Source organism: Anser anser, assembly GCF_964211835.1.
Source record: "Anser anser genome assembly, chromosome: 7".
Classification (NCBI taxonomy): Eukaryota; Metazoa; Chordata; class Aves; order Anseriformes; family Anatidae; genus Anser; species Anser anser.
The window spans coordinates 36,192,351-36,253,298 of record NC_139727.1 but is presented as its reverse complement, the minus strand read 5'-3'; the positions used below and the strand labels follow the sequence as shown (position 1 = coordinate 36,253,298).

The following is a 60,948-nucleotide window of genomic DNA, read 5'->3' as shown; positions in this document are numbered from 1 at the left end:
ATTTTCAAGCATTTCTTACACATCAGACCAAAGCCAATTTCAAGGGAGGGGTGGCCTCGTGCTTAGAAACAAGTCCAGCTCTCACACCTTGGTGCCTTATAACAAAACTGGACACCCTCGATATTCTTCCCTGTCCAAGCAGCCGGTTATACATTGCACCAAAACCTGATTGCTCCTGTTCGGCTATTTCCTTGCAGCTGCCCCGCTTAAGGACTGAACGCTTGTGAATGCTTCCTAGCGGGAAGGTACAAAACAACCCTTGGGTCACCATCATTTCACCGGGCAGGTGACTGTCCCCACCCCAGCTGCTCCATTCCCTGAGCTCTGCTGCCCTCTCCTGCATGAGCTGGAAACTGGGAGGATTTTGGAAACTCTCCTGGGAGGATTTTAATGAAATACCACGTTTTGTGGCTTTCAGTGGTGACTTGCTTATGGCCCGAGGGCTGGGGAGGAGTATGAGGATTAGGGAAAACAAGGTGAAAGAAGAAAGGGATCCTATCAAGGGATCCTATCCAGATACCAACCTGTATTGGAAGGGTCTGCGATGAGACGTCCAGCAAGACAATATAAAACTTAAAAGTGCATAAACGTGTCTATTTTGTCTATTCACACTGCCTCCTGGGTTTGAAAGCTGAAGACACGCAAGAGTTTATCACAAAGCACTGGGACTTCAGAGAAATACAAACATTTTTAAAAGTTCATAAAAAAAATGATAATGTGGTGGAGTGGGAAAGAGAAGAATACATTTGCAAGTCATTTTGTGGTGGGGAATTTGCCTGCAAAGCAGTCAGAAAGGGTAAACAAATTATTTCAGTTGGGTTCAAAGAATGTGTCTTGGCTTTTTGATGAGATGGTTGTGGCGTAAAATAATAATACAAAACCTATATATTAGCCTAGTCCTACTGGGAGAAAAGGCTGCTACCAGAAAACACCACATCCAGGACTGGACGATCACTGACAAATTACCTTCCTGGTCTCTTTTGATATTAGCAAGGCTGCTTTTTCTTGCAATGCATTAATCTGACTTTCAGCTTGTTTTTAATCAAAAACAGGCATAACTTTGGAGAGTGGAAAAAGAAAGCAGATGCTGAGGTAAACCACAGAATAGAGCTGGAAGAAACAGTCATAAAGAAAAGTCTCTCTGGCTTGATAAGTATTTAAGAAATATTTTTTCTGAAGGGAAGGGAGAAATAAAATACTCCATTTTGTTCCAGTTTGTAAAAAATGTTATGTCTGCTTTCTCTTCCCAAACATAGGACAAATGAGCTGTTTTGTAGAGTATTTTGATGCAGCTCCTATTCTGTTGTGTAACGTGGGAAAACAACAACAACAAAAATATAAAACAAGGCTGGTATTTTGAAAAACAGTCCCTAGAGACTGTGGAACAAAAACTTCACTTTTGGAGTGTCAGGAATAAAAAAAAATAAAAGAACTCAGAATGAAATTAATCCTGTGTGCAATAGGGATTAACATTGTGCAAGCAATTGGAAGTCCAGATACAATACTTCAGTTACTGTAGATGCCAGTTAAAATTGCAGATGCAAGAAATTACTGAAATAAGAATGCAGTAAGGCAAAAAAGACTCAGATGCTTTCAACTTCTTACCTTCTACTGATTTCTAACTACTGATGGGACACATCCTGACCATCTGATGTATGTACCTGCAATGGAAAGGATTTTGTTGGTGTCTCCAAATACAGATGTTCTAAGTCAAATTTTGTAATTCAAAATAAAAAATAAACCCTTCATGTATTTTTCTCTCCCCAGAGCTTTCAATTTCAATGCAACCCGAAGCCAGGCTACCCTAACTCCAAACCCTCAGGTCTGTATTGCCATCTCTGTGCCTTGGCCCCTTGTAAGTGAATGGTTAACCAGATCAGGGGACTGACACGGCAAAACATTACTTTAAAAGCCAAACAAAACAGAAAACACTTTGAGCAAACAAACGAACAGAAAACATTGTTATCCAGCCAGCTCAGCTTCTCTCATGACACAAGCACCAGCGCAAAGCAAGCAGGACGATGCAGAGAGGAGCACACGTGCAAGAGAGCACCCAAAAACTCATCCAGGTCACCAGGGTCTCGCTTAGCCCTGTGCTCACAGCTCCTAGCTGAGAGGATGGGCACCACAAATTCCTTTATTAAAGCAGGACATTAGATATAGACAAAGTCATCCAAGATATGTCAGGTTATTTGTAGAATTAAGAGCAGAATGGAAAAGGCAATTTGTTGGGGCAATTCTCCCATCAGTCAAGGGAAAAGACTAATTTATGCTATCTACATTCAAGAGACCTGACTTATCTCAGCCAGTTCAGTGGAAACTGCAGAGTAATGGCAGGGTGTTCCTGGCTCGGTGTAGGTGTGGATACACAGAGAAACCATTCCTCAGCACGTGGTTCTGGCTTTGGGTTGAAACCTTTCCAACCAGGCTCTACCGAGGCACACACGCCAGCCCCCGCCGGACAAAAGCTGTGTGCTGGCAGCACAGCCTGTGGCTCAGCACCATCTGCCTTCGGCCCCAAACCAGAGAGCAGAGTGACAGATAGGCAGCAAGAGAAGTGTCACTGACCTCTTTAATTAGAAAAACCCCGTCTCTCTGGAGAGGGGGGAAAAAAAAAAAATCAGAAAACACCAAAATCAAATCAAATGAGTTGATGAGTTGGAGCTCTGTTGAGAACTGAAACTAGACCATAAGACCAACTTTTTGACAGGTGACTAAGGACCATCTGAGCACAGCGAGGGGATTGAAGCCGTGGTTTTAGAGGATGATACCTATATTAGCAATCCAGCCAGTTTTCCATAAAGCAAGGCAATGCTGATGACACAGAAAGGAATTACACGGAAAATCCAGACAAGGGATATAAAGCCTGCAGAAAATACACTGTATGGAAATCCTCAACAAAACTTTCTGGCTTAGCTTGGATGTAAAGAGTAGATACTAGTCCTGCAAGTAGTTTAACATAAAACATCAGATTAATTTCTTAATTATTAGAGACATAAACCAAAAACAATAAAATGTGTCTAAAAAAGTGGAAGATGTAGAAACTTAGAGAAGGTAAAAACACAGGTACTTGACAGTAATTATTACCTATGATAATAATATAAACCTGTTTTATAATATCAAGTAAGCATAAAGACAGACATCCTGCACATTTTTTGGGTAAAGACCTGTGACTGCTTATTACAGCCTACTGTAAAATTTGATTAAGAAACAATGCTGGAAAACATTTTCAAAGGATCAACGAAATACACCATTAAACATGTGTCTACGATCGGATTCAAAAAGCAGGCCTCACAGCAACGAGAGATTGACTCAGTGTCCTGGTTCCAGTTAGGACAGAGTTAAGTAGCTCATAGTAGCTGGTAGGGTGCTATGTTTTGGATTAGGATGAGAAGAGCGCTGATAACATGCTGATGTTTTAATTGTTGCAGAGCAGTGTTTACACCAGGCCAAGGACTTTTCGGCTTCTTGCTCTGTCCTGCCAGCGAGCAGGCTGGGGGTGCAGCAGGAGCTGGGAGGGGACAGACCCAGGACAGCTGACCCAAACTGGCCAAAGGGGTATTCCATACCATCTGACGTCATGCTAAACAATATATAGGGGTGGCTGGCCGGGGTGGGGGGGCCGGCTGCTCGGGAATAGGCTGGGCATCGGTCAGCGGGTGGTGAGCAATTGCATTGTGCATCACTTGTTTTCTTACACATTATTATTGTTAATACTATTACCATTATCACTATTATTATTATTATTGTTATTATTATTTTCCTGTCTTAATAAACCGTCTTTATCTCAACTCACAGGCTTCACTTTCCCGTTTCTCTCCCCCCATCCCAGAGAGGGAGGGGGGAGGGTGAGCGAACGGCTGTGTGGTGTTTAGCTGCCAGCCGGGTTAAACCACAACACTCAGCAGGGCCATAACTATGAGATAACTTTTTTTTTTTTTTTTTTTTTTCAATTGAACCAGGCTGCCTGCAGCTTTTTATAAGTTACAGCAAGTGACACAGGAATCAGACTAGTCTAACGTAACTCCATTAGATCCTGCTACTGTAGGGTGGAAAGCAATGACCAAACATTGTCTTTTTAAAGCACTTGCCGGCATCTCGTTTGAACAATATGTACTACTACCACACTGAATAACCCTCTGGAAAGCTGTCACTGAGATGGAGTTTGTCAGTGGGAACTGCAGCAAGTCATTATTTGCCAAATACAGCAGTGGTAACAATGAAATGGAAAAAAAAGCATTTTCAACCTATGGATTCAATCCTCAGAATGAAAAATCATTAAATTTGGTCCATGAAGTCACTCTGAAGCATGTTTTTGCCTTGACCACCTTCTAAGTTTGGAGCATCTAACAGACAACACTGGCTTCAACCATAGCATCTGCGGCTCTGCAATCAAACTTCAATTTCCCTTCCTCTGGTAGGCAAAGGGGGGCACCACTTACCTTCTATAATGGCATTTTAAATATGTTAGTTGAATATGTTGAGTCTCTTCTCTGAATAAACATACTTTTCCTGTTCTTCCACCACTGTTTCTTTTGGGGAAATGAACACATGCTGACTGGCTATTTAAGTCGATTTTTTAGTACTACAACCCTGGAGAGGCAAGAACACAGTTCCACTGAATCTCCTTATGATTAATCCTGTATTAAACCTCTGACTTTAAAGCAGTTTTATACCTTGAGCATATGCATGAGCAGGGTCTATTCCCTGATTTTATTTTGCTATTCTCCCATTTCTTCATTTTTGCTGGAGCCTTTTAAAGCATTCTTTTCCCCAGACACTAAGAAAAAGGACTTTCAAAGAAATACAAATTCAAGAATTAAGTTCTCCTTCCTTCCCAATTTCTTAGTTTTTTCTCTTCTTACAAGTTTACGCTGAGCTTTGCCATCTGTCACCACCTGTCTACGCTGAACAAGGAGGAAGAGATTCTCCTTTCCACAGCATCATCTCATCCCGGTGAATTGCTTCTGTGATATTCTCTCACTTTCGAATGCAGCTCCATGTGAAATTTTTTGCAGGATAAGACCTAAGCACAACCAATGCAAGCTTAATTATTTTTCTCCTCTCTGATTTTCCTGACTTGCTACAGGAATTGTAGGTACCGGTTTTCACCAGTCCTCATACAGTAGACCAATGAAGCAGTCGACATGCCTTGTTCAGGAAACTGCACTGTGTGCCAACACTTTCCAAACTCAGCTGTTTCTGTTTTAATTCTGCTTAAAATTGCTGCCTTCTAGCAAAAGCAGCTGAGGTAGTTAGAAAATAGCATGGCTGTGACTCATCTTCAGTGTTTAAGTAGAAACTGAACAACTTAAGTGTCAAGAAGTCACAATTCAAAGATACTATATTGCAACAGGATCAACATGACCAGAGAATTTTATGTCACTGTTCAGATCTATTGGTACAATTTTTTTTATTTATTTTTTTCCCTGAACTCTGTAACTCTGTAGTGAATTATCTTACTGGGCTTTCATTAATATCAAAATTGTGCAGACTTCTTCAGAGAAAGTAATTTAAAAAAAAACAACAACAATACTCTTTGCCAAAGTGTTATTTTATCACCCACCAGCAATTACATATTCAGTTGAGCTTTTAGAATACAATTTTGAGAAGGCAGTGATCACCCGAACCAAACACTTTTCCTGTTAAAGAATCTGCAGTCGTCCTTGCTTTCTGTCTCTAGTAACAACAGTTACAAAACAGAACCTCTCAGGAATATTTACTCAGACACTGAACACATCATCATTCTGCATTAGGTTTCTTTGATATATAATATAAGCCGCTATCTGGCTGCAAGGTCTATAAATTGGCAGACTGATTTAAATTTTATTGAAAACAAATTATGCAGTGCAATATTTTTTTCATTTTCCATAGATTCTTCCTAGTGAATCAAATTTATATATGCACATGTGCAGATATATATATATGATATACATAATCTAATTATTTGAAAAGGACCTTAGAAGTTGATCCGAGTTAGGCAATTTTAGACACTGTTAATCAATGTGATTCATTTACATACACTGCCTGTATTGTGAGGCACACCATGCTCCAAGGAAAACTTTAATTAGGGCTTGGTTGTACTGAACCTTAGCTGCTATACTATTTTTCCAGACTTTTTATTTACATCTAGATCTAGTATATCCAGTATAAGACTGAAAAAATTTCAATTTTTAAAACTAAGTACTACCACAAGAGTCCCATGTCAGTATTTACCATAAATCTCAATCAGACTGTAAGCACACAAGCTGAATGTGAACACAGATCTAGAAAGAAAAAGACACTGCAGGACTGAATGAGCTTCACACAGCAGACGTGCACATTTCAGAATGCTTCATGAGATGAAGACTTCTGCATCTCCCACACCTGTAGGATCAATCACATGCATGCTTTTTCACTGGTCATGCAAGTCTAAAATGATTCATGTAATATAATGAAAGGGGTAACCATTACTCACGCTCTAAGATCTTTTCCAGCTAGAAGTTCTCAATCTAGACAACCCAAGATTTAGTTCAAAAAACTCCTCTTTCTTATAGACAGAGGTCATGTCCTTTCAAAAATGTAACTTAAAATAACTACCAATTAATCTGCTCAGATGATCTAAAATCAAGCTTCTTTAATGTAAGACTCATGTTCAAAGAGAGAGGAGTAAACAATCTCTATTTCAACTTGAAACTCATTACTTCTACTGTTTCTCCATTGCTAAGAATGGTCAAACACAGATTCTATCATTATGGCTGCATTACAGACTTCAACGTTGACAGAAACTTCAAAATGCAAAACCCTGAAAATACAGATTATAAATTTTACCTGCTTCTTGAACTATTCACAGTTGTTCAAGGAAAACTCTTGAAGGGATTTAAGGGAGTTAAAATCATAGTTATTGGAAACTTTTTTTATTTGTACAATCCCAATTATATATCAGATGTTTATCTGCACTTTAAAAACAAAAAACAAACTTCAAAGCCAATGTGACAAAAGCATCCTAAGAGCTAAAAGGAAAGTTGCTTGAACTACAAAAGTGAAACGAGAGCTCATTGGTATGGATCTCAGCACTGCTAAATGCATTTCATATTTTGCAAAGGGAGTCTTGCACTGGCAGTCTGTGGGGTAGCACGAAAGCAGAAAAGAATTACTTCGCTTTCATCACTTATTTCCACGCTTTTCAAGATTTGAGAGCACCAACGATATCCTCCTTTAATTTAGCCCATACTAATATTTTGTTTACTAGTAAAGGTTGGCAATTAGCGCTACTGAAAGCAAACATTTCATAAGTACTACTATGAAAAGTGTGACTAATACATACAAAGGTTGGTCACTTCCTCTACTAAAACTAGCCCTGAGCATTGTTCCAGTCCAGAAGGCAAATAACAATTACACAATCAGCATCCAAGCGCAACAGATGACATTTTTGTATTAAATAAAGACACACAGATTTACAAAGGTTTTTTATTTTTATTTTTTTTATTACTGTGTGACTACACTATTATCTAAATAAACTTTTCAACCACTTCTATGCTGTATTGTCATCGTAAAGGTTTCTACAGGGAATACCACATCGTATTCTGCAACCTTTACACTTAAAAGTATATAAACATTCAGTATCAAAAGGCCTTTGCAATGTTTTTCTTTTAAAAATGTTAGATCAGATTCATAACTCTGAGCGTATATTAAAGCAGATTTTTTTTCCAGAGTTCCACTGACAAGCCATTCTACGTGATTTGTCAAAGAGCAAGTTTGAGTGTGCTTACATTAACTCTCCAATGACCTTGTCCCTCAGTACTGCTTCTGAAAACAAGATTAAGAATTGAATAGTGTTGCAGTTTTCAATGTGAGCCAGTATTTAGCCCATAATAATGACAGTTAATTTGGATTAACTTTGTTGCTCACCAGGTTAATACTTAAGGCAAATTTCATTGTACACTTATTTTCTTAAGCTTAAGTAACTACATAGGTGTTGGTAATAAGACACTGAACATCCTTTATAATGTATGTAAGACGCAGAAGGACTCATGTAAGATATATTACGGTTTAAACATTTCCTTTTGTGTTTAGAGCAATGAAACTCACATTTGTATAAAGACTGTCATTCTTGAAATTCCTAACCTTTCAAATTTCATCAGAAATCCCATTTTAGATTTGATTTAAAAGGTTTACAGAAGTAAAGAGATGTAATGAAGCTGGTGCACCTCTAGGAAGGAGTGTAGAATATGCATTTTACAAATATTTGAACATAAGGGGAATCAAATACGCTACTACTATAAGTAGAAAAACCTTAGAATTGCATTTAAAGGGGAAACCTTTTGCAGGATATGATTCTTTTCACTAAACTTCAGTAGCTCCAACAACTTCATTTAAAGACGAAAGCTTTTTTAGCCAAGACTAATTTTCACATGCCACAATCTTCAACTTGCAAGTGCAATTTAACTTTAGCATACACTCTTCAGTTGTGGAATCTCAATAAACAGAAAAGATACATCTAACAAAGAACAACAACAAAGAAAAAAAAGCATTTAAACATTACAATACTGTGGGAAGATGTTTTCTTTCTGCTGAAATACTGGCACAAAAATGAGGAAAGATGCTGTCGGTGGCATCCTTAAGTATCTGGACCATGAGATGTGTTTACCATAAAAAGTATTTAAAATCCAACGATTTTGACTTCATCCAATATTTTTTCTGCCTGTTAATTCATGACACATTCAAACAGCAAATAAAACAGTAACTGCGGAGAGAGCATCAGCAGCCTCCTGAATGCAGGAGCCCATCTTACTGCTTTTGAGGTAGGATTATTTTCCTATTCTTTGATCCCATTAACCAGTCAAGACAAGGCAGAACTTAATCCCTAAAGCGTGCAGGGAGCATACACTTAAGAACAATAGAGAATATAACAATGACTTAATTGGGGAAAAGAGAAAAGGACATTTCATGAATTTCTGGAATGTGAGGAGCCTTTTGTAAATAAACTTGTTAAAAGATTCCATTCCAACCAGTTACGAAAATGACAATAGAATGAACTCATTTAAAACAACAGAAATTTTAAAGAGAAAAAATGGATTTGAGAATCCATGACTTTCCAGTAAAGAACAGTGTGTTTTGTGATCTATATTTATTCTTTAAATATATTTATATTTTTACAGTACAGACTGAATTATTTATACATATAAATACAACAGTAGTGAAGAACTATAAAGATTTGATTTTTTAGAAGTAAATGGAGTAGACTTTTACACAGGTATAGAACTCTTTCAGCATATTTTTAAGTTTGATTTGTACTATAGTTGAAAAAGTTGAATATATTCTTGTATAGTTTCATCATAGCCTTCTTTTCCCCTCTCTTGAAAATGAAGACAATTTAAAAATAAACATAAAACAGTTCTTAATCTTGCCTCCACACAAATTTAACAACATTTGCTCAAATCACACACGTGAACTATTACAGCGATTCCAGAGAAAATTCATTTTCACACAGTGGAGTATCAATCTGATTGACAACCCAGTTTGACAGGAAGTTTCCTCTTAACAGTGAAGGTAAAATTGTTAGTCTTGTGTCACTTCCTCTTCAGGCTGTTTGAGCTCCATCAGTAAATCTTTACCAGCTTCTCCAGCTTTTGAGGCAAAGATAAGGGCTCCTTGCTTAAAGCCCAGAAGCTTCAAGCTCCTGGCATAATCTGCATATACAGCATGAATCAGTTTATGTAAATGAAGTATTAAGGAAAACAAACATGAAAAAATAAAATTACATATTTTTTTTTTCAAACTTACCCCTTAGCTCTCCCAAGTTGAAAGTGCTAATTGTGCTAATCCAATATTTCTCAGCAAAAATACAGACAAAAGTGTTGCTTTAAATTCTACTATCGTATGTATATTAGCATTTATCAGACAATGTGTGAAGTGCTATAAACTGAAACAGACAAATTTCAGATAAGCATAAGCACTATCGTAACACATCATAAATTGCGAAAGAAATTAAACTGTTAGCTCATGGTCACTAATTAGATGAGTCTGGAGTTATCTACATGACTTATTAGCTTTCTTAATTTACAAGTTGACATCAGTGATGACTCCATAAAACACAAATCAGGGATTATCTACATAAGCATTATTATTTATTGGATATACCTAAATAAAAATGGTAGAGCACCTGTTCAGAGTTCCAGAACACCAGTTAGAAGTGCAGACTGTAATGAAGAATACCATAGATATCTTTTGTAATACTTACTATATTTTCAGATCATCCTGAATCTTGACCTTTAATTTTATGTGTTTTCTCTGTTTCAGAACTGATTCCTTCATAAAAGACTTAAGTCAACAAAACAGTATGTTGTCAATGAAGGGATTTTTTTTTCCTGAGCTAGTGTTTAAAAGATAGTCTATATAGTAAAATCAGTTTGGTTAAAGTAACAATGTCTGACTTCTGCAAAGAACATTTTATCATCTGTTCTTTGCTCTCCTATGTTTATTTTTTTCTTTTTTACTTTTTGTTTTCCAGCGCCACTGGCCTCATAGAGCATCAGGAGGAAGAGGTGTTACAGATTTATGCAAGTGATTCCTTTTCACTTATTTCCTTACAATTCCTTCATGCACACATCCTGGAAAACAGAAATAGGATGTTCTATTCCTGTGCAGATTAGTTCATCTAACATTAGTTCACACAAAATTGTCTGCAAGTACACAGATGCATAAACAGGATTTCAGAAAAAGGATATTTGTATCATTATTAACTTCGAATGCCCCGTACTTCAGACAAGCTTCAACAAATAAAGCCGCTCTATCAAAGTACCTCATACTGTAAAATGGAGGAAAAAGAAAAGAATAATTTGTTAGGACAGGAAAACAGAAAAATATTCCTGGACACTGCACCAAAACACTTGCACACAGGCTTTCAAAAACTTTGCACATAGCTCTGGAGTGGTGAATCTGGAGGGCTGACCAGCGCTTCTGAACATCGCCAGGGATAATCAGTACCACCATTTAGCTGCCCCTTTGCCACATACTCACACTCCCCCCCATCACACACTATTCTCAGTCTCCAGTATTGCTCTACCTTGCTCTTTGCACTTTTGTGCTTCATAGGCCTTAAGCATCACTACATCATGACACCTCTCAGTGCTTTTCTCATAGTAGTGAATGCTGCTACACTGATCCTGGGCAGTATGTAGGAACAACCCACACTGTTCCCATATGCTGGGAACTTGCGCTGCCCTCGCACCCATAACTCTGGCACTGCCCTCTTACCAAGCGTCTTGTACACCCCCTTCCTCCTTGCACTCAAGAAACTGACATTTGATGTAATAGTTTTGAAAGATCAAGGCTCAACTCACTGAGAAATAATCACAGCTACTATAAATTGTTACTGCTTGGTCAAAAGGTGCCAGCAATCTTAAAGTCTGCAGTAAATTAAAATGCCAGTGCATTTCCTGAAATTGCAGCAGAAAGCTCAGTTCAAGCCCACAGAAATGACACACTGCTGAGGTTAAAGTTAATTAAAGAAAAACACACTCAAATAGAAACAAATGTCAGAAATCAAACTGTAAACTCTCTCTCTTCCCTGTGACTTTTGAGTCACAAATGCTCAAATAACAGTTTTAGACAAGACAAAATACAGATTGTCTTGTTTCAGCTTTACCTGTGCAACATCTCTGCAACTTTTGTAAAGCATCCAAGTGACAAGAGGACAAGAATGGCTTTGGACTTCTGGTTGACTTGTGGAGAGCAAAGGTGATCTACCCAACGCTTTAACACATCAGCACACTCCTCTGAATTCAAACGAACCTTTAAGAGATGGGAAAGACAATTTTGAATCCTCAACTGCTAACTAAATAGAGCTTTGTTTCACTTTTTTCAGTCCTCTGGGCAGAAGGAAAATCATCTTAAATTACTGATTTTATTTTAAATAGTATACTAATCTCTTGAGCAAATATAATACAGAAAAATTATATAGATATAAAAAGTCAACTCAGGTCCTCTGACTTTTAAACATGACTAACATCATTTTTTACCACAAGATTTTACTAAAACCTCAAGTATTAAGAAGTTAAGAATCTTTATCTACTGAAGACTAAAAGACAAAACTTCTTTATTTTTCTTATGAATGGGAATCATTCATTTAGAAAATCTGAGAATGTTTTTTTTCCATACTTTCTGCAGGAGAAACAACAGAAACTTTTCTTAGGCACACGGAAAGATAATCCATAGTGACTCCTGCCCATTACATAATTTAGAGTATTAATGTTAAGTCTAGGTACTTTTACTTTTAATAACATTGCCATAGTAAAACAGAAGTTGGTGCAAATGTATGTGGTTGGTGTTAACTTTAAAATCAGCACACACGCTACATGGAGTTCAGCACAAAATCACTGCCTAATTATTTATCCATTTCCAGGAATGGGTTTTTGCAGATCACAATGAACTCTGTGTTGCTGTGACTATATGCAACTTCATAAATCCAAAAGTTAGAAAACTGTGTATTCCAACCATTTTTAGGCCCCAATCCTGTCACAAAAGGCTGAAGAACCTGTGAATATTAGCTAAATGGATTGGCTTGTTATAGCTTAACATATGGAAAGAAACAATGATATTAGTTGATATATTGATTGATTGAACTTTGGAGAACTTAACACCCGCAGCATCCTTCATGCCTACATATACTAATTAGGTCGTTTATGCTACACCACAGAAAGCTGAGCAATTACATACCTTTGCAAGCCATGCTGCACGATTCCATTCGCCGTACGTTTGCAAGTAGCGACAAGCATCAGCAGCCTTATCTATCAGACACAGTAACTGTACACCCTCTGGAAAATAAAAAATAGACGATATAATAAGGGGAAGAAAGAGTTACTATATACTGTGAGCAGATCACTCATCCCCAGCAAAAGGATCTCTACTATACTACTTCTTAGCATATGAAGATGTTGAAAAACTAAATTCTACCACCTGGCTATCTATATAACATGGGTATTGGTTACCACATCTTTTTCTTGGGCTGCAGAGCTTAGAAGTACCTTGCAAAACGTTCATTTACCTTTGCCCTAAATACAAATGACAAGCAGTTCACTGGATTTCTCGTCATAAAAAGATAATGATCTGTATATATCATACTGTTTTCATAAATAACCCTTTATTTTAATGTTGTCCATACTGTAATTTCTAGACATTTAGTGTTAATTGTCCACAGAATAGAAAGTATCTTTTTTTGGTCAATCACCATATTATGTACATCTCTTACATCAAGCAAAATTAATCCGTAGTTGCAAGAAACAAGTTCTGAACAGGAAGGAAAACTAAACCTGTATTTCAGCTTCAGTACTAAGACACTGAATTTAAATAATTCTTTACTTAGGCAAGTGGAAAATATGTAGTTTTACATGCTCAGCCTCTTCCCATGCAAACAAACAGTTGATAAAGATAATTACTCCAGAAATACATTTGCCAATGAAAATTAATCAAAACAAGCTAGGGGTTCGGACTAGATGATCTTTGAGGTTCCTTTCAACCCGAGCCATTCTATGATTCAAGTTGAGCTTCATAACCAAGTTAGCGCTCATTTTTGTGTTGAATGCTGTAGAAAGAACATACTACAACACATGCAACTTGCAAGATCTATTACACAACAGGAAGTATTCCTCTCCCAGATGCATTACTGGCTTTAATAATGATTAGAATTGCTAATATACAAGCAAACACAAAATTCAACACACATTTTACCTGAGAGCTTTCCATTAGCTATCATGTTGGTTGCTACCAATTTAATGGTGCTTTGAGATGGACCTGATGAGGTGACAGTGGTTACCAAGCAAGCTTTGAGTGAATCACAGTAGTAATGGGCATTCTCTGAACTTGTTTCTAACAGTAGTTGTACTGCTCTGTCAGTCTGGCAAGAGAAAAAAACACCAGCTTTGACCATAACATATTCACTTTTAAACAGTCTTTTTACCCCTTTTAAGACACGGAACAAATAACAATGAAGGTTATTCAAAAACAGACTACAGATATATATACCAGGGTAGTAATGATTACAGTTCTATTTCAGTAAAGCATCCTCAGTGAGGACAGCATTTAAACATTCATTATGAATATAATGCTTAATCGCAGCCTAAAAATTCTACTATGGGCCAAAGAAAAGTTTAATTCAGAACATTTATTTCCTTGTTTACAGAATCTTTCACAAAGTTATAAAATGAAGAGAAGCCCTTAAAATAAGCAGAAAAAATGTAATTGTAAAGATATAGAAACTGGCCAGGATCTCAAAGGTTGATTTAATACCTGGTATTTTGGAACTACTCTAGAGTAGCTGCCTCTCCATAAACAGCTGAACCAGGGAGGCTTGTTACACCAGCTACAGATACCTGTCTCTGAATGGAATTAATATATTACATGAATCACTCTACCTCTTCATTATTATGAGGTACCTAACTTTTAGGGAGGTCAGTTTGGTGAGGTCAATCAAACTGATGGCTTAGTTACAGAAATAATGAAAAGCCACATTAAATACATATTAAAATCCAGCACAACAATTTAATACAGTGGCATTTACGGATGATCTACAGATAGTAGAGACTAAGTATTTCTGCCACCTTTTACATATAATGTTTGCTGACGTGCTCAAATGCACAGTGGCATAGAAGTCGTTTATGTTCAGCCTATTCATATCAGGCTCATCCATTCAGTGAGCAGCTCAGACACATCCATTATGACATAAAATGAGCATACTAAGTGCAGACTAAATTATCCCAACGATATTGTTATTTAGTTACTTCTGGGCAACTCAAAATGCAATTTTTCTTTTCTAGTCACAAAGTGCAAGGAAAGATTTTTATTGGGTTCCCATAAAAATCATACAGTCTGAAGAAAGTACCACCAAACATTACAATATACCATGTCGTTACACTGCATCTGCAATGTAATGCATTAAGACAGTAAAAACTATGCACTGGGTGAAGACAACTATGAAACAACATGAGTTAAAACATACATAACTTTAGCTGAGCAGGGTGAGTATATAAAACAGAGAGAGAAGGACAAAAAAATTCTAATATTACCAACAAACCTGGCCCAAGAGAAGAAGTTGGTCAGCACACTTCCTGGTATGATCATATGTTGATCTCTTCACCTCCTGCAGATTTACCCTTTCAAGTTGGAATTTCTGCATGAAAAAGAAAAAAATATATTAACAGAAGATAATATTATTAGATAATATTAATAAAAAGATAATATTAACAGGAGAGAGAGAACCAAGCGATTTAAAAAATAAGTATTTCAGAAGTTCCAAGAACTTCCTATTTTTAAATAATAGGGAGTGATTCATTCAGAGTTGTATGTTATATTATAAAGTTAAATATGTGCAAAGAAGAGCTCTAAGATAATAAGAATGCTACAATGCTGAGGTTTTGTCGTTCTGATCACATTCTTATTAAATTTTGTTTAGGTTTGCTTTTGGTTTACTTTTAACTCCTTGAAATACCTGGAAGTAATGATGTTCACATAGAATGTCATAACATATATCCAATGGATTAACCAACTGTTCTTGAAGGATAGGTGCATTTGTTGGTTTTGCAGGTTTTTCCTGGGATAAGCTGTGCAAATAGTGGGCAGCAATGGTCCAGAAATGCAGTTCAGATTCATCTCCATACAGCCTGAGAAGATAGAAATCAGCATGAGAAATATGACTGTACTTTTCACATAAAAATTGTTATAAATTTAAAATATCTTTTTCCAAAGAATGCATTATTGTGGGCACAAGTATTTTGCATTATCAGTGGTACAAACAACACGAAAAGATTATACCATGACATTCAGCAAGCTGCGTAAGTAAGAAGTTGGCCAAAAACATTTACAACAATAAATAAACTCACTGAACGTCTAGCTTACAAATATGTGGATTCTTTTTAATTATTATTTTACATTTAATCACTAATATCCTTTTAAAGCTACAATAAAGTTACTAATAATTGCTTGAAAAAGCATCTCTGAATATAGACAGACTAAAATTTGCTACAATTTAGGCAGAAGAATGACAGAAAAAAACATTTCAAATACAAAAATAGGCCCTCCCTTGTTTACAATATAATCTATTCTGTGTTGAGAAGTTCTGAATTATGCCTTGGGTCACTGTACAAGTATAATGTTAACTACATTACAGCATTTATGTAAGAAGTGCATTTATGAAAGAACGATGAAGACTGACTGAAGATATATCCAACAAGCAAATGAAACAGTCTCAGTAACGTAAAATTTTCAAGTTCAGTCCTGAAAAATACTCTAATACACGTGTAACAAAGTACTCCAGCAATTGCACTGAGTTAACCCAGAATTAGATGACACCTTAAGTTTTAACAAATTCATATGCATTTATAGGATCAGGATTTTATTAAGAAACATTTGGTATAGTTATCTGAATATCTGCTACCTGGCAACTAGGAGACATCTTTGCAACAGAGTAAAATCTGGATCAAGCAACAGTTTCTTTATGTCACTGCAAAAAGAAAGAGATGTAAGTAATATCTAAAATGCTGTGTAAGACTGTATTTTTTTTCATTTGTTACATAATATATGCCATGTGTTTAAAAAAACAACTTGCGCTAACTGAAAAAACTCAACATGTCTGAAATCTCAAGGAGCAAGTCACTCTACCTGTTTAAATACCAACAGTGAGTCTGTCAGGAACACCTTACTCTTGCAATAATGGAAACAACCACAAGGGTGCATACAAAGCTGTAACTTAATCTTCACTGACTCTACAAATTACAAAACCAATTACAAATAATTATGTAATTATGCAGTGCATTAATTTTGGTTTTCTATATATTTTTCAGATTGGCTAAAAATACCCTAAGTTATTTTTTTTCCATCCTACTAAATGAAAGAGAAAAAGGAAAATGGAAAAGCTTCAAATTCAATTTTCATAGCTTAAATGGAATGCCAAAATCTGTTTTCTATGTAAGAAGAGCAGCGAACATGAACATTACTCTGGAAGTACATCTTCAATAGAATATTTTTTAGAAGCGTTTGTCTTTTCCTTCTCTGAGCGTTGATTGAGCAACAAACCTTGGAGTACTTAAGTAGCAGTGTCCAGTACAGTGTAGACCAAGAAAGGACTGTACATCACAGAGTATTGCCTAACCAACTACAACCACTCACAGTCTTGTTACAAATTACATACTAATCTTAATCTGTATCTTTAAATCTTTTGTTGGCAATCACTACTACAGTAAACTAACATTAAAAAATCAATACTGACTTCAATCACAATATGTATTCAGAACAGTCCATTTTGACTATTGAGTCAGTATTTAACAAACTACTTTGAGATAGTTTGTCTATTTGAAAAAAATAATTGTTTTTGTATTATGGCTTATCTTTTAATAAGAGAAAATAAAGTTATAAGATCTCAATAAAATGAATCACTTTTTGGAGTTACATAAAAATAAAAATTAACCACTTAAAATAAAATTTGTCATTACTCAAAGCTTATATTTAGAGAAGTAAAAAAACATTCTTTTTTATTAAGTTGTCAATTACCACATTTTTTTTTTGCCTTATCTGAATTCACTACCTTACTAAAATGTTAATAAGGAAGCTCTTACTTTGACAATGAATTCAGCTGCTCTTGAATGAGATTTTTGATATTTTCATTCTCTGGGTAATCTCTGAATTAGAAAAAAAAGAAAGGATTCTTATGTTATCAAGCTCACAGTATTATCTGTAAAGAAAGTGCATTATTATTAGTCAAAAAAACACAAGAGCATATATGGAAACAATCCAGCATATTTTTAAGAAAATACTTCTTGCAAGATTTTTGTCTAGTTACTAGTTTCATGATAGTAATTGAAGACTGTCTGCTGTCTTTCAACTTCACCCAGTACAACCAATCTCTTTTCCCCCTTTTCTTTTATTCATTACCCTTGATGCTAATGAGTCAACCCCACTATTAAATTGCCTTCTTCTCTTATACTAATACTGAAGGCTTAGCAGTTATGTTCTTGTCCTGCATCTCTCCTTTACACTTTAAACCTCTTATTCCTGTTTTTGATTCCTTGTTTGCAGCCTTATTTTCAACCCTGTTCTTCTGCTTTACTTATTCTACAAAGTATGTTATCTTAGCACCTGCAACTAGTTAGCCCTTCTAGCAGTAATCTCATCCTCACTGCAACGCATGGAGGCATTATGAATTTCCACATATCCTTTTCTGAAGATTTTGTAAGAATTTGACTCCTCCACCTCCTTTTGTTCATTTTTGTTTGTCCCATGACCTACCATTCTCTTATGGTCAATAACTTGTTTGCTATAGGATTCACATTTATTTGTATCAAATAAGTGAATATTTGATTTGAGCTTTTATGTTTATTACCTATGTTGAGCGCAGTTCTTATATATTGCTAGTCTTGTTTGGCGGAATCTTTTGAGCATATACTTATGCAACTATTGCAGCTACAAAATTTTATGGGTCACTGATCACCAACAGTAAATGCAATGAAGGATACAGAAAGGTGCTCCCACTATGATGTGAAACATGGCTCACTATAAGTAACAACATACCTTTTATATTATCATCAGTTAAGACACTTTCACTTAGACTCTGGGAACCAACTCTAACTATTCTTAAATTAACTTTTTGCATGAAGAGAACACACTGTTCTCTGAAGTAATATAACCTGTGAATAACAATGAAAGATTGGCAATACTGTAAATCAGACAGTTTTCAATAGCTAAGGGCTACTGAAAGTTGAAAGAAACACAACAGCTGACCTTGAATCCTTTTCTATTTATTACTTTTAAAGTGAAGCTATTATCTTTCTGACCATCCCAAAGAGTGAGGAAGGTTGCCCAAGGGTTATTTGCACAAGACTGATAAAAGATGTAGGAGTAGGATTCAAAAAAACCATCTCCTTACATGTTCATAACATCTAGAGAATATTTCTCATTCCACGGCTGATGCAACAAGAATGCTTTCAAAGCTAATGAAGCCCTTGGAACAAGCAGATAGGGACACCATGCAGGTTCTGAAACAAAAGGAAAAGATTCATCGTTGAGTGGCTAACATGCAATAATATTCTGTTCAGTAACCATAAAATGTACCACCTTGTTTATAAGCACCAGAAGAAAATCGTAAGTCACACAGTCATATCCACAGTATGGGTTACTAAAGATAAAAGCTTATTGTTACATTCAAGCAACAACATTTCATAGAAGGTACAAAGTTATCAACCACGCTCAAATGAGCATTTCAGAATTACATATCGAATTTAGTCACAGACTTCTGGAATGCAATATACTGGCATTAAGTACAGCTGTACATGATAATTACTGCTACTACAAAGGCATGCTTGAAAATACGTGCAGCTATACCAAAATATAGCACAATGTACATTTTACTTTTACTTTGCAATTGTAGCTTCTGCAATATACCACGAGGGTTAATACTCATCGCCCCAAAGGGATGTTGTGAACTTAAATGCCTGTTTATATTTGCAAAGAGACAAAATGAAAATTATAGTACTATCTGTGTCATACACATTTAAAAAGTCAGTAATTCTGTATTCAATACAAGGTTTAGATGATCCATAGAAAATGCTACCCAGTGACTTAGGAGTAAAACACATACGAACCAGTTACATTATTAAATAAGTATTCAGCAATTCCCTGTACTCCATATGCACTGAATGATGTAGGAATCCTGTAGATGTGATTTTGCAATTAAAAGATATAGCAGTATAGAGGCAGAAGGACACCTAAATCACAGGCAACCTTAATCCTGGCGTACCGTTATTTCAGCGTGCTTGGTTTTAGAACATTAAATTTTTATAGTTCAACATTACAGAACATTTATTTGATAAAAAAGGCTGTGATAAATTACGTTTTCCTAGAAACACCCCACACCATAGCTCTCCACATCACAATCTTGTTGTTACGTGCATCATAGCCAGAATCTACATGCTTTAAGAAGATTAATGAGGCATGGCAGGACTGACCAAAATGCTCACAACAAAAGCAGTTATTTAGAACACCACAAAAAAAAATAAGGAAAGAACTCCACATTCCTCAGTAGTACAATAACGAGGCAATTTAATTATTTCCTGGCAATACGCGATTAGACAAGCTCTAGGGAACCTGTACAGATGGCCTGGGCTGAAAGTAAAACAGTAAAAGCAAAGGTGTTTAACAAAAGCCCTCAAAATCTACCATGTCTTTCTCTAAAGAAAGGGAACCTCTTAAGTACTCTAAGACTACTGTGTTAAAACCCTAGCCTTTTGTTATGGGATCAAGCTCAAGGACATAGAGACCATATTCATCCTTTTTTAATTTTCTATAGGGTACTTTATTGTAAGAATCAGAAAAAAATAAGAATATTTTGGAGTAGCTGCCTTGGAAAGAATGGGACTTGGGTAACAATACCGAAGACTTATTTATCCATCAATATTGTTTTATCTTCATCAGTTTGGTGATGTTTCTTGGTGAAACTGACTGTTGTAATTCAATCTCATTTTCCTCTGAGGATGATCCTGTGCAAGTATTCTTCCATCACTCCTTGCAGAGCAGCCTGGCCTTACTTTGACATGAGTTCTCAAGAGGTCAAGTGCACAGGTCACTCTCCGGTGATAACCAACATCAAAGACATGGAACAAACTGTAGTTCAGAAACACCTCTCCCTTTTATCAAGGTGGCCAAAAAGTTAATGGTAGGTCCAAAACTGAGCATTCTGCTGTACTTAAGCAGCTATCATCACTACTAAAAGAATAAACTTGCAACCATTAAAATATATCTCTACTTCAATTAACAAATGGAAGTCAGTTATTCCAATACTGAGGGCCTAAAAATGTACAATGCTACACTGTATTGTGGTTTAAAAAAAATCCCACTTGACTAAGAATTATTCAAATTGCTATGTGAGAATTTATAAATATGAGCAAATTACATATATATTGATATTTCAACAGAATGGTAGAGAGTGCTACTATTTATACTGGGAGATAACCTACTCTTGATAAATCTCATTTTAAAACTCAGAATTTCTTTATTTTTTTCCTACCAATTGGGAAACACTTTTTGGTATATGAAACTGAAAGACTTCTATCTGCATTAGGCAGATGCCAGCAGGCTGTTTTAAGTCTTGCAATATATTAACTTCTGAGGGTTTTGTAAGAAGATATTGCTAAATGCCTAAAAGCTACAGCTAGATTACAGAGAAGTGAATTTTGATGTCCAAGAAACAACATGACAAATTACTTGTTTGACAGCTGAAATAAAAATATTTTATTTTAATGAAAGTAACCTAAGAGGCTGTCAGCTTACAAAACAACACTGAAACTTGTTTTTATGCCCCCAGCTGAAGAAAATTAATAAGTAGTAGAACAAAGCAGTATATCTTTGGAATGTTATTTACGTAAAGATTCTGTGCAAATATATTCAAGCATGAATGCAAGTCTGTGTTATTACTGCCAGTGTGGTTTGTCACAAGTAAAGCAAAGAACGTCAACTGACAGAATTTTCAGTCCAGCAAGGTTTCTTAGTTACTGGGTTATTATCTACCAGCAGCTTACCAGAAAGAAAGTGTAATTTATTAAATCATGGCAAGGACTTGGTTTTAATTTTCATTTGGAGTTTCCCAGATCAATAACAGAATTGCGCATGTGTGGAAATCATCTTTAAGGTACTATCATTTAGGTACACAAAGAACTGTGTAATTAAGCTGATCATTTACCTGGTTTAATTTGGTTTCTTTACAGGAAAGTTGACACTACTTTGAATAAAAATATTTGACAAGTATAATAGCAATTTAGACAAAGCATTACTCATTTTGAACAGCAACTCACTGCACAACTATTTCAACTGATTCCTGATTTAAAAATTGTATTCTCTAACTCATAATTTCCTGCATTTACTATTTATCTACATAGTTTGTCTGCCCCTTCAGACTGTCAATGTAAAAGTAAAAAAAATAAATGTACTTTAAGTATTTAAATTCTCTACTTAAACATATGACAAAAAATGTCAAACAGCATTAATATTTCAGAAGTCAGTAGGAAAATCTACTATGAAAAGGCAATGAATCAGTCTACAAACTTCCTTTCATATCTGCAAATATCAGAAGAGACTTTTGACATATCAAATATTTCAAAATAATGTAACCTATTTCAGTGATGCTTTTTAGATATTCTTTTAATTTATATTCCAAGTAAGATATTAATAAATATAGTTTAGTCAGGAGATTAAGCTTGTACTGAAAAAACACCCACGTGTCCTAAGCCTACAAAATTTAGCTGCAACTATGAAAAACACTATAGGGGTACCTAATTGTCTGCATTCAACAATTCTATTTTCTACTAAAATTGGTTAACATTTTTATTGTCCACTTTCAAAATGAATTATCTAACAGTCAACAACAGCAAAAAAGAAATCAACATACCTATTAAGTCTTGTTCATCCATTCTGAAACATGATGGTTTCATGGACATCTCTAGAACTCTAATGCACCCATCATCTGATGCCAAAATCACTTTGTCTGAAGTGCACCAGTCTACATCCAGGATCCGGTAATTGACGTTTCTTCCACTTCTTAAACTGCTCACCATTTGTACCTTGAAAAGTTGAGATATGTTTCATTTTTAGTAGGCTCTCCATCATGCAGTGTAAAACTCTGTCACATGCCCATGAGGCATACCACACAATTTGCAATAAAAGGTGAAGTTAGTCATAAATCATTTTAACGATGGTCTCCCCTGGAGAGTAGGAAATTTAGAAACCTTGAAGTATGGCACTTGGTTGCCCTGAACCAGTACTTTCTTCCAATCAAGAACTAAGAAAAAATTCTTCTGAGCACAGCTGCATAACGGTCTTTTTGTCATCTTTTCTGAAATAAGATTTCCTTGGCGAATTGGTGGAAATGTACACTCCCATGTTAATTCCAATCCCTTAATCTAACATAAAGACATCAAGGCAGACGCAACGTCTCATCAATTAACTCATGCTCTTCATAGACTTTCTTGATAAATATTGACCTTGCCTAGAAATATATTTAGACATAATATGAGTGTAGCATTATGGGAATATGGTGATTACTTGTTCACAGACTCAGAGATAAACAAAACCTGAATTATATTTTAACCAGTAGTTAAGAGATTTTGTAACAGTTCTGTAATATCACAGAACATTACTATTTTTAATGTAAAGAAATATAAAGAAATATTAAGAAAGCCTCCACTGCAATCAGTGTTCCGCTGTTTCCCTTTACTTGTTCTAGAGTAAAACATGAAGCTAAGAAAGATGTAATGTACAACAACTATAGAGCATGATTACTCTTCATTAGCACTGAGGGAACTGAGAGAAAAATGTGGAAATAATGGTTAACTGGTTGTTGGCAAAAGAGAAGTTCTAAGGAGAGGATTATATGGATAATAGGCCAGAGACTATTATTTTTACAGATATTTAGGAAGATTTTCACCTGCAATCACTAATGCATTTTAAATGCTTCCATGTAGGAAACTCCTTCTCTCGTCCCAGAAAGAGATGAGGAAAACCTACTGGAAGAATGTCCAATGGCATGAAAACTCTTTGAATGGTCTTGAAGGAGAGACTCATGGGTTAATTAATATTCTGCTCCTCTTACACAATTCACAGTTGTTGGTCATATCTGCTGTCCAACTATAATAATCAGTAGAGATTTTCCTATTGCTCAAATTCAGTGTCTGAGTTAGGAACTAGCACTCACTGTGAAGTGAGCAGAAAAAAAATAATCTTGTTTTGTAACCTAAACTTACTCCAGAGGGCTAAGTTAAAATAAGTATATTTATCTTTCCTTCCACATGGTTACTACAATCCCCTGGCAGAACTAAGAAGCAAACCCCAGAAGATTTCTGAACATTTCTCTTTACTACAGAATTTTTTAATAATATGAGAAGCCAGACAATGTTAATTAACAACTACCTAACTTTCTGGTATTCCCATATATTAAATCCATACACATACTCTTTAATATACACAGAAGTTGAGAAATCTCCAGTAGCAATACTTTCTTGTCCAAAGATTAAAATTCTGATATTGAGCCCTTTGGTATCTTCAATGTCTGTCTCAAAAACATTACAAGAGAATGACAAAGAGCATCTCTGAGACACTGTCAGCTTTCTGAGTGAAAGGTACTTCTCAGTTGATGACAGCTTAAAAATGTTTTAGAAGAACTGTAAGTCCTCTGAGAAAAGCCATACAACTTTATTATACAACTGTCAGCACGAAATCATGACTAGGTAAAACTTAATCCCTGACTCTTCCTGATTTTCAGAAGCAGTAAGTGTATTTTTCAAAAAAGCACATAACAAAACACAACACGTTTACCTCTTTTGAATCCCAAACTTCTGCTCCATCATTGTACATTGCAATAAGTTTTTGATTGCCTTTCCCTGGGGCAAAACGTATCTTTTTCACCCAGCTTCGGTGTGTAGGAATCCCCCTAAGAATAAAACAGCACAAGAATTTTTATCATCATTCTATACCTAACATTGTGGGCAATTAAATCCTTTCTGTGAACATTACACATCCTCATATTGTATAGAATGAGGAGAACAATCTGTATATAATATGCACACAGGCACAGATGGCTATCCAAAGTATCATGAAAAGTAATAAGATTAAATGCCCGAAAAAATTACTACGTACTTAACATTTTGAGAAGTCACTGCAGATTTAACCTAATGAGAAAGATATCTAGCTGATTTTATAACTTTGATAAAATGTTACTTCATCTGAAAATACAAAAGATTAAATGTAAAGAATTGCAATAAAGTAGGCGTTTTCTGAAATTTTATTCTTAAGTCCTTGCATTTTTCCCCTCATATACCACAGATGATCTCCTACAGCGAAGGACAAAGATGAAGGAATAAAACCATTCTAACGTTCATCATCTCATGCTTGCCAGACTTAATTTGCACTCGTACCTGGATACTCTAGCTTTCAAATCCCAGAAGTTTAAGTTTCCATCAACATCTCCAAGAACCAAGATATCCCCTTTCCAAGCAATACATGTAATGCTACCCATACTTCCCTGGAAACATTTCAGAAGAAGAATAAAATATTGTGATTAACAAAGCCAAACAGGAACAAATACTTCAACATTAGTATTTCATTAACATATATATATATTTATGAAATTAATACAACAAATGCTTCTCAGTTAAAACAGAAAGAATTCTATTCAATGTAAGCATTTTTCATGTCAGTCATCCTCATGAAAAATCTTAGGTTTAAAGCAGTGGAAATCGCTTCTCTATCTCTTGTTGCAATGAAATGCCCACGTCAGACTTCATTTTATGCACATCAGAAATAATAAATCTGAAAACATATTCTTTAACTTTTCCATAATTTTGGAACCATATCATAGCATTATATAGAAAATTGGAACTTACATCAGGAGGAATTCTTGCACTATCTTTTACCGAGTTTCCTTCTACTGTGAGATGGTAAACCTGCCCATCAGCGTCCGTAAACACAAAGTGCTCCCTGGCAGAAATGTTCTGGCTCAGTTCTGATTTACTTTCAGCTTCCTGTAACAAGCTTTAAAGCGAACACAATGAGACAAGTCTTTCTTTCTTGAAATCAGAATTGCAAGGCAAATTCTCTTTAACTAATGCACAGAAGCAGCAAAAAAATAAACGTTTCCTACAAAACAGTTTACCAGAAACAACAGTTAACTTATTTATACACTTGTGGAAAAGTTCAAAGGGCAAATAAAGGTTTTACTTCAAGAACCGGGTAACTAACGGGCTGCGACAAACACAAGTCCCACTTGGTATACTGGTTTTCCCACTCAGCAGTAAACCAGAGTTCCCCACCTAAAAGCTAAAGGGAGGCCCAGAAAGTTGTTTTACCTGATATGTACTCAAAAATCAGCTCAAAATATTCTGTTCTGTAGAACAACAGCATAGAGACAAAAAAAATCTGATACATACAAATACATACAAACTGATACATACGAATCTGAATCACAAATACCTGATAACAGAAGATTCAACACTGCTAACTTCAGTATCTGATGCAACTGTCTGCCGGGCCATGGCCTCACGGGCTGCTAGCTGCTTCTTCCTCAGGCTTTTCAGGTTATGAGAAGGTGACCACTCCTGTGAAAAATTGTTCAGGAAGAATACAAACATTTACTCCCTGAATTTACTGGGGAACTTTCTGTTAATTATAATGATTTCAATGAAGACTGCTTTCTCTGACACATCCCTCCATCACTCAAAATGCAGACCAAGTATCCATCAAGTAGCTCCTTTTCTTACCAAATTTGATAACAGACAAGGGAAAAGGAAGGGGGAAAGCACTTATACATATGCTATATATATAACATTTTGATATAAATTTGTTCATAGATTTTTTTTATACTATCTCAACAAATTACATTCAACAAACAGTAAGAAAGATTATTCCTTACCAAAGCAGTTACTGTAGGGAAGTTTTTAGACATTTCCCTGAGTAGAGTGCATGTTCTGACATCCCAGATTTCCAGTGGTTTGTCTTTAAATATCACAGCTAGATACTGCCTGAAACACACAAGAATTTACCACATCAGAAGTAATCATTCTGTTTTAATTTTAGCAGTTTACCTCACATGTTTTTCCTATCAGCACTCTCAAAAAGTGCTGATATGGAAAAAAGAAAAAAACACACCTCAAAAACTAAGATGGTACAGAGTACGTTAATTTGGCTCAAATCCCAACCCAAAGTTTGTGATTTTCTTGAGTTACTTTGGTGCAAAGACTGTCTGAAAAAAGGTCCTCCTTGAAGACTAAAAGACTTAGAAATTTCTGTCAGGTTGGTGGCACTGCTCAGTTACTGTACAGGAGGCAAGGGAAGGAATCCAGAGAAAGCAGCAGCACCTCTAATTTAGCCATATTCAGCATGAGTTGATGACTGCAAATCTATCAGTAAGACATACTAAGTCTGTAGTTTGGACAGATTTATTTCTCTACTCCAGACGCACTTCCCTAATCCAGTGATAAACGAACATAAAATCCTCTTACACTGAACCATTTGTCAGTCATGTCTTCAGACCTTTCAACTGTACAGCTAGATTAGTAATAACACCTTCAATCTCCCACTTTTCACGTGGCATGAAAATACAAACAAGCTCTATAGTTTTATGCACTCTTCTCAACTGCACTAATTTCTATTCATACAAACTAAACTTTCTTGTTCTCACTTAACATTCTACAGTCTATCTAAGCACACTTTTGTTCTTAATTTTTAATGTATTGGCAAGACCTTATATGGCTGAATTCCTAAATTCTCTGGACCACATGCACAATTCCCAAAATACTTCTCTACAAGCTAGAGAACGTTATTGTTTTTTCTCCATTGCAAAGAGAAAACTTTGAAAATGTAGAGACAATGTCTTATTAAACTCAATGCTATTTTAATTACATTTATAAAAGAAAGTAAAGCAATCTTTTGTGATTGGATTCTGAAGTGTGTGACAAAGTCAACTACAGAAACACAGCTTTTACTCTTGAGTATGCTTTCTCTTGATGCTGTTGCATATTCGTCTATCCTATCTGAAGTGTTTTTTCCTGGTATTTCTGTTATTTCTATTAAGCAATGAGGATCTGCATATACCACAGTAAAAAGCTTACAATATACTTACTTCAAATGAGACACCTTTATCATTTCAATAGCTGGCTCATCACTGCCTCTCTCCCCACGAAATGCAATGCTCCTGCCTGGATCACGGAAATGACATTGGAGGAAAACAGAAATACTTAACCATGCTGAACTAGAACATCTCCAAGCAACCTGCATATCTGACATTGTTTTGTCACTGCCAAAGTTTTACTGTATTTCAAAGGATTGAATCATAATGGAAACTGTACAGTTTAATATAATTCCTAACTTGTTTCTGGAGCACAACGACTGAAACTGCATAATCAGCATTATGTAAATCTATACAGTGTTCAAAGAGTTATCATTTTCCACTCATATACAATGAGATACACTCTTGGTTTCCCAAGGAGGAATTTTGAGAAAAAATTCTGAGTAAATTTCAAATTCTGTAAGAGAAATAAACTGTACTATAATATTATATTTAGAAGTAGCTTAAAAGTATTTCCATGGTGAAGTACCAACTCATTCCACACTCAGAAGAACCATTATTTCGCTAATGATCTACAAACACCAGAGTATCGTAGAATCCCTTACACAAGCTTCTCTCCCTCCTGAGCTTTCAAGGGAAACTCAGGTTTTCAAACTTACTTCTCTTGTGCCTACTCACAACTAAATTACTAATCTCATGCCATTAACGTGAATAAACCTAGTTATCAAGAATCCTAGCTCGAACTCCCATGTCGAGGCCAGCCTACAGGAAACTTTCCAGCTCTGTATTCTTCATTAATGATCAAACACCTTAGGAATTTTCTTCCTTATCTTTGTTCAGAAACATAAATGAGAATTTTGTCTAAGTGCTCATGAACTAAATACAAATCAGCAGAGTTTCCCTGGACCTAAAATAGAAAGTTGGGATAATTATTGATGGAAGAACCAACAATCAATCAAGCAGCTATGCCATTCTTTTAAGCTTTATAAGAGGAAATATAACATTTTAAAGCAAACCATGGGCTAAGGCATCAGGTATTCCCATTTACTTGGAACTTGTCTACCTGTGGAAATACTGCACCTTTTATGACTCATTACTATAAATATTTCAATACTGAATTACAAGCTGAGTGAAAAATCACGATCATATGAACCAAATTTTAAAAGTTGTGTATCTTTTCTGTTTTAATTAAACAAATGAACAAAGGACATTTTCAAGAAACACTTAAGAATATTAAACTCAGAAGAACACTTTGAAACAATGGACTTAGGATCAGACACATTGGAAACACATGCATTTTGTAAACAATCTACACCACTAATACTATTTGTGTGAACGTTCATAAGGTTCCTGCTGACACACATGCTTTTAGTCCAAGCCTTAGGTAACTCTACAAAGGTATTGTTCCAAGCCTGCTTATAGAGCACCAGCTGGAACACATTATGTGGTTTTCACAAGGAAGAGCACAATCAGTTAAGTTCCTGTGTACTATTTTTATCACGACAACAGAAGAAAAAAAAAAAAAGAATTTGTAAGAAATTTAATTTGTGACTCCCCAGCAAATGTGTCAGTCAGCCTCTTGTACAGATTTCACGGGAAATACTAACCTGTTGGTAGGTCCACCAGCTGCAGCTCGTTCCTTACTAACCCCAAATTGTTAGGTGTTGATGTGGCAAAGGAAATAAAACCAGACAAGCTTATCCACTCTATTCCCCTGTCATCAGAAGAGAGCACACAGAGCATATTAGCTGAAATAGTCAAATGGTCAGAAAATAGCCTAGACTGAAAAACAGCTTTTTATTTCATGCATATTCTTCAATTTGAAAATGGCATAGAAGCAATTTTCTAAAGTTTATGGAAACATATTTAAGCATAGAAAGAAGCTACACATTTATAACTACAATACAAATACAATAACAAAGTTACCAAAGAAAATTAAAATGAGCTTTCTTTTAGGACTACACTGATAATTAAGTTCTTTGGTTAAACAAAAATTTCAGTTAGAAACATAGGTAGCTTTTGTGAAAAATCCCTCACATACTCAGCGCTACAGTAGACTAAAGGCACTGCTCTGATTAAACCAGTGATTTACCAGATGGGAAGAACTATCAAGTAACTCAGCATGGAGAAAGCGAAAAATATTCATACAGATACCAGGGCAGGGAGATATGTATCTTGCAGTCCAGAGAAAGAAGAAATGAAGGTGATAAAACAAGGGAGGCCCTGAACAGGTTTCAAAGGTATCAGAAACAAACTGACAACCAAAAATTTTTTTTGCCCTTTTAGATAATGCAAAGGCAGCCACAACCGAAATACCTTGAGGTGTTACAAGGATGTAAAGTCTCAATGTCTATAACCTAATGTCAGAAACTCTTCACTAAGTAAATTCTTGAGATACACCACAGGCAGCAAAAGGATGGAGAGCGACGCTAGGTGGTACTACTGTTCCAAAACGCAACAGCCCTGTCCCTCCCCATAGCCCACACACTTCGCGCCAGCATAAATATTTGAGTGCTTTACCTGTGAATTAAAACAAGAACTAATCTGAAAGAAAACCGAGACTGTGTCCAAGTTAAATTTAACAGATATGAAAGGATTTAGGTTTTCCTCAAATCTTTCAAACATAGACTACTTAAAAACCGTCTCCAGGACAGCTAGGTCTTCAGTTATATCATTTGTAAAATCACGGTCTGTTTTGCAAGAATATAGGTGAAATATGAGACATATTTATGATTTACTGTCAATAAATCCAATTTACATCATATTCAGTAGAAGTTTCCTAAATGCAATTTGTATCAGTGAAAACAAAAAGCATTCCCGTAATATTTTATATATACAAGTTATAGCCATGTTTATCTTTATTTTCTTAGATCAAGCTATTAAAAAAATGTGAAGTGTTACTCCTAAGTTCTCAAGAAAAGTTTAAAAATTTAGGACCCAGTTCTTTCCCCACCAGGACCTATGAAATTTTAACCAGTAACTTCAATCAAAACAAGAAATACACAATTATTAATTGAAACATTACACGAAAGACTTAATCGAAAACCACGATTGCAGTAACGTGTGACATTTCAGCCTCAAATTTTATTATTATTTGAAAAGATTTTACAAATCTCACCATTTGAAAGTAATGTCTTCACAATGATTCCTGATAATCAATGGATAACATGCTAATTCTGGTAATTCAGGGCCCTCCTGAAGATAGCCAACACAAATCAAACTTTGATTTCAAACGTAACTATCCAGCAGTGCCTGTGAAATGGCTCAACAAGATCCTTTCAGAAATCTGATGACTTGTTTACAGCTGCCATAGAGCATCTGATTTAAATCAAATCTCACCCATGTCCTGTTTGACTTGCTGGGTATTTGCAAACTCTTAAGGAAGGAGCCTCACTTCCAGGGTAAGCAATGGATCTCCCTCTAGTCTACCCATCTAGCTCCTGCTAAGTACCGATCTGGAGAGTTCCTGAGCTGCAGAGATTGTTTAAAAGCCGTTGAAAGACTCCCAAGCTATTCACAGCCCACTCATTTCTTGAAACCATTTATACTTTCTGCTCCCCACAACTTTCTGTAATGACAACTTTGGAGTTCAGCTCTGAATACGCAGGATGTCATTGCTACTCTGCTTACCCTTATCAGATGATGCATGTTTACAAATGCACAGAAACAAGTTTAGCACACCAACATGCTAAAGTGTAGAGCAAAGTATGGCAGAAGTGGCAGATACTTTACATTCATCTTTTTCTATGTGAGAAAAGTGTTTTTTTTCAAGGTGATGACTGTTTGCAAAGCAGTTTCCCGAAGAATTATCTTCAATTCAGCTGTCAAAACTTGGATGTAACACAGCAATTCTCAAGTTTTGCCTGCAGGCCATAAACATTCTACTTATAGTCAGTGAGATTTTAATTTTAAAAATTAAGGTTGTTGCCACCTTGAGCTTGTTGAGCTTCAGGGAAAAAAAAAAAAAAAAAAAACAGAGAGAGAAGTACTGCTCTAGAAGTGTAGAAGTACTGCTCTAGTCATAGCTACCTATAGGGGAATGAACATTGCAAACACATCACTTTCAGCAAACAAGGAGCTACACCACAGGCATTTTATGTACATGAAGCATATGTTCTCCTCTGTGCTGAACATGTACTATCATCACCTATCTTACCTTAATAGCTTATAAAAAATTTAGACTGCCCCACTTAGAAGACAGGTCAGGTAACAGCATTAGCTACTGGATGGTTAAGAATTAATTACATTTCTCTGTATCCTAAAGGAACAAGACCTCCTGCTCACAGCTTCTTCCAGCCAGTACACATGCTATAATCTCCCTCTGTTTTTTGCCTCATTTATGCTCCTAGCACAGCCTGATTAACTTTTCATCTCCATGTGCTCTGAAGCATTTCTGCTTCTTCTTGCCCTGTACTCCTAAGGAAAAGCAAACTGAACTCAAAGGAAAAGTATTTACCCACACTGTTCTAATGAAACAGGGAAATGGCTAAGTAATAATCATGGACAAAATGAATATTCAAGGTTACTCTTGCGTATGAACTACCTAGGACAGAAAAACTATTCTCCCTCTTCCTAAACACAATACAGATCGCAGAGATCTGATTAAAAAATACAATTAAATTAAAAAATCAGCAGGTGACCACATATGCATCTTCTACAAAAAAAAAAAAAAAGACATCATTTTCATCTCCAAAAAAAAAGTGTCATAATTGCTAGCACCTAGACATCTCATTGGCCAATATTTTAGCACAGTTGACATAAAAATGACAGTTGCCATTATTAAGATCCTCAGTTTTATTACATTTTTGTCTTAAACTACAAGGCACTGAAAATTCTGTTGGCATTGAGTTACAATTCCACGGTATTATCACACTAAAATAATGGAGTTCCCTGAAGCTGTATTTTCATTTAAAAGTGAAATAGAGGCATTATGCAACTTATCTACATTCTAGATGTAAAGCAAAAATTCTCACTGAAAGAAAAAGCATTGCACTCCATGAATGTTAATTTAAAAAAAATCAGTGCCTTTTTCTCCATTGCTTCAAGCACTCCCTTGAACTTGTGAAAATTATGTAGAAAGTCCTCAGACCACTAAGATCTGGACAAAGAAACTAAAATAAATATTTAAAAGATTTAATCAGATAACAGTTTATGACTGTGAGCATTAAACAAAATTCACAATCACTTTTTATTCTAAAATTACCATTAGTGCAAGGCCAGTTGCTAGGAATACAATGTATTCTGAAAGTTTTTCAAACGTTGCAAAAAATTTGCAAAGTGAAAAGTACCCAGTAAAAATAATTCCAATAATACACAGAACCTAAATGAAATAAAAGATAAAAATAAAATCAATTTTTTTTTCAAAAGTATATTTCCTTCTGTCTCCCCATTATTAAATCTGTGAAGTGCTAGTTGTGGTTTTAATTTTGAATTCTATAATTACTGTAGTGAAAAAAAAATAGTATCCACCTAGGGTGCATAACAGAATATAAAATGAAAATAATTTTGTTAAGTAGTTAATGGCATGAAACAAGAAAAAACAACCAACCCTCAGATGGATTAGTGCCTACTAATCACACCACAAAAGCAAGTATGTACAAATATGCTTCTGTGATTTTGGTGGTAGATTCAAAGCAGGTTTACATAATCAACTCTCTTAGATCTAGCTATTCTGAAACACCTGTTCTTCTTATCTTTCTGTAGAACAAACAGTAAAATGAAGATGTTAGCCTGAAGAAGGCTTCGTGCCACAACTCTGATATATATTTTTACTAATATTACTACTAAAAATAAATATTTTATTTTCCATACTTAAACCTGTCTGGAAATACATATCTAACCAGCACTATCTTGAGTATCTTTTCCACTAGTTATGCCACTGTGTAAACAAAAAAATCCAAACATGTACAACAGCTTTAAAACTTACTCTGTTCCTGTTACTCAGACAAATACTGAGTCCTGTATTCAATCTCTAAAATCTTTTATCATCTAAATCATCTAAAATCTAAAATCTTTTAAAGGTAAAATTATTTTGACTTCAGTTAGGGCTAGATCTGTCTCAATAGAAAGTTCAGACACAAGTGAGCGAAAGAAATAAATTTTGGTGGACAAAACAGAATTATTTCAAACAACATAATGTGCTAGTCATGACTATAAATAAGACTCTGAAATAGACTTTCTTGTGCTAAAAAGATTTCTTTATACCACAGTGTACTAAAGAAACTGCAATTAGCTGATATGCATCCTAGATCAGCAGGCACAGAAACAATTTAAATATTTATAGTTCAATGTAATTTTCACTCTAATTTTAACACTGCATTACTGCTTATATGCAGCAAAATCACTGGCAGGTCAGACTACTCAAACGGTAATTTTGTTGAATGTCATTAACAATGAAACAAGACACCCCCCCACATTGCTTCTTCAACATAAGATGTTTTAGATTTTGTCTCCCAGAAGGTTTATGGTAGAAATGAAACTCTTACTTGACTTCACAGGAATGGATGCTTAACTCTTTGTGTAAGAGACCACTTGTGAGATGAAACACCAGGACAGAGCCATTACTTGTACCTACAAAAAGTGATTATTTTAATATATATATACATATATACAGACCAGTTTTATTCTTGTCTTTCACAATTTAGTGAAAACGCAAGATTTACAGCTATTTCTCCTTTTTTTCCACATGTAACTATTGTAAAAAAAATGTAGAAAATGTATTTTGATTTCTAGTGCTTAAATCCCAAATATTATACCCTCCAAGATTCTGTGCAGCCAGCAAAAACAGTTTGTGTCAAGACATTTCCCTGAAATCTGTCTTTGTAGAGCCTATAGAAAATCTACTGATTCTCCTTGTATTTTCACAACATACACAGTAGCAGGAGAAAGGAATTATTTTGTTTTGATTACTCAAGATGAGCAAATGCCTCAAGGAAGAGTATTAACTGTTATCCATCAGTAATCCCAGGGGAGAATCATATGTAGATTTTACCAAATCATTAAAGTAATTCTGCTTTCTCATCCCTGAAATAACGACCTTTTTCAAATTATAAATTAGTAACTTAGTAGCTATTAGCTTCAAGTAGATCAAATACCTCCTGAAACACTTAAAGTTACAATTTTCTATTAGACACTGGGAAGACTTACTCGTCCTCTTTTTCCTTTACACTCATCAACTTTATTTAAACACAGCACTGGAAACCTTAAGAGCCGTTCAGGTACCATAAGTTTAGAATGCTACAGACGTTGCTCTAAATGCACTCTACACCTACCTATTTGCTTCTTAATCTTAGTATTTCACCTGTTCCAACAGCTACAGCTTATATAAAAATCTTAGAACATATATATGATGATAAGATAAACACAATCTTGCTAAGATATTGTAAATTTTCAGGTAGCATTACTTTAGCTTGAGGCAGGAAAAAGGAATCTGAAATGAATTCTATGAACCTTGAACGCAAACTAATACGAGGGTCACTATTTGTGATTAATTACACAGGAACAAAATTAGATTTTTTTTTCTTTTGTTAATACTATATTTGTATTTAATCTAGAATATATAATTTTGCAGACCAATCCATAAGCTAGTCAAGATACTTACCAACAGCAAGGAGTGGCTCATACTGTTTGATGTTTTTTGTTGTGAGAGGTGGGCACATGCGGATAGCAAATGGAGGCAAAGGAAGTCCTGAAAGAAGTCCAGTCAGCAAAAATTTGAGGTGCACTTCTTGCAGAAAAGAACTTTTTAACTGTTCTTCTCCAGCAACTGTCCCTTGCCCTGCTTAAAAATTGAAGCTCTTGTTAGTATTCAATTTTCATCTGGTATTACAGCAAGTTATCACACAGGAGTTCACAAAACAAAAATTACAAATCATCTAAACATACAAAATACCAAAGCTTATTAAAGAGGCATTTCTTCTTGTTGAACTCAGTATGATACAACTTTTTGGAACACAGTACTTCAGCTAATTTCTCCAATACTGCAATACTAACTTTCTTTCCTAACATTTAAAAAAAAGGGGGGGAAGGAAAAGTGGAATAATTTCAGTCTTCTTCCAGAATTCAAGAGTCTTTTTCTTTCTACTTTTGGGTTGGTTTTTTTTCAATGTTGGCTCTCAATATAAAAGACTAGAAATTATTAATCTAATATTTTCTTTAGCAAACGAGAACTATATTTCTTTCTTTCAGAATTACTACTTAATTTGCGTAGAAAATAATTCTAACATATGGAATCTTAAGTAAGCTGAAATGTACAAGGATTCAAAAGGCCTAAAAACCAGTAGCAGTAATTAGTGGAAGATATTCTTACCTATCATGTTGTCTAGTGAGAGGTCAGGAAGTTTATTTTGGAATGCTCCTACAGGAATTCCACAGAACGAGACTGGAGAATACAAAGGTGATGCACTTGAACTGCTGTAAAAGAAATGAAAACAAGTTCCTAAAGCAAATTGGATGACCTGCTTACTCAAGCCCTTAGTTTAGCTTTTTCCCAAGTTGCTCGTTCAGTATATCTACTGCTTATTACTGAATATTTTGACAAGATTATTCCCAACATCTACCAGGAGATAATGCACACAAGGATGTACATATTTTAAAATAAGTTTAATTTTCCCTACACAGACATTTGTAAGAGAAAAACAGACAGATGTATTCCTTGTTCTGAAGTGCACCTAAACTTTACATGGAGACTTTTCAATACATTGTTAATATTTAGAGCTACGTTAAGGAATACAGCAAAGAAACATTCATTAATATTTTGACATTTAAGAACAGATTACCAAACTTTTGCTCAGAAAAAATTTCTTACATGGGTTCCAGTTAACAATACCTAGAGCTGAAGCAATGCCTTTCACCTAAACATAGGAAACAACTGCCTTTTTGTATACAAAGCTACAACAGAAACACTACCTACGCTAATATTTTTGTGAGGTATCTATTATGCACCATTTTTTTTTTGAGTTATTTTCCCCAAGAGGTGTGACTGGGTTCCAGTACAATCCATAGCTGAAAGGGATTCAAACAGCCCCTGCAACCTTGATGAATTATATCCAGCTGGGCTGAGGACAGGCCCCCGTGATAAGCAAAGACCAAAGACTACTGACTGCAGACAGCTGTACACAAAAATTCAGTTTAAGGCACGTACAAAGCCTTTTCCTTCAAAATTCCAGTTTAACAGACTTTGACTTCAAATTTTAATTAAGATTATCAAACCCACCAAAATCATGAGCTACTACAGGAAGACTCCTTAAAAACCCATTAAAGACTCCCTGCCAACTAGAAATATGGTTTACTTTTCGGTACAATCCAACCATACCCAGATTCTTCTACGCTCAGTGGTTCTTACAGTATTATTACATTTTTCCTCGTTATATAATCATGACAAAAATCAATGTTTTAGAAACGAGCCTAGGAATCCAAGAAGTAAAACTGAGCAACATATAGAACCTAAACAGCTGTATTGGCTATGCATCACAAGGAATCCATCTAACAGTATTTGGGGGAACAACAAGAATAAAAATGTTAAAACACTGAGCAACAAAACAATCTATGTTGAAAAACTGGTATTTGTGGCATTTAAAAATATATTAAGATTTTTGTATTTTTTTTTTTATGACGGTAAGTTATTTATATTACCCAATAGTATATTAAAACTTTACTGCAGAAGAATGACTTCAATGCACTCCATGTTCAAAGAAATATGCTACTCCATACAGCATTTTTAGAGAGTGTTCAAAATTTAAAACTGTAAAGACATGGCATATAAAACCGTTCATTGTTTACACAGACATATTAAAGACACCTACTATGCACTCATATTGCATTGTGTCAAATTCACACAAATCTAGGTAAAAACCTTCTTCCTGCTAAGAAAATAATCTTTCCAGACTAATTTCATAGTCCTTTCATGTGATTGAAACTGAGGGTGTCATTTCTGAGGAAAATTATATAGTCTGCAGAAAGTCAAATGAGAAAATGTTCCCCTAAAATAATGTGATATTCATTCTTATCTTTTGTTTCCTTATTCCAAACACCTCTTCCCCTCATTCATACACATGTATAGCACATCATGCACAGAAGCACAATACCATTACTTTCAGAATATAATTAAGTGCCATTTGTACATGTAACAGAAAAGAAAAATAAATCCCATTACCTGTTACGCAGATTTCTGCCAGAAATACTGGATTTTAATTCCCAGATCATTACCCTGCCATCACTGACAATGAGAGCTGCCGAATTCTCATTCACGGGGCAACACACCATACTGAACGGCCGAACTGTTTTTGTTACCCTAATTGCATCACATTGACTTCTTAAATCGTAAGTCAGTTCCTGAACTGGGTCCGGATCTGTAACATCAATGTGCCACAAACGACCAACAATTAAAACAGAAAACATGCAATGTGATCTTTCAGCAGAGGTAAGACTGTAGAGTGACAGAGCTCTTTGGCTGAAATATACATGCTTCCTGCACAACAATAAGCAAAACATAATCAGAATTTACACTGTTGATTATGCTGTAGAAAACACATGACCCTGAAAATTTCCTCAAAGTTTAACTTTGTCTTAGAAGTGGCTTACTCTGCTTGAATCTTGCAAAAATCTAAAAAATTATACTGTTTCACATCTGCGCAGAAAGCACATCTGTTCTCCACAATTGAAATCTCATTTGGTTTATTGGTAAAACTGGAAGCAAGTAATGCTGTAGCTCACTAAAAAATTAACAAACTAACAAAACCATAAAATATAAATTAACCAAAAATGTCGCTGATTTAGTTGTACATAACTGTGTTTTACCTTCTTTCTTCCTGTCTCCTTCATTATATTAAAATTTATTCTTAGTTATATTTCATAAAAGAAGCAAAGGCTTAATAATTTAGAATTTAACGTAAATTTAAGCCCACATCTTAGTTCTAAAATCAATTCTTCTAACCGACCAAATAACCTCCCAAAATGTCTGTTTTTTTGCAAAGTATTTTTTTTCTTAAAGGTAAAACCTACAAATAATCTTCTATTTAAAACTTCCCCGTATATGTAACCGTTACCACTTCCCAAATAAAGTAATACTTAGTGATGAAAGGATTTTCAGGATATATCTTATTTTGCATTAGGTATCGGGGGAATCAAAAACAATTTTTGGTAGAACACAGTATAAATTTAATGTATTAAGAGAAAAAATATTGGAAAAGTTGCAATTAATCATCCTGTACAAGGCATGATGGTTGACACTGGTGCTAAAGTATTAACTAAAATGCCTCAAAGTTAATTTCTGGCCATTACTGGTACAAAACTTACCTGGCTCTTCATTAGGAGTTCCAGTTATACTGCAGTTAGGTCTGCGAACTCTTAAAGTTATACAACCATTTTCATGTAGGCAAAATAGCCCATCACGCTGAAAACACGGAATAACCTAGGGAAACAGGTACCGTATTATCAAAATTTTATTATTTGCTAAATATGCTTGTAATTTAATATTCATGATGTATTCAAGACAACCATTAAGACAACACTTAAATGAATTTCTATAGCTACTAAAGCAAAGTCAAGAATCAGTGACAGGAAAAAGAAAGAAAAAAAAAAGAAAAGGCAAGAGCAGCATATCATCTGTTTTTATGATTGAGAAATTGTTATATTTTTTAACTCATTATTAAGGACTATTTTCCAAATCTTAATCAAAGTGTAAAAATATACTATAGCTTATTGTGGAAAAAAGCATGGCTTTTAATAATCTTGGAAACCGTATTACTCAAATCCCACCTAAGACACAACCATCCATGGAAGTCAAAGAATGTAATGAGGTTGTCAAAACAGCTTTTTTTTTTTTTTTTTTTTAATGAACCAGAATACCGTTATTATCAGGTAACTGAAATTAAACTAGTGAATCAGCTCAAAGAGTCCCTAACTTAAACAGCTTAACCAAAAGAAAATGAAATGTCCTTTCTCCACAGCACTATTTCCACACTGATAACTTCTGTAAGACTACGAAATGAAGTGGGTTTGCAGCAGACTTCAGAAAACTAAATTAAACAGTGCTTGGTTCAGAAGACATTTCTCCTGGTGAGTTAACTTCTTTTCATCTTGTAGTATTCATCAAAACACAACTATCCGTGGGTCATGTACTTGTAAATGATCATAATAAACCATTACGATGACAGACGCCTATCAAATTTTCATTACCTGTAGGAAAGGCACACCTGTTCTTTCAATGGCAATCACACCCACTGTCTGATTCACTTCCAAGTCAAGAATCAGAATTTCTCTGGGATACAGTAATAGCATGTAGTTTCTTTTGGAAGGCAAGTATGACAACTGAAGGCAGTCATTAAGTGTTACAGATTCAGCACTGCAAAATGTCAAAAATAAATTGTAAGTGGTCCAGAAAAGGAGAACAACTTTAATTAAGTTCAGTATCAACAAATATTTGAAGTTCAAAATAAAATTAACAGTGCAAATTCTCCTGGAGGTGCTTTTCTTTCAAGCATTCCCCATTTTGATCATTGGGAAACTACCTGAAGAAATTTTATTCTATCCTTTCTCATTCCACAATTAAAATGAATTACATTATCCTATTTTCGTCTTTTACCCATCCCTCCCCCAAGAAAGATGTTTCTGAATGTATAACTGCATGCCAATATAATATAGGCTCACAGAGCACAGTTATGTTTTAAAAAGCAAGCTACAACTAAAATGAGGAACTGTTTTTTGAAAGGGTACATCAACTGAATCAAACTAAGGTACATCAACTAAGAAACAAAGGTTAAAGCATGCAATTACTAGAAGCCAAACAGACTTTTCTCACATTTTACAATGTTTTCAAATGCACCTTAATTTCAGGGCCATGAAGACAAAGAATAGAAATTGCTATTCTCAGTCTGCCTACTCCTTAAATAAATTGTTTTTTTTAAAATATTTTAAGATAATATTTTTTATCTAATAATAATCTATTAATATCTATATAATACATAGGTATAAAAAAACATTATCTGGGAAGAAATATTTGGAACCTACCTTGGTTTTTCATTACTGATTAAGATTTTCACTTTATCAAGGGCCTTTTTGGCCCCTGTAGTAGCAGCCAACTTGTGAGAAGGACTGGAATGGGGACTAGAAATGTAAACCTTCTTCCCTGAGCTGGCAGGAGCTTTCGAAGGAGAGAAGTCGGAGATGAACACTATTCCTTCACTTGTGAGCACTGTACCAAGAAAAACAGATTTTACAAAATAAAATCTGCAATTCTGTTGAGGTGTTTTATTTTACTGAAATTTTGGTGAGGAGAAATCATAATAGCATTACTAATACATTAAGATGGAAAATTCATAATTCTATCCTACAAGCACCTTCTACTGAAAGAGCAGAAGATGGTCAACTACTATTACTGAAAATCCACGCAATTATTTCAAAATTAAGTCTGTACTAAAAAATAAAAATAAAAAAAATGGAGGTTATCAGTAGAAACCTCTGGGTTGTCCCTTTGTATTTGTTCAGTACAGTTATTCTGTCATAAACTGTTTTTCAGGAAGCTTCATAATGTAAATAGCAGAGCTGCCCACATTGGCTATATAACCATTTTTTGTTCTCATGAAGTGCATTGCTCAAAGAATTGTTAGCACATTGTTTATGTGGCGGCATAAAGACTCAGCTGAGCTGTAAAGATGTAGCTAAGATTTTACTACACGTTTATACCAAAAAGCTCTTTTTCTAGGTTGAACGGTATGGCAAATAATAACAATAATAAAACCTACAAAGACTGAAAACTGCAGCTTGTCTTCTGCAATAAGTGAAAAAACAGTGACACTTATTTATCTTAGTTTTTTTCTGCTAAAATGTGAATGTGTGCGTTACACTTAACAAACGTTAAGGAACATTTGAATTTTCAAAAATTGATGCTCACGTTCATCCTTCAACAAAAACCTTTCTGTTGAAGATGCCATTTATCTGGGTCCATTCTCATCTCATTGGATTCACTCTCAGCATCCAATTATTTTATAGCTTTTTATGTCACTTTAACAGGGTTCTCTGTATCCAGCTTCTCCCAGCTCCCGTCTCCATGTTTTCCATCTTCTTTTTGAAGTCACAAACGTATCTTTTCAGATCTTTAAGTTGTATTCTCTATTCATGGGCACTTTTCCCCTCCCCATCCCAATGACATCATTTTTCAGACAAATTCTATATTGGCTGAAGACTCCCATCTTTGTTTTGAAACTTCTTCTTCCTGGCATTAACAACATAAATCTCACTAATCGATTACTTTAATGTCACAACCTCTAGTTTAAGATTTAAGTCTAATGTTTTTCCTGGTCACACATATTCAGGTCACACCTGCAAACTCCCTGGCCGTATTTCTTAGAGCACGCCTTTTTTCCTTCCATTATAGCTCCTCTCCAACTTAAACTAATGGTACTACAACACAACTATCTGTGATTCTTGATACTATCATATAGAATTTTTCTTTTTCCTAGTTCCAACTAACCAATGGCAAACTAAAACTGTCCTTTCTTACTATTTTATACATAAAAACTTACAAGCTAGGTGTGATGGATCAAAGGGGTCAAATGAAAATGACAGGATATTTTCTGCATAACTTTTCTTCCAAAGTTTGGTGCCTGTGTCTGCATTCCACAGTACAATATAGTTAGGTGGATGAACTGCAAGCAGTAAATCTCTAGAAGCGTCTTGATTCCACAACCACTGAATGTCTGTCAAAAGAAAGAAGAAAAAGTAAACATTGAAATAAATTTTCACAAATAGTTCTATTCTGAAACTATTCTGTAACACTTCGTCTTTAAAGAAATGATAAGCAACTTGTTAGTAACCAGGTACTTCTATTTCACAATTCTAAAAAATAAATTCATTTTATGGTCTCAATTTATATTTTTAACAAGCAACAATGCACTGGGTTATACATGTCCACACACACGCTCAGTGCCCACATCCTATCTGAAGGATGTCAGTTGTTTTCAGCCAGCAAATTCCTACCTGAAAAAAACATGCTGTATTGTACAGAACCACATCAGTCATAATGAAAAGAATCATACACCATCCCTACTTAACAGAGGGGTAGTTTCCGTATGTGACCTGGAAATGAATGTTTTCTCTACTTCAAATACTTTTTAGCAAGAGGCTTCAGTTCAGGAGTAAAATGAAACTGACTGTAATACACAATCAAGAATATAAATATGTCCTTAAACACTATGGTCAGTCTGAAAAGGCATGGTTGCTAATCACCACAACTCAGCATCATTTATACATTCAAGATAAATGAGCATAAAAGCCGATGTTTTCTATCTTAGATCAGCTGGAAGAACCAGAGGTGACTATACTGGTAAAGCTGTACTGGAACAATTAAGGCCTTTTGCATTTGGAGATGGGTTGGGTCTGTTACCCCAGCCCTAAAAGTAGTGCTTTACCTTAGCACTTTTACACCTGCTTTGTTAATAGTCTATATACACTTAATAAGAAGAGAAGGGGATGTGACCAATAGATCCACAGAGGAGGGTGCTCAAGTGTTCTCTGAATACTTCCATACATCTGTTTGCCCCAACCTTTTTTCTTTTAAAGTTCCCATGAAGATTTACTTGGAGTAAATTCCCATTGCTTGATCACCTTGGTAAATTTGTTCTAGTCAAACAAAAATAAGGCAGGAAGGGGAGGTGAGAGAAAGGCAGAAATGTCTGTTAAACTAAAATGAAGGCCATGCACGAGTCTTCATTTTTGGTAAATTTATAAATCTCTACAAAAAAAGAAATCAAACTTGGAATAAGATGAAAAGTAAACTCTACCACTGAGTCAACAAGAACACAGAGCTACCTCTGTTACTTGAAAGGAACTGTGTTAGAGCTATGTACATGCTACACAGACCAGACAGGCAATGAAGTGTCCCCCCAAGTCCAGCTCCTACTACTGCATAGCCTCAACAAGTCACGGTGTCTCTACAGCATACTCATATATATTAATATGTTGGAAAAAAATAATCCTTCCTAAGTCATTCTTCTGTTTTAACAATTCACCTTTTTTTTTTTTTTTGAGAGCCGATAAGTGTTTTTCAATGGGTCTCAGGGTCTCAGAAGGAAAATTTAAAAATAAAAATAAAAATAAATCCATTTGTGTCCTAATCAGTTAAACTACAAGTAAACAAATGGTTAAGTGCTTCCCAGGTGAATGTAGAGTCTGGATCAAATAAAGACAAGTGCCTAACACTGAAGCACTGATTTTCTTTTTATTGAAACAGTGAAGCTCCAGCTGTTATCCTGCCACGTTCTTGCAGATAACACAGAGAGCACCAGATCACCTTGGTGCTTGATCTCTATTTGTACCATTTTCTACACGCCTGTAAAAAAAATAGCCAGAGACTTCAGAAACAGATGGAAGCCAAAGAAACTGCTTTTGTTAGAAGCTATTGCTAAATTAAACCAGGGACTGATGAAAGAACAGAACTTTAATTCTGTTGCGTATTACCTTATTTTTCACCCAATAGAACAGCAGATTGAAAAGCCTTCATTGGGCCTGCAAACCTGGAAAAATCTTCAAATGGCATGGTCAAAACCACACCAAACATTCAGTGAATTGGTGTCATTGATAAATAAAATGCAAGTTATAACGCAAAAAAAGAAGAAATAAACAGAAAAAAATTAACTGCAGTGGAAAGAATAAGCATTCAGCGTCTCACTACCAGACTCACAGGGCACTGCAGTACTGTATGTACTCTCACGGGCTTTGCAGAAACAGAAGTACAACAAAAAACAAAGTAAGTGGGTTTTCCAATAATAGAAATCAAGACAAAAAACATGTGTAACACAAGCATCATCACAAGTTTTTAAATAAATTATATTTAGAAATTCATTGTGGTAGTCTCTTTAGAAACAAAGCGTTCTAAATTTTTCTACAGAAATAACATGGAAATATATTGCTAGTGGGGGCAGCAGTGGCAATAAACAGAAATCTAGAACATGCAGCAGAGCACACAGATGCTGCTGTACTTGCAGAGTTATCCCTTCCAGCTAACCCAAAGAGCTCACCTGGTGCTGGAAGCAGTCCCCTCACATCACCAGCTCAGGTAACGAGAGCAGTCCAGCCACAGCAGCATGGCTTTCTAACTGCGTTCCAGTACTCAAACCAGCTCTTGGACAGCTCTGTTACGAGTGATTCTTGTACCCAGAAAAGTGCCTACCCCAAGTAATTAGAACCAAACAGTTCTAATACAGTACTACCCTCAACTACAGCTGCACTCATTAAAGCAGCAGTAAAGACGATAATGGATGTGTGATGCAAGCAGGAATTAAACCTAGATATTTGCTGTGATATAACCCTGCTGTGAGTTTTAACCACTACTTCAACTTCTTCCCTGGTGAAGCGCAAGACGTTAACTAATGAAAGGGAGCATCTGACGGATGGCACCTTACTAATAAACAAACACAAAAAGACCAAGAAAAAAAGACAATTACTTTTCTGTATCTTCTTAATTGTGTTATACCTGGCCAGTGGCTACATTTTCCGTTCTCTATCCTTCATCAGCCCAACTAAGACAGCACTGATCTCAATACCAGGCTTCTAGGTATTTCTACATGTAGCACAGGCAAGCATAGATCTTCTATAGCTTACAACATGAAATATATATATATATAGTTTCTTCTCCTTTTCTTCTGGTTTCTTTTTGGTTTCGATTCATTTATTTTGTTTACTTCCTGCAAAGATTTGTAAAATGTATGCATTTAAAAAATACGTACACCCTGGGCACAAATACGCTGAGAATCCCTGAATGAGTTCGTCATCTTTTTTCATGGAAACAAGACAAAGAATTTTCAAACATCCAGCTGCACATATTTGTTCACAGAATTTACTGCATATTTTTCAGACTCTCCCAGCATCACTGGGCTACCATCCGCAAAACGGAATCAAAAGCAGCAAGTATCACCACTGAATCATCTTCTCAAATGAATGCAAAACCCAGTTATTTATACTCTCTCGAAACTTCCTTACTCTTGACTGTTCAATTGCATTAATCCTTCCCATTTACTGGGACTACTTGACTGCAGTTGAAAGCTAATTCAGATCTGTCATACTCAGCGTCAAAACTTCATACAACTAACTCGAACTATGCATGAAACCGAGCTTGTTTAAAACTGTCATCTACTCTAAAATTCGCACAATATGTTGTTCTTTCTCCATTTCACTTTTCACATAAAATTGCTATCTCTGCATGTAAAAGCCGCCCTGATCCTACAAATCAGAAAACTGTACAGATGCACAAAAAAGAAAGCTTTCTGATTTATGTTGTCATACTCATATACTTAATCAGCAGTAATGAACATAATTGTCGAAGCGGATTTGTACAATTGAAACTTTTACTTACAACAAAGTACTACAGTACAACAGATGCCACTAATATTCAGGTACAATGCAAGCTGTCTTACATCCCCAACTCAAAAATAGGAAAATATACTTGACACCATAAACATCATTACTCCAGTCAATAATATTAATAAAAATAGAATATAACTTCTCGTCAGATCTTAAAAAATGTTGCCGTATGGATTAAATCTCACAGCATTTCTCAGGGAGACATTTACAAAGAACAAACGTTCTTACATTTACAAAGAAAGTGAGCAGACAAACATACAGGCTTGTAATACTGACTGTAAAATTCTTTGTCAGAACTGAGCGTAGTTCATAGCCCTAGGTGACTGACTTGTACACGATGCTTCATAAAGGAACTTCCATTCAAACGTCACACACTATCATTACCTTGAATAGGTTTTGCATGTTCTTGTATTTCACAACGAGCTGTTCCTGTTGCCACATCCCATACAATTATTTTTCCAGTAGCATCAGCAGAAGCTAAACGTAAAGAATATGGAGAGCCAATATTGTGATGGTAATTTTCTTTAGCCCATTTAACCTGAGGATACAGATGAAAAGTAGTCAAGAGACGGAAACATATATAATAAAGACATCATACAAAATATTTTTCAGATGGATAAACAAATAATTAACTCACCAAAAAGGATAACAACAGTTAATAACATCTGTGTAAACATACATCAGTCGTGCAGATTTAAGATATGTTACAACTGTGATGCATGTCTGCATGGATGGTATTTTCAAATTTACATAAATCAGTATACCTTGTTCCTGAAGACAAACTACAACAATCCATAAATACAGACTACAAATATTAGAAGTCTACCCAAATATTTAGAAGAAACTGCATCTGCTATCTTCTTTATCCTATTCAGGATGTCACCAAAACTCATTTTCATATACCACTTTCTGGTTTCGGATTGCCAACTGCACTGACTTGCAAGAAGATGGCAATACATATGTAAATGATGTAGCCTGAAATTTGAAACATTCCATCTACAAGTCTCCAGAGACTGTAACAGGTAACACTGGCTCCTTCCCTGCATATTCAATACAGAATTGTTTTGCTACCCGCTTTAAAGGCCAAATTCTACCCCTGAGGGAGAATGAAGACACTAACAGAATAATAAACCTTAATACTAAGGTAATGAGAATTTATCTACTACTAAAATGATGTTGCAGCTAGCTAGCTGTATGCCGTCACAGTACCTGACAGAGAAAGTGTTAGGTCAAACACAACTCTTTGCACATATATTGAAATCATGACACTAAAAAAAATAATACAATTATCATTAGGTGCCACTAACTTTACAACATGAGTTAGATTTATAACTGCATTCAGGGCACTGTAGCCACCTTTGTGCTATCCCTGTCAGAGGTTTTACCAGTACACATCTCAAAAGCTTGGCTGAATAGATTAAACAACCTTTACACATGCACAGTAAGCAATTTTCAAAGAGTTCTGGCTAACAACCCAAAGCATGTTTCTACTGGAATAACAGAATAATTCTTGGGAGAGTCTCCTCTACCTGCAGATTGCAGTTTTGTAACTCCTGCTTCCCTGCTGCTCAAAATAAAATTATCCTTGAGAGCGCCTGCATACAGCTATGTAGTATTAAAATTACACAGCTGTTGAAATCTACATAGCTATTTCTTCCTCAGTTAAATATATGTTTCTCTGAAGCAAATGCCAATTTTGGAAAACATCAGTTCCCAAGGGAGGATCTGTCACCAAGTTATGAACAATGAGAAGGAGGCCTTTACACCAGCAGTCTTAAACAGAGCTCCTACTGTTCTCTCTAGCACCACGAGCCCTCTTTTCGCATTGCAGTCACTCTGCTCCAACAACGTCCCCACGCATGACCCGATCCTCTGCTAAAAGAAAACATTTTGCTTCTCTACCCTGACTTCAAAATGTAGCAGCATTGGTCAGAAACAGGGACCTAAGGCAAATTTTTAAAAATTATTTTTCAGAAATTATCTCACCTAATTTACAGCCTTATTAGCCCTGTTTACTAATTCAGCAAAACAGACACAAATGTAGATTTCATTACTCTCTTTTTTTGTGTGACAGACCAAAAAATTTAAATCACGTACTTACATATTCTTTTGTAAAAACACTCTTTCACATACTCATTGTAGAGGTACAAAAACAGTCAGGTATAATCCACTCCATACAAATTTATCAGCCTCCCAAAAAGCCAGGACTACCACACTGACAGCTAACGCAGAACATTTTTCAGCGAAACCATTACCTATTCCAGACACAGTTGTAACAGACAAATGCCAGGTAGTCTTTAAAGAACATTAGCGAAACAAACTGCAGAAAATGAAACAACTGCTTATTTCTTTTCTTTTTTTTTTTTTGTTACAGAAAGTGGCATGTTTTGAAATTTTTCAAAACTCAAGCACAAGTTTCTGTGGAGAAGGTCCCCTGTAGACTATGTTTGCTGGCATGAATCTCTACTGCGAAGAGTTCAACAGCCAAACAGACACAACAGATCTTTTGCACTTCCCCTCCAGCCTACACATGCTTTTAGCATTTATAAATTCTTAACAACAACAAAAAAAATAGAGGCATTTAGGATTCAAAGAAAGTTTTTCAGAAACGTACATAAAGGTATCTACAATGATTATGACCTCATAATAATTTCTACTTCTTAAAGTAGAGCAGAATTTCTTTCCATTCTTTCTCCTCACAAGTAAGTCATTTTCTTACAGTCTATTTCTGCTAATAAACCACCAGATAGTGGATTTGAAAAATTATGTTATAAGTTATATAGAAACTATTTGGACTTCAATACTTGGTTTCTTATTGAAATATCGTTACTGCCCAAAACTAGCAAATGTATCTAAAGTACATGAAAATGCTAGCACTACCTGGATCAAAAAATATTTTGCTACAACGTGTTATCTAAGCTAAGTGGAGATTTTAAAACATAATAATCATTATAGCTGCTGCCTCCATACCACTTATTTCACTTATTTTTATATATATATATATATACACATATATATTTTACACAATTGCACACATTGAAGTTGATGTCTTGTTCATTTTAAAGGTTAGCCTGAAGACAAGCTAGGTTAAGGGTACGCTTGCCCAAACACAATGCCAGAAGGCATGGAAGGTATTGATCTACCAAATGCTGAGTGTTCTGTGGTTGCTGCCAACTACACACCTTTGGTCTGTAGTAACGGAAAAATAACCTCTCCTTCCTAAGGTTCAAATATATTTTTATATATCTAAAAGTATAACATTGATCTCAGCCCAAATTTTAGGATGCATGGTTTGATTTCACCATAAAAGGAATCATGTTAAATATGGGTACTTTACAACAGATTTTATGCAAAAATTGAGTGCAATATGAGTATTGAAAATCATTTCGAAAAATAAGATATACACCAGAATCAAGTAATGCACCTTAAAATGTATCTCACCTTGACAACATTTGCTTTGTGTCTTTCCAAAACCTGTAAAGTCTGGGCAGTATTGGCATCAACTACCAGCACAAGCGAATGGCATCCATACGCAATCAAACCTTGCCAGCCCCTAGAAAAGCACACACCGTCATCAAACAAGCAAAAAAGAACAAAAAGCAGTTCACATCAAGAGCAAGATTTTTTTATTTTTTTTTTGGTAAGTTGAGTGTACACTACCAGACACAAATATCAAACACTAAAAACTACTTAACATAAAACTCAACAGCATTATAAAATGCGATTGCAGCACTGTCTGCTGAACTGTATGCTGATGAGTCCCTATGAAACCATAAAGCACACATTTGTGCCCATCTATAAAAATCCTCTTCTGTAAATTCAAAACGTCATACTGGAATACATGCACAGCATTCCCAAATGTTATATGTAAGGAGCATATTTGCTTTTATATAATTGCATGGGGATGAGGAAGCATGTGAAGAACTACAAGAATAGTTAGTCTTTGATGCGGTCTGACTTGAGGAACGATTAATGTGGCCTCTAATGATATTTACACGGATATAATGAGAACAGTGAGCAAGCGAGAACAGTCAAAGGAGATGAAGTTTCTAAAAACTTCCAAGAACTTCAGTGTTCACTGCTTTGCAAGCTGCCAAATGTACAGGTCACACTTTTCCAAAACGACTGGGTTCAGGCCAATTCATTTGAAGCTGTTTCCATAGGATTCAGCAGCGCTCGCTTACTGCTTCCTAGCACAGCTGGGCGAACTTCTTGCTCAGAGCCATGCAAACAAACACCGAGGCATGCATGGACTTCGGACCTCAAGCCTCAAACAACCCCAGAAACAGCAGCAGCAAGAGCCACCAGCTCTCCACGGGCTGTTGCAGCACCAAGAGCTCCGCCCACAAAAGGGCATAGCCGGGAGGCCCTGGCACACACCCACCCTCCCTCGCGGGGCCGTGGCATTGCTCTCCCCGACACCCGGAGGGCTGCACCTCCTCTCCTCGCGCAATTCGGGATGGAAGAGGAGGGGAGCTGGCAGCCACCCCTCGTCCCACCCCCCCCCCCCCCCACCGTGTCCCGGCGCCCCGTACCAGTCCGCCGCCCCCCTGTTCGGCGCGCTGAGGGCTCCCGTCAGGGTCCTTGCCGCCAGCTTGATGTTCACGGTGAAGGGCTGCATGGCGACCCGCGGAGCCCCACAGCGCCGCGGCCCTGCCCGGCACGGCACGGCGCGGCCCCGCTCGCAGGAAGCGCCGCAGCCGCCGCCGGTCCGTCACGCCCGGCTCCGCCGCCGCCCTGCGGCTGCCGAATGGCCGTTCCGGGGCTGCCGGTGGGCAGGAAGCGGTTCTGAAGTTTTCTCAGAAATCCCGAACCTGGCCCTGGCCCCGGCCCCGAGCAGGAGCCTTTGCTCGGGGTAAAATCTTCCTCGTTCCTCACAGGCAGCCGCAGAGGCCCTCCTGGGGAGCCCTCGGCAGTGCGTGGGAATGGGGTTGGCCTCTCAGACTTTCAGTCATACCAATACCGTAAAAGTCGGTCAAAGACACTCTTTAAGACTCAATTTGGAGTTTTTAGAAGGAAGTTTTAGAGTTTTTGAGTTTTGGAGTTTTAGAAGGAAGGCATTCTTTAATAATGTGTCAGACACACAGGGGATCACTCCACCTAGTGTGTGTGCCAAATTGTCTAGCTACAGGGGTTCTATACAATCAAAATATACATCTTACTATTTCCTGGAACTCATTAAAGTATGTATGCGCATTTATTTCTACTGGTGGTCTTTCAGGCACCAGGTTCTTCCAATGTTTGTGGATGGGTCGATAGTCAACTCGGGCATGCATACTAAACGTTGAACCAATCAGTCATCAAGGTTGGAAAAGGCCTCCAAGATCATCTGGTTCAACCATCACCCTACCACCAATGTCACCCACTAAACCATGTCCCTAAGCACCAGGTCCAGCCTTTCATTAAACACACCCACGGCGGTGATGGCACCACCTCCCTGGGCAACCCGTTCCGATGCCTGACTACTCAGAAAGAGTAGTCATGTGCATACCGTGAGTTCCTCACCCAATCTTTTCAAACACATTCTCCAGGCCTGGGTCATCATTTACACATACAAAGTTTCTAAACTTACAGAATCATAGAATCATAGAAACAGAAGGTTGGAAAGGACCTACAAGATCATCTAGTCCAACCGTTCTCTTATCACCAATACTACCCACTAAGCTACTAAATTATACCTCATAGCACATTGACCAGGTGCTTCTTGAACACCGCGAGGGATGGTGACTCCACCACCTCCCTGGGCAGGCCGTTCCAGCACCTGACCACTCTTTGAGAGAAAAGGTTTTTCCTGGTATGTAATCTAAATCTCCCCAGGTGCAGCTAGTGACCATTTCCTTGAGTCCTATCATTAGTTATCTGAGAGAAGAAGCCGACCCTCTCCTTATCACAACCTCCTGAAGGGAAGTTGTAGAGCGCAATGAGGTCTCCCCTGAGCCTCCTCTTCTCCAGACTAAATAATCCCAGCTCCCTCAGCTGCTCCTCATAAGACTTGTGTTCCAGGCCCCTCACCAGTTTTGTTGCCCTTCTCTGGACACACTCCAGGGCCTCGATGTCCTTCTTGTAGTGAGGGGCCCAAAACTGAACACAGAGCTCAAGGTGAGGCCTCACCAAAGCTGATTACAGGGGGATGATCATCTCCATGGCCCTGCTAGCTACACTTTTTCTAATACAGGCCAGGATGCCATTGGCTTTCTTGGCCACCTGGGCACATTGCCGGCTCATGTTCAGCCGAGCATCGATCAACACTCCCAGGTCTCTTGCCTCTTCACAGTCTTCTAGCCACTCTGCCCCAAGCCTATAGCGTTGCATGGGGTTATTGTGGCCAAAGTGCAGGACCCGGCACTTGGCCTTGTTAAACCTCATCCCATTCACCTCAGCCCAGCAATCCAGCCTATCCAGATCCCTCTGAAGGGCCACCCTACCCTCAGGCAGATCGACACTACCTCCCAACTTGGTGTCATCTGCAAACTTAATGAGGGTACACTCGATCCCCTCATCTAGGTCATCAATAAAGATATTAAACAAGATAGGCCCCAGTACCGACCCCTGGGGAACACCACTTGTAACGGGATACCAGCTGGACTTAACTCCATTAACCACATCCTGCTGGGCATGGCCCTTCAGCCAGTTCTTTACCCAGAGAAGAGTGTACCTGTCAAGGCCACGGGCAGCCAGTTTCCCCAGGAGAATACTGTGGGAGACTGTATCAAAGGCTTTGCTGGAGTCTAAGTAGACTACATCAACAGCCTTTCCCTCGTCTACCAGTCTGGTCACACAATCATAGAAGGAGCTGAGGTTGGACAAGCACAACCTGCCTTTCATGAACCCATGCTGGCTGGGCCTGAACCCCTGGATGCCATGCAGGTGCCATGTGATCTCACCCAAGATGATTTGCTCCATAACTTTCCCTGAAACCGAGGTCAGGCTGACAGGCCTGTAGTTCCCTGGGTCCTCCTTACGGCCCTTCTTGTAGATGGAATTCACATCAGCAATCCTCCAATCCTCTGGGACCTCTCCAGATAACCAGGAACACTGATAGCGGCTTGGCAATTACCTCCGCCAGCTCTCTCAGCACCCTAGGGTGGAGCTTGTCTGGTCCCATGGACTTGTGACATTCCAGATGGAGGAGTAGGTCTCTAATTGTCTCTTCCTGGATCAAAACTGTCTCTTCCTGGATCAAAAAAAACTTCTTTCTATCTAACTAAACGTTGTAAAGGGTTGGCCTATCTGTTAATAAAACATTTCCAATCTGGCTCTATTATGCTATCAGGGAGAGAACCATATGTCCTTCTGACTTGGAATCAGTACAGCCCAGAAGGAAAGCACAGCATGGGGATCCCCGAGCCCCTGCCTGCCTTTGCTGAAGGCCTCCGGGAGAAGACATGGCTGCTGCCTGTGTGCAGCTGGACACCAGAAATCACCTCAGAACAGAGGGCCCCTGTCACCTCAAAGGCATCCGACTGTCCCCCAAGAAACCCCTCTGTGTCAGTTCACTGGATTCATGGATGCTGCAGAACCTTTTACCAGACCCAGCAAATTTCTATCACCAAAGTCATCTTTGCTCTAAACTCGCCTCGTAAATGGAGAAAGGCAACAGCAACAACCCAGCTGCAAAAAAAAAAAGAAAAAAAAAGAAAAAAAACCACAACATTGCTGCCCCGTGCCTCAGCAGCAACATAAAGCATTCACTTTGCACTCTGAGGTGCTACGTCCTTCGTAACACAGCCCACACTCCAGCCTAGGCCTGTTCCAGTTGTCACATATACTTGGTAATGCCATCAAAGCTGACATATCCCACAGCAGGAACATTGCGAGTTTGCTCTGGCAAGCATCAAGATGCAAAGCAGCAAAATACCCTTTTTTTTTTTTTTTTTCCTTTTCAGTTAAAGTGGAATGGCAGCATTTGCCTTTTCTTTCAAGTTGTATGTGGCGATCTCTGCCAAAACCTAGGAGTAGTCAGAAGGCACCGTGTGCTCATGTTGTTTTATTCAGTTGTGTTGAAAGGGAAAGAGGTTGGCTCCCATGTGTTCTTAAAGAACTGGAAAAAATGGAACATTTTCTGTCCCCAAAGCATTAATAAGACAGTCAGAATCCAGTAGCTCCAGGCAAGTTTCTTGAATTGTACTTGACATACATTGTACTGTGTGGGAGGGTTGTATGTCTTCAAAGTAGAGTTGGCTGGTAATTGTTCATTTATTTTTCATTGTGAAAAAGATGCCACTAGATGGCCAAAGTTGGCATGATCGTAATGCCAGCTGCAGGTCTTTGCAATGTGGCAAATTTTGCCACAGAAAAAACAGTAAGCACTGTTCCTCTTTTCTCTCTCTCTCTTTTTAGTCACAATTCAATGCGTGCAAGGAAGAACTCAAGAAACAACCTGCAGCCAATGCCTTTTCCAACTCTTTTCTAGAGAAATGTGCTCTTGAAACTTAGAACATTACTCAACACGTTTTAGGTTAATTTTGTTATTGGCACTTCTTATTTCTCAAAACCTTCTCGTCCCAAAATCTCTCTCTCAACTTTAAAGCTGATGAATTACTGTCGTCTGCAGATGTAGAGGGCTTTTTTGTTCCTTTCTGTTTGTCACCATTTGAGGACACCAAGATCTACAGATCTATTTTGCAGAATCCTTGGCAGCGATTAACCTCACTAATTCTTTTTTCCCCACTTCTGTGGTTTTACTCTTTATCCTTTGGCATCCTGCTGCTACTCGTGTTTTCGGAACAACAGAAACAGATGCTTTTCTTCACAATTTTCTATTTTCTTGACTTCTGAAAGAAATGCATTTTAATGTAGTTGAAGATAAGGAGAAGATACCAGAAGGAGAGAAACAAAAGAAGGAAATTGGTCCTGTGTCAACAAAATTACAGGTGGAAGAATTAAAAATCTTAAAGGTGGAATGGTTTTCAGGATTAAAAAGCAGGGTGAAAATCAGGAAGCATCAGTCTCTTTTCTGAATATTTCCTGAAGATTCGTCAGAGAGAGAAAAAGAAGATGAGGAAGAGCTTTGTGAACAACGGCGAGGGTCACTGGAAGAGATGAAAAGAATAAGAATATTGTAAGATGTCAGAAGGGAGGAAGAGTTGCGCACTGGATAAACTATTTGTGATTCCTGGGGTGCATCTGTTGGTCCACTCACCAACACAGAGACTGATGCACAGCAAGTGGATGTGAACTATAACCAGAGCCACTAACTTTTGTTCAATGTGGTTAACATTATGTACTCTTTTACATCTTATCATTCATCTAAATCACAGCCAAGCAAGAATGCAAAATATTCAGGTCCAAATACAATACCCACTAAGAGAGACTTCATTCCAGACAGCTTCAGCTCCGGCTGTCCTCATGAAGTACGTGTGGAGAATGAAGTAGTGGGCGATCATAAAAACCATTAGAGAAAAAAAAAAAACTTCAGATTAAATAAATAACAAGACCTATGGTTTTACATAGCTTTAGGCTCATGATTCTAAATAATCATGCTGTGAATTTGAACTAGAAAAAGCAGGATCAAGGTAAAGATATATGCGCAGTCTCTCTCTTTTGGGTTTCTCTTTTATGTAATAGTAATTACTGCAGGAATAATCCCCTGAAAGCTTCTGGGACTTCTTTAATTTCCATGGCCTTAAGTTAGAGCTCCAGGAGCTCCTGGGATCTACCAGCGAGCCACCACAATTCTAGCCTGTATGCTGTTATATTTCATTATAAAAAACCTAGTTTAAAATCAGGATATGTAACTAATTCATACATGCTATTGGGCAGAATCATATTTGCCTTACAAATTACATTGCTATTACCTTAGCACTATCAGTTTTTAGGCCATACCGTAAAAGCTTAAGTTCTCTTAAGTTCCTAGTTAAATGTTCCTTCTTGATCTGGGGCTGACAGCGAAAAACATGCACAGCATCATGCCGTGTCCTCTGCCACCATGACTGGAACTTCCTCAAATGCCAGACAACTCATCTGAACACAATCTGCCCTTCTGCACCTGCAGCTTGAGATCACCAAGTGTAAAGATAGATACGGTACAGCTGTTTTCAAGGAAGCCGTACAGGAAGGTAATTCCTTTGAGAACACATGTTCCCCATCGCTTGACATGACAGGACACTGTCTTTTCTCAAGAAAAAAGAAGGCTGGGAGGTCTGCATTCAGAATCAGTAAAGAATTGAGCTCTCTTTCAGGAAAACATTCCCCTCCAGCAAAGAGGCATGAGCAATCACAATCTTATTCAGCAAAGCATGCTGTGCAACAAACCACTTCAGGTGTTCTATAGTTGCACTAAAGCAAAGGGTTGGAAACATCTCAAACATCTCAAAGCATCCGCAAATATAGGTGGAATTCAATATGCTCCACCTGGCTTTGAAAGTTAGTGTAGATAACTTTGTTATTTAAAATGAAGTGTTTTTTTCGTTTCTTTTCTCTCCTTTTTCTTTTTTTTTAACCCAAAGGGAATGTATCTGAAGTCAAGATTCATTTAACCCCAGCCTAACTCTATAACCCTGCTAAGGATCTTTGATTTTGTTTTGTATTTTCAGAATAAGATTAAAGAAAAGATATTGATGAAAGAGATTCAATTGCTACAAATTGCTACAACTTCAGAATTCTGCTGAAATAAACATAAAAATAAAATGAATATATGAATCTGAGGGTGAAAAATATTTGGCACCTAGAACCCTATCAGTTTTATGCAAAATTAGATGTTTTTGACCAAAGGCTCAATTACGTGTCTCCCTTCCCAAATGCATTCAGCTCAAAAGTTTAAAAGCTACCCAGCAACTCTCCAGAATGAGAATGCCAATCCCACATATCCACATCCAATGGACGTTTCATTGATTTCGACTTTAAAAATTAGCTTTTTCCTAAAGAGGGAAATAAAAATTTCCCATCGCTCTAACATAACCCTGAGCTTTTTTGCTGGTGTGATGACTATTTTTTAAAGTTCAGGGGCTGGCTGAACACATCTGCTGCAGATAAGCATGGAAGTTTTGTGCTTAGGATGCGAGGTACCATGCAATAAATGATTCATACCAATAAATGATCCAGAGAATGGGTAAATGAAGAACTAAGACTCTTAAGAGAGGGGAATGGTTTTCAGGATCAAATAGCAGGGTGAAAATCAGGAAGAATCAGTCATCTCCCTCTTACTGCTCTTTTTTGAAAAAAGTCCTGTAAAGTGTTCTGATCTCTTTGGCATACTGATACATATCGGGTGGAGGACCAAAGACTTGCAGGTAAATAGAAGCAAAAAATAGAAGTTAGAGGAAAATTCTGGAATGCACAAGGCTTTCTTACTCAGCACAGTGGTGATCTGTGATTTTCTACCTGTGCCACAATGTGTTTTCCCTCTGGAAGAGTTATAAATTGGTCACAGGCAGGAAGAAAAGTTGCAGGTTTTGGAACACAAGGCCTAAGTGCCCCAGAGCTCCTGGTCAGCTTGATTTGGGATTTGTCACCTTCCCAGTTTAAATAAAACAAAGAATGATCACGTAGGAACAGGTCTGTAAAAATCAAAAAATCATGCAGCAGTCAGTGTAGTTGGCGGAACAAAGCCATAATCTCTGCGATCTGCACACCAGCAGCAGAACAAAACATCCACATTTGTGACAGTCACAAGGAGAGTTATTCTCCACAGCTGGATATTTTATATCCAAATATATTAAAAAAAAAAAAAAAACAAAACATAAAAATATATAAGCTTCTGAAGTTGGTACGCTGATGATGGCAGCTACACAGTAGAAGTCAGCTCTACAGAAACATCACGTGCATAAGAAATGGAAAGAAGTGGAGTTGATAGTAATTAGAGTGGAGTACAGGAACCATGGGAAAAAAAAAGGAACAACATATGATCAAGGGGATGAAGGCAATCGCAAGGTTTTTTTTCTTCAATAAGGCTGCCTCCTGCAATGGATGCTTTTCACACCTGACTGCTTTCTCACATGGTATTGAGTTACGGAGAAATCAAGTGATTATTGGAACTTTTTCTAGGGTGGTGTGTTACTGTTCAGACTACAGATTTTAAAGAGCTTATGTAAATGTTTCCCGTAAGCACAGTAATTATTTGATCTGACTTTGAAATAGTGCTGAAAAAGCAAGTTTTATGGTCAATGAGGCAATGCAGAAGTAAAAATTCTCACAAGAGCCATCATATTTGACACATAAACTGTCCTGTTCTTCTAAATGTCTTCAGGGTAGAAAATGACTTGGCTGATATACTGGATCTAATAATAGATGAATGCCATGCATGCATATATATGAAAATCATCTTCTGAAGGGTCCATTAAAAAAATACTGATAGAGATCTGACCCCTGCCTTACCAGCTATGAATTAAAATGTATTCCTTCCCAGTCCTGTTTGAGCTGCATATGTTTTTTCACATTCTGTGGCATCAGCAGTATGCATCTACTTTTCCCCTTCAGTAACAGTAGTGGAGACAGAGTCAGATATTTGCTTTATTGGTGATATTCTAAAATGTTTTCATCCCCTTCTTAAATAAAAATCTTTAAAATAAAGTACTGTTCTCTCAACATGCAAGGGATGGCACAAAAGTAATTACAGGTGTTGTCTGAGTGCATTCTCACACACGGAAGAGACAGTTTGGCTTCAGCCACATGAGAAATTGCCTTTAAAACCTCGACACCTTCCCATATTAGATTTTATTTATTTTTCCATTTCTGACTGTACTCTCTTCAGCACAGAAGAAAAACAAAAGTGGGTTTAAAAAAATGAGAAAACAAAAGGCTAAAAGAAAAAAGGAAACAAACAAAACCCCAAACAAACCAACCAAACAACAGAAAACAGGCATTGAGGGGTTGGTATGAAATTCTTTCTAGAAGTATTATCAGCTAGAGACATCTCATGCCTCAGAAGTATGATCTCTGTTCAAGTGGGAATTGGAATGCAATGCAGGAATTAGAAATCTCTGAAATCTAGGACTTCTACAAGGATACACAATGTTCTTCCACTCTTCATTAAGCTCACCTGAAATGACCCAATCAGTGTTGAAAAAGCTCAGAAAAGATTGAGAAATTACTAGAGAAATTATATATATATATATTTAAAACTTCACTCTTTGTAGGGTCATAGAGTAGATCTATGCATGTGGGAATTTACATTTATGGGGGAATTGATACAGGAATGCACAAAGATGCAGCAATTTTTCACACGCAGTGTATTCAGAAGCACATGACAGCTGATTTTTTCACAAAAAAATTCGTGTGGAAGTAACCTTTAAAAGTGACATTGAGTAAGGTAATTTAAAAAATCATTTTTTTCCAGAGTGGAAGGTGGACGAATAATTCAAAATCTATTGGCATTAAGTGGAATTTTGTTACTCTTGAAAATATACCTCTGTCTCTTTCTTGTCATTTTAAGATTATTACCTTGAAATACTACCACAAAGGAATCTCTGTATTCCTGTACTGCAAATACTGGGCATGATTTCAATTTTCCTTTGTTTCTTCTCTCCAAAGTAGGACTCACATGAGATCAGGAAGGAAGGAATATATTCAGTTTGAAGCCAGTTCTCTCAGGCCATATTTCCAAAAATAGACTTAATGAGTGGCATTCTTGCTGGGACAGAAATCATAGGAGTGAGAAACCTTAACTTCCAATTATTGTTATATGTAAAAATTTGGTTTGTATTTTTCAACAACTATAAACCAAATTTCACTCTTAGTCAAGTCTTCAATTCTGACAGTGTGGAATAATAAAGACCTCCGTCCTAGAGAAGGTACTCCTTTTGCTGACTGCTTGGGCTGGCACAAAGAAACATCCCACTCCTGAGGTCCCTCCTACTGGAGCCTACCCATCCATCTTCCATTTTGTTTTCATAAATCATGAAAATGCAGTTTTTCTTTCAAATAACATTTATTCTTTCATTTACAAGCATAGGATTGCCCTTTATTCCTTTTAAAGGATTTTTCAGTCATTTATCTATGTTAGTAAATGTTGTGTATTACTGCCTAAAATAAGAAGCTTTCAGGCAATTGCACTAAGCGCTATAAATATCAGATAGATGTATAACCATTTTGCATTCATCAAAATTGTTTTAAGTATGAAGTCTTAAATTCCAGGAGACAAGTCCTCTGACTGTCCAGGGTACAGAACTGCTTACTGGCACGTAAAATCCAACACATAAGATAGATGTAAATTTGTTTTCAATTTCAGAATTTGATTCAAATTTCAGATTATTTTATGAAGTGCAAGTGGTCACAGCATCAAGCCTGCCAGAATTCAAGAAGCATTTGGACAATGCTCTCAGCCACACGATCTGATTTTTTATTTTTTTGGGTGATCCTTTGGGGACCCAGGAGTTGGACTTGATGATCCTTATGGGTTCCTTCCAACTCAGATATTCTATGGTTCTATGATTTGCATGGCCAACAGCCATAATTTCTTGCCCAATTTTAAGGAAGACAGCCAATTCTGAAATATCATCTTGTATTTTGTAATCCTTTCTAAATTAACTTGAACACAAGAAATCTGAAGGACTTGATTTTTACATGGCATTAACAAGCATGTCTAATCCATTGTGCTACAATTTACTAAGGGATAATTGCTCATTTACAGAAAAACAAAAACAAAAAACTTAGCCTTTCTTCATACACACACACACCGATGTTACCACATTTCTTCTATTTTTGCTTTATTTTGTGTGCTTTAAAAATTTGGAAGGACCAGTTACGTGGCTCACAGGAAAGTGTTTTTTTCAGTGGATGAGACTAGCTATGCTGGCATTGTAAATATGTTGTTGTAGCCCCCTTCATATCCTTATTTATGCATTAAATGTTGGAGAGTAATTTAACAATTATTTTAGCAAGATTAGAAATTGCATGAGGATGGTGGCAGGGAGGAATAAGAAGAGAACCAATTAGAAAGCTGTTTATGTCAGATATTACCACTGGGATCATATAATTAAGCACGTTCCTCATTCCATTAGGAAGTTCAATGAAAAGTACATTATTGTTACTCAGCAACATTTTTTCCTCTTCTAATTTTCACGTTGATCTCATCA

The 60,948-nt window shown here is 36.6% G+C and overlaps 1 protein-coding gene across 5 annotated transcripts; it reads right to left on the bottom strand.

Annotated features, from left to right (window-relative positions):
• Positions 1-9,094: 9,094 nt before the first annotated feature.
• WDR11 (WD repeat domain 11) lies at positions 9,095-51,632 on the bottom strand. Of its 5 annotated transcripts, none has more exons than XM_083844742.1 (29): positions 51,613-51,632; positions 49,376-49,487; positions 46,319-46,472; positions 42,100-42,273; positions 40,586-40,769; positions 39,755-39,920; positions 38,873-38,987; positions 37,731-37,926; positions 35,886-35,989; positions 35,178-35,357; positions 34,063-34,147; positions 29,185-29,291; positions 27,632-27,707; positions 26,423-26,531; positions 25,984-26,108; positions 25,398-25,545; positions 24,930-25,036; positions 24,331-24,445; positions 22,409-22,580; positions 18,896-19,004; positions 17,589-17,651; positions 16,412-16,477; positions 15,467-15,638; positions 15,053-15,148; positions 13,711-13,876; positions 12,700-12,797; positions 11,630-11,775; positions 10,710-10,789; positions 9,095-9,698 (listed from the first exon to the last, which is right to left on the bottom strand). In XM_083844742.1, exons 1-29 carry the CDS (start codon positions 51,615-51,617, stop codon positions 9,541-9,543), a joined length of 3,588 nt encoding a protein of 1,195 aa, XP_083700868.1. In that variant the 5' UTR covers positions 51,618-51,632; the 3' UTR covers positions 9,095-9,540. The 5 variants fall into 5 exon arrangements, with proteins under 5 accessions (XP_083700868.1, XP_083700867.1, XP_083700866.1 ...); XM_083844741.1 differs by lacking the exon at positions 51,613-51,632 and adding an exon at positions 50,470-51,543 and having other exon boundaries at positions 35,178-35,354; positions 35,886-35,986; XM_083844740.1 differs by lacking the exon at positions 51,613-51,632 and adding an exon at positions 50,470-51,542 and having other exon boundaries at positions 35,886-35,986.
• Between the last annotated feature and the right edge of the window lie 9,316 nt (positions 51,633-60,948).

Coding starts and splice junctions, on each gene's coding strand:
- WDR11 (XM_083844738.1), bottom strand. CDS start 50,555: ATGCAGCCCTTCACCGTGAACATCAAGCTGGCGGCAAGGACCCTGACG. Junction 15,639..16,411: donor AGATGTCTCCTAGTTGCCAG/GTAGCAGATATT, acceptor CTATCTTCTCAG/GCTGTATGGAGATGAATCTG. Junction 9,699..10,709: donor CGAAGTTAATAATGATACAA/ATATCCTTTTTC, acceptor TACTTCATTTAC/ATAAACTGATTCATGCTGTA.